The 62,271-nt window shown below is 28.1% G+C and overlaps 1 protein-coding gene and 1 long non-coding RNA gene across 3 annotated transcripts; one reads left to right on the forward strand and one right to left on the reverse strand.

The window, feature by feature from the left end:
* Positions 1-10,532: 10,532 nt before the first annotated feature.
* On the reverse strand, positions 10,533-23,486 carry LOC135931661 (uncharacterized). Of its 2 annotated transcripts, none has more exons than XR_010573116.1 (4): positions 23,318-23,486; positions 20,333-20,634; positions 19,994-20,081; positions 10,533-10,808 (listed from the first exon to the last, which is right to left on the reverse strand). It is a non-coding gene; the product is annotated as an uncharacterized LOC135931661 (long non-coding RNA). The 2 variants fall into 2 exon arrangements; XR_010573117.1 differs by having other exon boundaries at positions 23,376-23,481.
* A 3,973-nt stretch (positions 23,487-27,459) lies between these two features.
* On the forward strand, positions 27,460-42,105 carry LOC135925840 (uncharacterized). Its single transcript, XM_065461364.1, has 2 exons — positions 27,460-27,884; positions 41,727-42,105. The coding sequence occupies exons 1-2, from the start codon at positions 27,460-27,462 to the stop codon at positions 42,103-42,105; spliced, it is 804 nt and encodes a 267-aa protein (XP_065317436.1).
* Positions 42,106-62,271: the final 20,166 nt, after the last annotated feature.

Genomic DNA, 62,271 nt, shown 5'->3' on the forward strand with positions numbered 1-62,271 from the left:
GGCTTTGTAATTATTTACAGTTAATTGTAATTCTTAAAAATCGTGATTAATTTAATTTTTTTAAATACTTCGATGACCCACTCGTTACACTCGTTAAAATCATTCAACGTACATTTAAACATTTTTATAATCCAACTACCAATATTTGGAGGAATTATCATGATTCTCGCTTAAATTTAGTGTCAGCAAAAAAGAAAGTCCCTCAAAATACAGGAAGGATGCTAACTGCTTATGTCAGCAAAAAAGAAAGTCCCTCAAAATACAGGAAGGATGCTAACTGCTTAATCACGGTTGGAAACAATTGAACTAGATGGGAATTGTTTTTACAGGCAATTTAAAAATAAAAAAATTTGCCTGATTATATTGGTTCGTATTTTATTTTACAAATTCCGGGTTCATATTTTATTTTATAAATTATGGTTATTTTTTTTACTAATATTCATAGGATATGGTTTGTTTCTTTCATTACCTTAAATTAAAATTTCTTTTTTATACCAAAGATTCTTTATGCACTCCGTTCAACACTAATTTTTACCTTTTCAAAACATACGAAAATGGAATAAAATACTCAACCGAAAAAATAATAAGCCTCAGATTCAAACCGCTTGGACATAAGCTTCCCAACCAAATTCGGTGGCCTTGGCATTAGATCTCCTTACGATTTAGCAATAACCTCTTTCATATCAAGTAGCCTCTTGTCAAATCAATATCCAACGTCCATCATTCTAAAGAAGACTCACCCTTAATTGAGGCCATAAATATTTGGAAAACACGGAGCATTGTTGATAATTATCCCCCATAATCCATGGACAAAAGGATTGGGACGCTCCTGTGGTTGCTCGCTGCGTTGTAACACTATTATCTAGCTTGCAATCTACTGACCGCACCCTATTCTTTTCTCTGCTCAATAGTACTGCGCATGAGTTTCTCGAGGCAATTCCTTCTGTTAATCTTCAACTTTCCAACAACGAACTTACCCATGCCATCGATATTTGTCTAAACAGCTCCATCACCTACCCTCACATTTGTTCAGGTTGTCTAGAACGTTGGCACGAATGGAAGACATAGTTTATATTGTCGCTCATAGGCGTAGCCAGAATTGGGGGGGGGGGATTAATAAATTTCTTGGGGCTTCGTCCCCAGACCTCATTTTAGGCGGGCCTTCGGCCGTCTATATAGTCATAATTAATGCTGTAAACGTTACTACAAAAAAGAAACGCGTTACCGTTACTCGTTATATCTGAATAATGGAACGCGTTACCGTTATTCGTTACCATTTTACAAAAGGAACGCGCGTTACCGGCTTTTCAAAAAAGTAATGGGCTACTTGTTACTTAAAAAAATTAAATGTTATACAGTGTTGTGATGACTTAATGAAACATATTGATGATTAAATTCAAACCCATTTATATAAAATGATAATATTTGCTAAAATAATTAAAATATAAACAAAGCATTATTGAAATTTCTTTTATTATTTCTTTTGTTGTACATTTGTAAAGATTATAATTATATATGTATGTGTTTTAATTAGATCGTCAATATGTTTCATTAAATCATATTCCCCCTCTCCTCCCGCCCAGATCCTTTTATTAACGCCCCTCACTCGTATGACCCCAGTCCGATTTGTTTTTCCTCAAGCTCTGTTGAATTATTCCTTAATTCGTATAAGCCCTCAATTCTTTCTAGGATCCCTATAGCCGCTCGAGACTCTATCTCAAGGTTCCTTACGTCTCTTATGAATAATTTAAACTCAAATTTCTCCTCAATACCCTTGTGGTTAGATTTAATTAGTTTCTGCTTTCGAGTTTTAGTTAAGCCCAAGAATAGAATAAATAACTTATCTGCCCCAATCAAAGAGAAAGTGTCTAATTTTGGAAATACGATTATCGATGAATTTTCTCCATCTAACACTTTAAATCCCAACTCTTTCCGTTGTAAATTGATCTCTGAAAAATTAGATCCTGGAGATATTAGCGGTGCTGCCTGATTATTGACTTCCGATGATACTATTTCACCTATCAACGTTACTATCTTTCAACAACTTCTCGACATCCACTGGCTTCCCTTTTAACATTCACTCGCATGCCTCTTCCCTTATTCCTTTTACCTGTGATGAAGTACTTAAGTTCTTTAAAAAAGGGACGACAGGTGGGTTGGATGGTTTCAGACCCAGTTTTTTTGTGGATTTAATCCAATGCTCTGATAGTGGTTTTATTAATGTGTTTATCACGCAAAGTTTCTGCTTCCATTTTCTCATATTTCAATGGTTGCATTGGTTTATCATTATAGTTATTATCAACGTTCCCTACTAAATTTTTTTTAAATGCCTTTAAACGCATTAAGCCACACCCTACTAATCAATGCACTTTTTGTACTCACCACAATGTAGGCTTCCAAAATTTTTACCCTTTACTGAAATCATTAACTGAACTTTGCAATAATATCCTCTTATGCGAAATTCCTCTTTGTATTCGTCCTATTCTTTTTGGCGCACGTCTTGTTTATTTAACCACCGGATGGAGGCATTAGACCCATAGCCATAGGGTCATTCTTTCGTCGTTTAGTCGCCAAGGCTATTGTAAATAGGATCCGGCCTAAGGCCAGTTCCCTCTTATTTCCCTCACAGTTAGGATTTGGAGTGAGAGGTGGCTGTGAAGTGGCCTCACATGTTGAGCGTATTTTTATAAATAATGAGGTCGATAAGGTTTTCTGCAAGTTAGACTTCAGAAATGCCTTCAACATAATCCATAGGAGGGCATTCTTACCATCTTTTTTACATCATTTCCCAAAATACTGGGATTTCCTTAATTCCTGTTATGGATTGCCTTCTTTACTCAAATTCGGGGAATTTTTCATATCCTCTGGAGAGGGGATTCAGCAAGGTGATCCACTAGGCCTCTTGCTCTTTACTATAGGGATTCAGGATTTGATCAAAAATTTAAAGCAAATTAGACCTTAATTTATGGTATCTCGACGATGACTCTTTTGGCGGATCTTTATCCAAAGTTATGTCGGCCATAGAGTACGTTGAAATGGAAGCTTCTAAAATTGGTATTTCCCTAATTAGGAAAAAGTGAGAAATTTCCTCCCTCAACAATAAGGATTTTATTCCTCCCTTAGTTTTTACAATCATTCCGCACGAGGAACTGTCTTTTAGGTTCCCCTATCGGTTTTTCAACTTCCTTTTGTCAAAAAATTTTTGACGATTTGATCCAATCCCTTTCCAATTCACTCAAGAATCTTCCTTAGCTCCCCAAGCATCAGTTCTTTTTCCTCACCAAAAAATGTCTTTTTCTACCGAAATTCTTACTTCCCCTGTTTTCCACTAAAATACCCTCCTTAAGGCCTTCGAATTAAAATTTAAACATTTTGTCGATCCCTTTTAGTCTTATATTTTTCCGATTTCAATTGGTCCCTCGCCTCTATGCCCGCTTACCGGGGTAGACTTGGATTTTCACCCCCATTCCTAATGGCAATTGTGTGCTTTCTTTCATTTCAAATATCCTTTAACGATTCTATTTCCTCGCTTATCGAGTTGGACGAGCCCCTTCTATCTTCAGCTAAAGAGTGGCTTACTCTAGTTATCCAAGGCTCCGAGCCAGGCGCGTAACCAATGGGGGGGGAAAGGGGGAAATTCCCCCCCTCCATCGCAGATTTGACTGTTTTCTTAAATATCATTTTAAGCTAATAAAAATTTTACCCCCACCCCCTCCCCCCTCCCCAATCAAAATTTTACAAATATTTGAATAACAATTTTCCAACATAAATCTTATTTTTTATAAATATATTTTATTAAAATTTCCTTTCCTTGTGAGTACATTAACATTATTCAAAAATATTAATAAAATGGAAAAATTTTAAGTCAAAGAGATTGAAATCAAATTGTAATTTAGTTTATTATTATATATAATTATTTTATTAAATTCAAAATTATTAGTAAGTTAGAATTAATAAGTATTTTTAATATTAATTATTAATAAATATCTATAATTTTTTAAATATTTTATTTTTATTTCGATTTTGTAGAACAGAAGAAATAGAAATACAAAAGTTAAATAAGGCTGAGCATGAAAAAAAGTAATGTGTCGTCAGAAGCGATATCATATTGAATTCAATTGATGAATCAGAGTTTATCATTGCTGCTAGTTGCATCAATAAATTATTTTCTTATAGCTCACTACTTTGTAGAAATTTACAAAACCAAATTTAGATTTGGTTCAGGTTATTGATTTGGGGGAAAATATATATGAACAGGTTGATACAATAAGAATGAATGTAGATGAATATTTTCATAATATATATATAGACGTTGAATCGAAGGCTAAATTTTATGATATAACACTAATTAAACCTCGTCTAGCACTTGGGCAATTAATGAGATGTAAAATAAATATTGGCTCAACTGAAGAATATTATAAAATATCTACTTTCATCCCATTCTTAGATACTTTTTGCAAATAAAAGTACGGTTTTTAGATAAAAAACAAGTCTTTAGCAATCTTCAAGTTTTAATACCCAAAGATCCATCTTGGTTTTCTAATGCCACTATTGGTAAAATTAAATATTTAGCAAAATTTTATTCCTATGATATTGATACTGAAATAAATTTAATTAGTGAATTCGAATTGTGGTATAAATATTTACTACGTTTAGCTATTTTACCTGAGCATGCTATTGATGCGCTCAATCGGTGTAGAGAAACCTTGGCTCAAATTCCTAATATTTTGAAGTTGTTTTATATTCTACCATGTTTGCCTATTATAACAGGTACGAATGTAAGGACTTTCCAACTTAAGAAGGTTGAAAACATATTTATGAAGTACTACTTCCGAATCTCGGCTAAATGGGTTAGCTCTGTTAAATATCCACAGAGATTTGGTTCCAACGACAAACAAAATTCTTGATGAATTGGCAACATTCTCACGAAAATTAAAAATCACATTATAATTATAGTATTTAATAAAAAACTTTGTATAATACTGTATTTGATAAGAAGTTTAATAAAACTTGTTTTTTAAATTATTTTCTAGTCAATATTTTCTAGTTTTGTTAAACGCCTCGTTTTGAGCCGATTTTTAAAAACGGCTAACTCAGTTATTTATCCAGAAAAATATTATGCAAGCCTGAAAATTTTGCTCATAGAAGAAGCAAAGGTCTAGACATATAGTATCGAAATTTCGAGGCTTAGTTGATATTTTGGCGAAAATATTGATTTAGCCGTTTTTAAAATTCGGCTCAAAACGAGCCTTAACAACATTAATATTTTATACACACTACTATTAGTATTTTCAATAAAAAAATTATATTATATGAGAATTTAAGCTAAGGCTAGCTTTAAAGCAAATTTTATAAAAAAAATGACAAAAAAATTTATTTCAACTTTACATTTAAAAAACTTTATTAAATATAATATACCTAACTAAAAATAATAAAAAAATAGGCTTGTAATATCCATTAGCACGAATTAGTAAATAATAGTTACAAATATAAATATAATTATTATTAAATTATGAATAATTTAATGGAATAGCTAAAACATAAGACCCGGCCGAAGGCCGGGGGAAAGCTGGAGGGGGGTTTGGGGGCGAAGGCCCCAAAAAAATTTTTCCCACCCCATAAGAAAATCATTTTTCCCACCCCATAAGAAAATCCTGGATACGCCACTGCTATATAAAAAGAACATATAAGATAAGATCTTTTTATAATAAAATTTTCATGTATAATTATAATATGAATAAAATTATACAAAAATAATATATTATAAGATAACATCTTTATGTAACAATTTTTTATTTATTTTTAACAACAATTAATTTTCAAAATTTTGATCAGATAAACATGAGCGCTTAGTACTCAACACAGCTTTCGCCGTGCTAAACACACGTTCGATTGACGCAGAGATTGGGAGAGTGGTGTTATAATAAAAAAAAATTTCAATTCAAGGAATTTTTTAAAAATATTTAAGGAAATATCTTTATTTTGAAAAAAGCTTGAAAGATCATCTTCACAGAGATTTTCATTCATTTCCTCATCAAAATTTTTTTTATCGATATCTGAAAATATTCTAGTGTGTGTGTTGGATTAAGGAATCAAGCCTGTTCTTTCTTTATCAATATCTTTTCTCAAACTGGAAATAAGTTCCAGCATTCTTCCTTTATTGACCTCTAATTTTATCCAGGGCCAATCCAATTTAAATAGTGGGTGAATTATTGCCGATAGTATATATTCATCATCATAGATGTGTTTGAATCTAATGAAAATATGATAGTCAAAATATAAATTATAAGCAATATTTGAACTGCATACCTTTTATCTAGCGTTGGGACATGATTTACATTTACAAAGTGTAGACTTGGTACCATTAATTTTCTTAATTGGTTTAGAATATAATTCAAATTGGGGCCAGGGAAGGGTTAAATCCTCTTCATCTGAAGAAGTAAGTACTATGGACATAATATTCTTTTAAAATAAATTATAAATTAATAAATAATATCATTATATTTACTTTGAATTTTGATTGAATATTAATTTCGACTGATAATTTAACAACGAGAATTTTTAAAAAAATGTTGGAAATGGTTGATATAAATTAAAACTCGGCTTAAATTATTAATATTAAGAATTAAAAAATAAAAAATAAAAAAAATTTTTTTTATAATACAATAAAATGTTTTTCTTTTTATTGTTATTTTTTAAGAAAAAATATAAAGTAAAGAGTAAAGTAACGTTTTGCGTTACCGTTACTCAAAAAGAGAAACGCGTTACCTACTCGTTACCATTAGGTGAAGGTAACGAATGACGTTCCTTTTCAAAAAGTAAGGACGTTACTTTTTTGACGTTAGTACTGGTCATAATATATTTTTACAAGATAGGAGGTTTATTTCAATAAAAAAGTACGCCTAGAGAAAATATGGAGTATATTTTTAGTAGTTTATATAAAATATAATAAATTACTTGTATATACGTTAATATAAAAGCATGGTATTAATTTATTCCAAACAAGTATAAGAAATTTATTTATAAAAAGTAGACATATAGTTGATATTACTCTATTATAAAGAATTGGTTATAAAATACTAGGTGAAATTCCATTTTTACAGACATATTTGACAATATATTACAGTTAATATTTTAACAAATTCTACTAATCAATGTTTTTGATAATAAATATAGCAACCATTGCATTCATTTAGTTAACGCCATCTATTTATTATAAATAAAAATTGATATTAAAATTAATCTTCATATTATTCATTTCATAATGTCTTTAAAAGATAATTTCTGATGTCCTTATCAATATTTTATAGTTTTTTGTAAAATATATAATTCGCTATATTGGTATAAATTATTTGATTGTCATAAATGATAATTGAATTAAATATACTGTAAATCTAAGACATATAATATTCCACTGTTTGAATTGTGCTTTAATTTTTTTTATCTAATTTATGATTTAATTTTATCAATAGTTTTATGATTATATTTTACGTTTATTAAGATATATAAATTAAAATTACTCACTTTATAAAGAATTATATTTGATATATTATATTATTTAGTAATTTTATGGATCTATTATTAATAATTATAATACATTTCACTTTCGTCTTAAGACTTATCTTTGACTTATATTCCATTTCTTAAAAAACATTTTTGGTTCACCTTTTTATATATATAAATGCTTTTTTCCAAAAATGTATAAATTATGATGAATAGTTTTAGTTTAAAAAAATATCAACTTTTACATTCTTACTTTCGTAAAGATATATGCATACAATTTGGGGGGTCAGGGAGTAGGGGGAGGACTAAGGGGGATATTTTTTATTAGCTTAAAATTATAAATTTCTAAAGGGGGAGGGGGATTTCCCCTTGCCCCCCCCCCGGCTAAGCCTATTTTGTCGCTCCTGCAATGGTCGATTCATCAGACATACACAATGTAATTCAATCATCCAACGTGCCTTGAAAACAGCTCAAATACCATTCATACTAGAACCCCAGGGTGTTTATAGATCAGACGGTAAACGTCCTGACAAGATCACCCATATTCCGTGAAGGATAGGCCAATTATTGGTATGGGACTATTCATGCATTGACCCCCCTGGCCACAAACCCCAACGGGTCAACTTTAAATCTTAAAATACACAGATATTTCAAATGACCATTGTTTCATTCCTATCATTTCAACCACACTTGCCACCTTCGGTAAACTTGCCTTAGCATTCTTCAAAAATTTAGGATCACAAATAAGCAAACTCAGGTGAAGTTCAAGAGGGATTTTTCTTTGGCAAAGGTCATAACTATCCTTAAAGCCAATTATATCATCAATTAGTGTATTAGATAAAGAGCTATAATAGACCCCTTCTTTTTTTCCTCGCTTTATACCATCCCCGGTCTTTATTGTTATTTTTTAAATTTTTTGCACATATTTCTTTTGTCCCATTTTAACATAGATTATAATTATGCGCTCATATATACATTATTTGTTTTTGATTATATTAATTCAAAATTATTTATACTTTTTTTTTACTTTAAGAGAATTATGCTAAAGTACTCATAGATATTTAAATATATTTCAAGATCTTAAAAAATATATTAAAAAAATAATTAGATGTATAAGTATGGAGATTACAGTATGCTGCAAAAAAATATATTATATTATACTCAAGGTCAAAATACGCAGGAAGATGATGTGTAACGGTATATATTAGAAAAAGTGAATAAAAATGCTGAATGGGCAACGGATATTGAAATACGAAGTGTTGCCACATTTCTCAATACCCCGATAATGGTGTATGCTAAGTATGGTGCTTCATTTTGCTGAAAAATGTATCCGCCATTTAAATATGATGATGGATTATATATAAAAATATGACCAAATTATTCTGAATCCAATAATATTATTGATTTTGAAAATTAATTACAAATCTTGATATTTAATATTTTTACTAAAAGCATTTTAGTTGATTGTATGTCTAGTTTTTATGTATATTTGTTTATATTTATCCTATTTTGAGGATTATATTATATAAGCATATTTTAATCAATAAATATATAGACTACATATAGATATTGATCATGATTTTTTAGATACATTTCATTACAACAGCATATAACCAATTATTATGTTTACTTTAGATTAATTTCTATTGCTTATACAAATTTTTCCACATTTTAAAAATAAATTTGGTTTTTTTAAATCTGAATTAATCCTTTTTTTAATCATCAACTCAAGTTTGAAGTAATTTCAAAAAATTAAGGACAATTTTAGGTCAGTCCTTTATATAAGTAGCCAAACCGACTATGTCTAATTCAGACAGAAGAATGGACCACCTAACTAGAAACCCGGAAGAACCATAAGAAAATCTCAAGAAGTCAGTTAAGTATAAATATTTTCCAAATGGTTAATAAGAAAATTATATTAATTTTGGTAAATTAATTAAGAAGTGGAAGGTACCACTATGTAGTCAAGCATAGTAAAGAAAAGAGGAGTAAGAAGGTGATGATATATTACTTCCGTTGCCTGCAGAATAGTGTTAAAAAATTGTAAGGTCATGTAATAAAGCCATAACAATGATAATAATGTACCTGATGCCTGGTTAGATTATTTAAGAGAAGAAAATAATTCTGATATTTTGGTAAATATTTTTTCTTGAAAGTTAACGTTATATATGTTCCATCTAAAATCCCTATAATTGTAAAGTTGGTCCCTGAATAACATTATGATTTTTAATCTAATAATTAATTATGTAGAGTGAAAAGAGGTAACTTATGTCCTAAAACTCAACAAAAAAGTTTTGTAACTCAGAAGATATGAATTAACAGACTCCTTGAGTGGGTTATCAGTTAAGGAGAATATATATAGGACTAAAATATATTTAATATTAAATTTAATTAAGAATAAATTAGAAAAATTTGCTTTATGCTAAGAGGTTTTAGGCTAGGGTGTTAGTAAAAAATTAATAAATGTTTATTTATTTATTATTAAAATGATTGATATTTATAATATTGACCTTAGCCTTTAATGAAAATTTTGGATCACCTTTTAATTAATATAATTTTTAGTTAAACTATACTTAGGTTTTTATCAACCTATTTTAATTGAAATGCCTAGAGAGATAATTTTTAAACATAGTGAAGAAAAAACACTTATAGTTTATTCTTACAATGAATTAATTTAACCTATTAGGTGATTTTGAGTTATAATTTCTGTTTAATAATAAGATCTATTAGTTTATATTGGTCACTTCCAATTAGAAGTCCAATGTGAGAATAATTTAATAAGGTGATTAAGGAAAAAATAATACATAAGGAATTGAGTTAATTAAGAATCTAAAGTTTAGATGGGGGAAAAAAAGGGAAACAACTTATTTTCAAATAATAATTTAGATTTTAAAGATGATAATGCTACATAGTTTGTTCCATTGATTTTAAGTTATAATAGGTTTAAATTAATAAGATTTATTAGGTTATATTAATCATTTCCAGGTAAAAGTTTATTTTAGTCAAGAAATTAAGAATCATCCCTTGACCCATAATCTAAATTTACATACAACACATCTTCATTTAAATAGACTTTTGTTCCATATAAAGATACTAGTTACTAGTATCGATGATGAATAGTTAAATAATCGAGATTTCTAAAACAAAAAAATTGTATCATTAAATTAATTTACTTAAGACATATCCTTGTACATTATTATGTACCACATCGCTTTCATTATCGTAATCAACTAATCCGACATATAAATTATTTTAGTAAATATTGCATGCAGGTAATTTTGAAATCCTCCATTTTCCGGATGTTCCTAAATTGGTTTTTTTAAAAAAAAATATTATAAGTGTGAAATTATTTAACTTCGTTAATATATTTTCGAAACTTTTTATCAACTCGGAAAATGCGTATAAATAAAAAAAAATATAGCTTTTATTTCTTGCTAATAGGGAATTTGGCGTAAGTCTATCATCTCCCCCAGATTAGGCATTACACCTTACGTAATTATAATAAAAATGTATCTTGCAGAAATTATATCTATACTTAGATATATTTCCAAAAAAGAAGTATCTGTGTGCATTACATTTGTAAAAAATTATCTAGGTCAGATCCATGTTTAGAATATGGTTATGTATCTAGATCCATTTTTAAACGATATCTGTATCTAGATTTATTTGAAAAGTACAACTAATATAACTATATATAAACTGATGAAAAATATCCATACGAAAGAAGCATACGCTTTTCTTTCTTAATATATGCTTAAACATAGGCCTTACTCTAAATAAAGCTAAATCTGAAATATGCTTTTTAAATTCAAATATTCTCGAAGTCCAAGGGTTTAAAATCATTTAAAAAAGTAAAATTAATCTTCTAGGTTCACCTTTAAGCAGTTTTTTCTGTGTGTTCGTGGAAAATTTTTTCGAAGGCTTAATAGGACTTGAAACTATTTTAAAAGAAATTCCTTCACACCAGAGCTTTTTTCTTTTAAAAAAATATTTATTTTTACCAAAGATTTTACATTTTTTAGATATTCTTCCTTTTTTTTAAATAATGAAATTATTAATCGTGTTCATGAATTTTTTAGAAGTTTATTAGAAAATATTTTAAATATTAAGTTGGAAGATTTTAATTGGGGTTTCTCACAATTACCCTCAAAAATGGGTGGTTTAGATTTATATCCTTTAAATCTTATATCTCTTTCCTCATTTTTGGCATCGCGTTTGATGAATAACGCCATGATATCTTCTTTTATCTCTCCTAAAGATAACCTTTTAAACTCAGCCTTGACAGCCTGAGTATCCTTAGCTCCACCTGAAGCTGTTTTACCCGCAATCTTAACTCACCAATCTATTTTCGAACCTTTAATTAAAAATTTTTTTAAAATAATCTCATCAAACCCCCCTTTGGAGTATATTCAACTATTACAGAATGACTGTACTATTGGTTATAAATGGTTGGAAGCATTACCAAGTCGTAACCTAGGTAACCTCTTATCAGATGAACAACTAAGAGTTGCCATAGGCCATCGATTTGGATGTAACATTGTTCAACCACATACATATCAAATGTAAAATATTAGTTGACTCCAAAGGTAGACATGGTCTAAATTGTATATATAGTCAAGGCAGGCATGCAAGGCATGCAGCAATTAATTTAACTATTAGCCGTTCTCTTACCAGGGCCCGAATACCAAACATCCTGAAGCCTACAAATTTATCATTAGATGATGGCTTAAGACCAGATGGCTTAACTTCCGTGCCTTGGTCTTTAGGGAAATCCTTAATTTGGGACTTCACATGCGTATCTTCTTTCCCAAAAAATTTAAATTCTAATCCGATTGTTATAGCCGAGAAAAAAAAACAATGAAATATTTCAAATTCACAAATTATATTTTTACACCGATCGTTAACTCTTCCCTTGGACATATGCTAAGCGGAACTTTAAAATTCTTAAAAAATATAGGCGATAAGATAAGAGCCCTTACATCAGAACCAAAAGAATACTATTTTTTAAAACAAAACCTACAAATAACTATTTTAAAATATAACTATTCATGTTTTTTGGGAACTTGTAGTCCCACCTCCGTTTTTATAAAATAATGTTTTATTTTATTTTGATATATTGTTATCTATGTTTTATTTTGTTAATAAATAGGGTTTATTTGCAAAAAAATAATAAATATATTATGTGATTTATATACCGGTTTATATAACTCAGAGACATGTAGCGGGCCCGGCCATATTTTAATTTTTTAAAATATACCCGGGCCTGTTCTAAATTTTTTTAAAAAAAAACATAGGCCGGGCTATATATTTTATAACAGAATATTTTAAATCCCATTATTAGCTATAAAAATTAATAATAAATATAATATATTTCAAAAAAATTCGGGCCGAACCGGGCCTAAAAATATAAAACCCGAGCCAGGCCAAAAAAATTAAAATGGGTCGGAAAAATCAATCATGGCCGGGCCGTGCAAATAGTACCTCTGCAAGTTTCTGATAACTATAACTTTTTTAAAACTAATTCGCTTTTAAATATTTTGTTTTTTTATTATTTGCGTTTGAAAGTGGCATATTTTAAAATATGATTGGTTCTAATAAATTTTATATGATTATTAGTTCTAATAAGTTTTTCATATTCCAAAAAAAGTTAATTTAAAATATTATACCCTCCCCCTCCCCTCCCTCCACTTTCCCTCTCTCTTTAGAAAAAAACCCAACTATACGCTTGCTTTTATTTTCCTAAAGGGGATTTTGACTTTTTTTTATTTACAAGGCATAACTTAGACATTTTATTTTATTAAAAACTAAATGCAATTTTTACCCTTGTTGATAAAATTTATTCTTCTTTTATATTTTTTTTAAACAATTAAAATCTTAATATTTTATATATTAATTTTTTAAAAGTCGTGGAACTGGAATTAATTTAAATTTAAACAAGATTTAAATAATTAACTTATTTTTTAAGGAAAAAACATAATAATAATTTTTTTATATAAAAAGCAATATACGTGATACGTGATAAAGCGCATTCGCCCTCTCAACGTTGTGGGAACAACAGAGCTACGCTAGGTTTTTCTCATTTCCATCTAACTGGATTATTAAAGTTATCGGGGAAGAAAATATGAGAAGCCCTTTACACGTTTGTGGGCAAGCCGCACGTACTTGTACGCACAATAGTCCGAGGACTATCATTTAAACGTCTTTGGGCTGATTAAGAGGGAAAGGGCTAAAAAGACAGCCCATACCCATATCTATAATCCTATTTGTATCTAATCATTATTGGAAAGGGGGAGGCTGCCTTAAGTTAATATTTAGCGAGTCATTTTTAATAAAATGTTATTAAATAAGAGAAAAGAAACCTGTACTATAAAGATATTCAGTATATATAGGGGGAGAAAGGTTTGGTAACGGATGAGGAATTTTCATCTTAGGTACCTAGATTTAATCTTAAGAAGCTTTTTGATAGAATTTTTATTGTTATTCAATCTAACGAACTGTTTCCAGTTTATATTCAGATCAGCAACATCTTTCAAAACGCGGTGAAACCATAACGTCTTATATCCGCTGTATGATTTACCTCTATAGGTAAAGAGCCAAGTTAAAGCGTCATGAACCAGATTACTGTTAGGATGTCTTAAATGTGGGCTAAAAATTGAATTCGTTTTTTCTTGAGTATGATGTGGAACGGAGTGTGTTTCGATTGTCTCCATAATCTTTCGTTCGTTATGAGACTAGGGTAGAAGACGACGTTAATTATCCTTAAGCACTTGTTAATAAACGTCTGGCATTTTCTGTTGTCTGCTTTAGTGATTTCCCATGTTTCACAACCATATAATAGAACAGGAATCACCGTTGAATTAAAGATGCGTAGTCTAGTGAAGGTAGGAATCTCTCTCGTCTTCCAAAGTGAAATACTTATAGAAAGCTGCCCTGGCTTTTTGTAATCTTAACCTGAGTTCCTCTTTACATCCCCCTCTATTATCTAAGGTAATTCCAAGATATTTTATTTGAGTAACCACCTTGATCGTCTCAGATCAGATATTAATATTCTCTATAGGAGGCGTGTGTCTTGCTAAGAGAATCAGTTTTCTTAAAATTTATTTCTAACCCAACTTTCAAGCTTAACAGTTTCAACAATTGAATGAGATTCACGGTTTCCTCAAGGTCCTTTTTAATGATTACCACATCATCAGCGTAGGAAATAATTCTATTCTCTAGATGAAACGTATTACTCATTGATGTGTTAAGTTCCAGTAGATTAGCCGCGCCCAATGTGTCTTTTAGAATTTTGTTCATTACTATGTTAAAGAGGACTGGCGAAAGGACGCAGCCTTGTTTTACTCCTTTCCTAATCCTAAATGGTGGAGAAACTTAATTGTTTACTCTGCACGTGGTAAACAGATTATTATAGTGGTGTCGTAAAATCTTGATAATATTTGGGTCAATTCCAACCACTGATAATGTTTTCCAGAGTGCATCATGGTTGACATTATCAAACGCCTGTTTAAAATCGATAAAGGTGAAGTAGAAGGGTAGCTTATACCTATCAAATTTTTGGATGATAATTTTGAGAGCAAGAAAGGGCTCCATGATATTTTTGCCTGGGCGATAAGCGCAAATATATTTGGCAAAGAGGTTTTGTGATGTTTACAGAATACGAATCTTGAGGAGGGCCATAAAGACCTTAGATGCCGTAGAGGTGAGTGCTATTGCCCTATAGTCACCGAATTTAGTGAGATTTGAGATTTTGGGGAAGTTGCAAAGGGTGGAAAGATTCCAATCCTTTGGTATCAACCCTGTAGACCAGATTTTATTGAAGATAATTTGCAAAAAGCGTGGTACAGCAGTTGTTGTCGCTTTGAGATGTTCACTAGTAATATTATCTGGGCCAGGGGCTTTATGGTTTCCAAGTTTTTTAAGTGCAGTGGAAATCTTAATTAGTGAGAATTGTGGGGTGGATTGAGGAGTATCTTGCAATTTCGGTGGTGTATTTATTGGTCTCCTAGATTCAAAGATCCTCATGTAATAATCAGTCCAGAGTACCAACTGATCATCCTGGTCAATTATGATTCTGTTATTTTCCAGACGAATGATAGGAAGTTTTTCGAAGGTTTTTGATTTGCAAAAATATTTAAGTTTGCTATAAGCGTCAAAAAGTCTATTTCCTCTCATATCTGCATCGATTTCGCAAGCTTTCCTGACAGTGAAGATCCTTCTGTCGCTTCTTAGAGATCTCTGTATTGACTTCCAAAGTTCCCTATCAAAGTGGCCATTTAAACGCAGCTCCTCAATTTTTTCCATAGTTGCCGTGGATATCCAATCATTTCTCGCGAGAGGGTTATTTCTTCCTAAAACCTCGCTAGCTTCGTGAATGTCATTTTTGAAAATCATCCAGCATTCTTCCACAGTTTTGGACCGGGATATGCTTTCAAAATTCATTGCATTCTCGCATAATCTTCGGTCGAAGAGCTCTTTAATCTCTGGTACCTGTAGATTATTGATATTTTGCTTTCTGAGTAGATTTGCCGATTGGTTAGAGGTGTTATTTGGTCCAATTGAGGTACTCCATATGTTCCTTATCAGGATCTTGGCTTTGACCATTTTATGGTCAGAAAGATTTACACTCGTCATGGCCATTACATCTTCAAACCAGCCGTGGACGTTTGAAATAAAAAAATCTATTTGCTATTTGTAATTTCCCCTTTTAATTATTCTCTCTATGATAGAAGAAAGTATTTTCTTACTGTCGTCTCCATTAGGCTGAGCAAGGGCTGCATTTCCAATAATGTTGTTCCTTTTATAAATCTCCTCCGAACCAATCCTGGTATTTAGATCGCCCATCAAAATTATGTTGTATCTTCTGGGTAAAGCGTTAATTATATTTTCCAGATCGTCGAGAAAAAGTAATCTATCTCTCCTGTTTGGGGGTGCATACATTCACCAGTATTGTTGGCCTAAAATTTGTGTTGATATATAATAACCCACATCTCTCTGAAATAGGTGTAAACTTATTTATATGGCTGTATATTTTCTTGTTTATCAAAAATCCAACACCTGACCAACTGTTAGAGGTAGTACCAGAGCAGTATAAAATAAAGTGATTAAAGGTTGCAGTAACGCTGTCTCGGTTAGGGTCTCCTATAGAGCAATTATGTCTATTTTCTCGTCTGCCATTAATCTTAGTAAAATAGCTAGTTTATTCCATAGGCCATTAATATTTAGTGAAGAAATAAGTAGCTGTCCCTTAAGATTATGCATATTTCTGCTATAATTATTCTCCCTTAATTCAATAGAAAATTCTCTAAATCCGGGTGTTTGGGTAAACAGTAAGATAAAAAATAAATATAAATAAAACTACAAAACAAAAAAATTATAATTTCTAAGGAATTTAAATTTTTAGAGTAACAATTAATGAATAAAGTAATTGTCGGGATATCAGATCTTATAGAAAATGGGAAAATTTGTCTATGATATCTAAATCCTTTACTCCTGATATATCTAAGAAACACTTATTGGTTTTAACTCATTTATATAAGAGGGATGCCCTATTTATTTGCCGGTGAAATATTCCTAGAGGAAACAGAAATTAAGAAAAAGGTACAAAGGTAGCAATAAATAAAACAAGTAAGTAGAGCAGGAAAGATATAATACCAAATATTTATGAGAGGGAGAAACTAATTTTATACATGATTGACCATTACTAGCCAAGGTTAATTATAATTCGAAAAGTGGGGGCTAAAGGTTTTCTGCTCATCCTGCAAGATCAGGGGAAAGGTGTGGACACCAAATGGGTGATTTGAGGGGAGTGGACAAAGGGTATGATCATTCTCTTAGTATATTTTAAACCAAGAAAATTTATTGTATAATGTGAAACTAATGAAAATTAATAAGACACAAATTAAAATAAAAAATATGTTACCCCAGTTTACGGTATACTCTCGTGAATACAGGTTTGTTAAAATTAAAATATAAGATCGTGTTGGGAGTGATAAAGAAAAATTAGCCACAGTAAATTAGATTTAAGTATAATCAAGCACTAAAATAATAATATGAAAGGTAGAAAAGAAATCAGTGAAAGGCTTAGGAATATGTGGGTGGGATTCCCTACGTCTAAAACTTCCTTTTAATTTTAATAAAAGCTACTGTCACACATCAATGTTTTAATAAACTATTTAATAAATCAAATTTGAGGGAAATATCCCCTCTACTCAAATACAAACATTAAAAGTGTAATGGCATAAAGTATAGAGTATTAATAATAAGATGTGTGAAACTCTTAAAGATTTCATAAAACAAATAGGAGTGTAGAAAATTGAAAATAATAATAATAAAATAAAGAAAATGTAAAATTCAAAATTTCTGGCGCCGAATGTATGAAAATAATATTTGAGAGAAAAAAATTACCTATAATCATTGCCTAGTCGGCGCCTAACACAATTAATAAAATTATTTGATAAGTAAAAGGGAAGTAAAATATATATGTTGAAAAATCAGAAAAGTATAACTTATATATAAGTGCATATTTCATAAAAGGAAACAAGAGAAAACATTATGAGACAAGAAAAAGAGAAAAGAAAATTGAAAAATTTTATATTTTATAAACAGAAAATGTGCATATTTCTTAACAGAAAAACAAAAGAACAATATGTATATTTCATAAAAAAACAAATATTAATCAGGCGGCGCCTAAAGAATTAGCAATAAAAATTTGAAAGAAAATGCGCCGAACAGCGTAATACAATGACAAATAAATGTAACGCTAAGCTATAAAACTACTTCTAAAACCTCCAAGAAAGTGAATAGTAAAAGCAATATACACAGGGAAAACATACTTAATAAAATTACTAATTAATGTAAAGTTAAGCTATCTAACTACTTCTAAAACCTCTAAGAAAGTAATAAAAGGGAAAGCAAGTTAATTACTTCTAAAACCTTCAAGAAAGTAATAAAAGAGAAAGCAAGTTATACACAGAGAAAACATATTATACACTGCACTGGGAATTATTATATATAAATATAATGTATGAGAAAGGGTTCATATTGGAGTTGGTATATTTAAAACTTAACCAGAAGAACTGAAGTTTAAAATTACACTAAATATATGAATAATGTAATATATTATCTAAGAGAAGACTGAATATAAAACTGAAAAATTAAACCTAAACATAATTGTTACAAATTTTCTATTGATTAAACAAATATCTATAGTAAGAAATACATATGCTGTTTAAAATCAAATTAATAATATATATAATGTAATATAAATAAATTAATATATATATATATATAATATAATGCACATATGATGTTAAAAACCAAAATTCATATATATCATATAAATTGATATCTTATTATCAACGTAATGTAATAATTTATATTAACAAAAATCTAAAAACTAGTAAAAGTATTAAAATTGATAAAAATATACTTGTTTTTATAAGCCAAAAAATACTGCTTGTTTTTATATGCTAGAAATAATACTAAAAACTAATAAAATATTCAAAAATGATTGACATGAAGCTGAAAACATTTAATGCTAATAGAATAAGTTATATATATATATATACTGTTATTTAAATAATATATATAATGTAGTGTATATATTTAATGTTAAGAAGTCAAAACATCATTGATTTAGATAATTATCCAAATTTAACTAATATATATAATGTAGTATATATAAAAGTTGGGAAGTCAAAAATCATTGATTAAGAAAGGTTAATATAAGATTTAGGTAAGATAACATATAATTAATGCTATAATATGCTAGATAAGATGAACTTATTGTGTGAAGTTGAAAGAAAATTTACAAAAGATAACATACAATTAATGTTATAATATGCTAAATAATATGAACTTATTATGTGAAGCTGAAAGAAAAACAGATAAAAGAGCTAATAATTGATATGATAAATGTATGTTTATAAAAATAAATTTGTTATATTGAGATTAAACCTGCTTTAAAACTATTCAAAGTATTAAGATTGACAAAATATACTTGTAATATGTCGATTAAAACTAATTTAAGATACACATGTATAAAATATAGTTGTAATATGTAGATTAAAACCTATTTTAACTAATAGGGTATTAAGGCAATATTAAGTCAATACCAGACTGACATACATGGAGCTAAAACCTACTTGAGATTGATAAAAAATTAAGGTAAGAGAATAATATAGTAATGAGGGAAAAAACAATAAAGTATATTAAGGCAAAACATTTTAAGAAATTTTAAAATTGATAGAATATAACTTTGATAAAATATAACAAGGTAAAGACAAATTACTGACATATTACCTAACCAGAGAATATGAGTATATATAATCTTAGATTAAGGCTAACTTTGTGCTACATTATGATTAATAGATAAAAAGATAAAAGGAAGAAAAATATACCTGTTTTGAGAAGACTAATTAAGACTTGGACACCAATTAGAAAATAGGTTTTAAAAGCAAAAAAATTCTGACCTATTCCAAATCTACTTTACTTTACTATTCTTGAGATATTAGTTGTCCTTCTAAGAAACGCTTCACGATCTCGACTTCTTGAGATATTAGTTGTCCTTCTAAGAAACGCTTCACGATTTTTAACGGAAAAGGGAATATTATATATTATAATCCTTTATCAATATTTTATAATCCTCCAGTTTGTACGAAACATAAAACTTAATAATATAATCCAAAAATTATGAATAGAACAAAAACATAAATATTAGAATAATCCACACAAAGTAAAACATAAGTTAACATAATAAAAATCCATCACAACACCCTCTTTCTTGACTTGATTTATTACTATCGGGCCATTTAACCAGGGTTTAACATACCTTAAACTTCTTCTTGCGCCGATAATAATGCATTATTGTTATTCGTCAATATTGCTGTCGGACAACACCTCATTACATGATTGCCTCCAAAAGACCAGCAAGATATCTTTCTTCTTTTATCCCAATCCTGTTTCCTTCTTCTGTCTGAGTACGGAAGTCTTGGAGTATCTTAAATCGTTTTTACATATCGCTGTTGAGCCTCTTCTTGCGGTATTCATTAATCTTTTAGATTCAGCTGATCCAACCACTTCTCTGATTTCCATCTTTATTATTTTGTTACCTCTTCTAAAATAGGAGGCCATCTACAAAAGAATTAACCTATATATATATTCTTTCTCCTTATTTCTCTCTTATCTCCCTGAACACCAACTTCCTAAATTTTTCATAATCTTCCCAACATACGTTGTGAAAAACAACAAAATTATGATTCTCATAATTCTAGCATAGCTTGTTAAAAAACAAATCAATTATTTCTATCATCAATTTTAAAACACGTTGCTATTCTTGTCCTACCAATCATCTGGGTATTCTTTCCATTTTTTTTACTGTCAAAACAACAGACAATCCTTCTTTTTCAATAATTGAATATTTTTTTTCAGCTCCAGCCCATGCCTTAGACATAAACTCAATTGGCCTTTCTAAACCATCTTCTTCTACCTGAAATAAGACTGCACCCATGCCTTTATTGGACGCATCCGTTGAAATAAACAATTCCTTATTTCTATCATAATGTGCAAGAATTGGTACATTACACAATTTTTCTCTAATTTCGTAAAAACTAGTTCTTTCATTGATACCCCAACAAAATTTATTACCCCTTTTAAGTAAATCATATAAATTAGCTGCTAATTTAGAAAAATCTCTTATAAATCTAGAATAATAATTCATAAGACCCAACCATTGGCGTACGCAGCGGGGGGAGGGCAGGGGGACAAATCCCCCCACCCAAAAAAGCCAAAAAATGCAGATGCCGGATATATTTTTCAAAAATATTATTGTTTATATTAATTTATATTTGTTAATATTTATTCGTATCTCATATTAAATATATATTTAATTACATTTATTATCACATTTATCTACTAAGTTATTTTATCAATTAATTTCGATTTCAAGTTTTCCGGCGTAATATTTACTTATTATTTTCAAATTTTTAGTGGCGTAATATTTATCTACCATTTTCAAATTTCTAGTCAAATAATTATTATTTCTGAAACTTCTTGTCCAACAGGGAAAAAGAAATTGCAACCTTGTCCAACGAGATAGAGTCTCTGCCATCAAGCAGTAACAGCTTTTAAGGAGTTAGAAGAGCCAATTATTTGCTATTACTAAAATATCACAATGGCCTGAAAGAAATATTTCCTCAGAAGCAAGAAAATTATTGGATTCAATGCTTATTCCAAATTTTATTTCTCATTAGAATGTATTATTTAATTATACAACTATTTTAAGTATTACTTTTCAAAAACATGACATTGACTTGATTAAGAAGATGAGAATAGCGGAGAGCATTTTATCAGAACTCAAGGAAATTAGGGCTAATGTTAATGAAGAATTTCATATTTTATTGTTGAGTCAAAAGCAGAGCTATACGTGTTTAATATTTTGCTCCATCGACTTGTAGCAAGGCAAGCTCATCGTTAAAACATTAATATAGGATAAGTAGAAGAGTATATCTTAAATACAGATACATTTATAACCCAAATAAATGAATTTTTAATTCATCATGCAGCATTTACTAATCTGCAAATATTACTTCCACAAAAGCCTTCCCAACCTTTTTCCGATGCTGATAGAAAAAAAAATATTTATTAGATTTTTATTATGAAGATGTTAAAGTATCTTATGACTTACTAGCTGAATAACTATGTTTATAAGATTAACAATGGTTGATATAGTCCCAAAAAATGCCATGAATGCTCGGCATTATTTCAAACACATTTTAAATTAAATTCCCTATATATTAAAAGGGTTTATAAACTCTTCCCATTAGTAAACTAATGAGAAAACATTCTCTTTTTTAAGAAGAATAACAGAGGACTGCAGAAGTACCATTTTCAGGGCACGGCCCTGATGGCTTTTTAAAAAAAATTAGGCCCGACTCGGCTTTTTTTTAAAAATTTTCAGGCCCGGCCCGGCTTTTTTTAAATAAAATTTTCAGGCCCGGCTTGGGTGTTTTTTTAAAAAAATTTGGGCCCGGCCTGGGTATATTTAAAAATATTAAAATACTGTCCAGCCCGGGGGCCGGGCCTGCAGGTCTCTGAAAAACGTACCAAGAAGTACAACATCTGAAAGTAGATTGAAAGGTTTGGATCTTTTGAATATTCATAGGCATTTGACGACAAGCAAGGATGAGATAATTGAAAAATTAGCTCAATCACAACGAAGATTGGATTGTAAATATATAACATATAAAATGCAATTATTCCTAAGAAACTTTTTGTGTAATGGCTCAAAAAATTCAAATTTATATTTTGGGTCATTTAAGTGATTCTTTACATATAATTTTTTTATAATTCACATAAATTTAAAATTGTGTATTATAAATAGTTATTTGTCCTAATAAATTTATGCCTGATATTTTTAAAAAACAATAATATTTCTTAAAATAATTTATTATCCCCCCCCCCCAGACCAAATTCCTGCGTACGCGCCTGATGGGATGAATATGAAGATGGATATGTACACTGGGCTTATAAAGGGTGGGCGTGTTGCAGTTGTTCAAAATTACAATTAAATAATTAAAATAATAATATGTTAATTTTGTTAATTTGTTTTTATTTTTATATAAATGTTCATTATTGAGATTTTTGATTTTAAAAGAATAAAATTTATCGTATCTGGAAGTGTAAAATTTTTGTTCGGTGAAAAACTAGCTAAGGAATTAATATTAATTTAATCAATTTTAAAAAATTGATTGCATATAAGAAAATTAATAAGCTTAATACTAATATATATAATATATTAATTATTGTTTTTTTTTACTAATATCCTTTTATATATGGTGAAATCTTAAGGTCCCTGGTATAATTTTTCTTTTTACTTTCCTCACTCCGGCACTACTTATCAAAGTCGTGGTACTGAATGGAACGAATTAAATTTAAAGAAGATTTAAATAATTAACTACAAAATAATTAAATCAATTTAAACTTTATTTTTTAAGAAAAAAAATATAAATGATAATTTTTTATATAAAAAGCAATTTATATAGTATAATCCTTTATCAACATTTGCATAGTCCACCAATTTGTCGGAACATAAAATTTAATAATATAATCCAAAAAATTATGAATAAAACAAAAACATTAAATTAAAAATCCAGAGTAAAAGATAAAATTAACATAATAAAAATCCATTGTTAATTTTAAAAATGATATAACTTGACCTTCTAAAATTTTTAATTATAATTGAATACTTATATTTATTTATATTATTTATTCAATTTTATGATATTTTAGTAATTAATTAAGATATGATATAAAATCACATGAAAAAATATAATAAATTTCTAATTTAGAATTATAGATGCGTCTCATCCTTTCCTAACAATTATAAACTGCAACCTGCTTACAGTAGCAGAGACCAAAAAAGTCAAAAATTATAAAAACCTGGAAATTTTATATCTTCACAATTAGTAATCGTTACCTTCCCTAACAGACAGTTTACGCCGATCACTTTTGCTTTGTTAAAATTTAGCTCACAAAATAAAAATATAAAAATAGACAGATATATAATTAAATATTTTTAAATTTAACTATTGTTCGTTTTGGGAACACAATTATGTTTTTCTTAATATTTTTTTTTTACTATTATTATCTTTTGATTCGTAAATGATTGTATAATAATATTTTATAAATATTTGATTTAACCCCTCGAATTAATAAAAAAAGGTCTCTTGCTCTTTTGGTTAATTTAAAACATATTCATATATAATTAAAAAACAAACATAAACATAATAAAAATAGTGTTGTTAAAAGTTACTTTGAAATATAACTAGTTACAAGCATTGGTAAAAATATAACTAGTTATTAGTTACAGTTATATTTCAAAAGTAACTAGTTATATAATAAGTTACTTTATAGATCATTTATAAACTCATTATTTATTTATTGAATGCATTTATTTAATATAAAATAATTAGGATATAATAATTATAATAAATTATTTGAAAAAATATACAATTTATTTATATAAAAAAATAATTAAACCGAAAAAAAATATCGGAAAATAGAATATATTTATTAGAGACCTGCAGGCCCGGCTCTAAGTCCGGTCTGGGTACACAGGTCGGGATGTATAAAAATAATTTCAGGCCAGGCCGTATATTTTAAAACCAAATATTTTAAATAGCGATTATTAGCTATAGAAATTGTTGCATGTTCGCTTAATTTGTTGTAATTGTATATTTAAATATGTTCATATTACCTTTTTATTCAATGAAATTAACATGTACATAAATACATCTCAAGGCGATTAAACATATATATATTGATATATATTTTCATTTTCTAATACAATTTATTTTATTTTGATAACCATATTATTAAATAAAAAGACCACTTGTTTAACCATATTATCAAATAAAAAGACCACATCACACACAATTTATTCTATAGTAATTATTCTTGTTCAATATTCCTCCTTAATTATGCAATACAATCACACACAATTTATGCTATAGCATTTATTCTTGTTCAATATTCCTCCTTAATTATGCAATACAATCACACACAATTTATTCTATAGTATTTATTCTTGTTCATTATGGTGGAGGGTAGGAATCATATCAAAATCAAAGTTCTATTGAAAACATTGGATCTGAAATTTTTAGCCGAAAATATTGTTGATGAGGCAACTAAGAAATACAAACTGTTCGAAACAATTGACAAAGATATGACTGTTAATATTATGGACAACATAGATAACTTATCGTATCAACAGATGAAAGATTTAATACAAAAAAAAGTTAAAAAAAACAAGATTACGCGCATATTTGAATTATTCAATACAAAACCGGACAGACTTGAGTGAGAGTATCTCGATAGACTGAAAGGGTATGGTTCGGGGCTCAATCCTGAATTTTTGTCGGTGCAATTTATGCTGAATTGTCGTAATGAAAAGTTAAAAACAAGGTTGATAGAAGAAAATACTACAGAGCTTAATATTATAGAGAACATTGTTGTTAAATTTCAATCGTTGGAGATTAATAATAATAAAACATATGTAGAGAAAGATTCTTGGAGAAGAGAAAATAGAGCCGATTGGCAAGGCTATTTTCTTGGAAAGAGAACAAGCAGGATTTTAAGGCCAACACCAACAACAACAATAACAACAACAACAATTTCAAAAAACAAGAAATGATACAAATGCCATATAATTTGAGGCCAAGGAATAAGATAAATTTTATTAATGATTTTATGATTAATATGCAACTTAATAATCTAAAGTTTTCTTTTTTGATAGATACGGGTTCTCCGGTGACATCCTTGCCCATTAAAGATTTTGAAAAATTGGAGAATTATGAAGAATTTGAGTTGGAAAATTGTTCTAAAAAATTATTCTCTTATGAGGGTACTCCTATCACAGTCGTTGGTCAGGTCTCGAATATTAAGGTTAAATATTTGAATACAATTAAATATTTAAATTTGTATGTATTGGATGGGGAGGGACCACCGCTATGTGGTCAAGACTGGATTAAAGAATTTGACATAATCAAATTCAACGTTGATGTAAACACTATTAATAAGAATGAGATAGGAGATAAGGTAAATTTTTTAACTTTTAACAATCCTTTCAAAGATACTGATAAATTTTATAAAAAAAAATTATGTCATTCAATCGTTATTTACTAAAAAAGGGTGTTTTGAAGAGAGTTGTGACATCAGCAAACTAATTAAGAAATTTGATTGTGTTTTTAATGATAGAATTGGAAATCAAAAATTTGGAAATAGACATTTTATTAAAAAATGACTTTAAGCCAAAATTTGTGAAGGCCAGGAGAGTGCCCTTCGAGTTAGAAGAAGAAGAAGAATTAGAAAACACTATAAAGCAATGGCGCCAGCAGGGAGTAATTAAGCCTGTCAGATTTTCACAATAGACCACTCCATTAGTGTTAGTTAAAAAAAAGATAATACGTTGAGAGTTTGTGCTGAGAGTTAGTGTAAACCAACAATTAGAAAGGTTCGAATATCCGCTTCCAAGGATTAATGACATAATTGCTAAAGTAGGTAATGGAAAGTTTTTATCAAAAATAGATTTCTCATCGGCGTATCTGCAGATTCCTGTATCTAAAGAAACTTCCAAATTTTTGACCGTCTCCACCCACAAAGGTCTTTTTCAATTTAATAGACTACCTATTGGGCTTACAGTATCAACGGCTTATTTCTAGAAGACTATGGACAAAATATTTGCTGATATTAAGGGGGTCATTTATTATTTAGATGGTTTTGTAATTTTTGGTAAAGATAAGTTAGACCATTTTTATAAATTGAAAAGAGTGTTTGAAAGAATGGTGGAATTTGGGCTGATTGGAAATATAAAAAAAAGTGAGTTTTACAAAGAGAGTATAAAGGTTATTTAATAAGTGACAAAGGCATATTGCCAATCAAAGAAAAAATTGATCTACTATAAGTACAATGACCGAACCTAAGAATAAGGATGAATTACATTCTTGGTTGGGTCTTATGAATTATTATTCTAGATTTATAAATGATTTTTCTAAATTAGCAGCTAATTTATATGATTTACTTAAAAGGGGTAATAAATTTTGTTGGGGAATCAATGAAAGAACTAGTTTACGAAATTAGAGAAAAATTGTGTAATGCACCAATTCTTGCACATTATGATAGAAATGAGGAATTGTTTATTTCAACGGATGCGTCCAATAAAGGCATGGGTGCAGTCTTATTTCAGGTAGAAGAAGATGGTTTAGAAAGGCCAATTGAGTTTATGTTTAAGGCATGGGCTGGAGCTGAAAAAGATATTCAATTATTGAAAAGGAAGGATTGTCTGTTGTTTTGGCAGTAAAAAAATGGAAAGAATATGTAGTAGGTAGGAGATTTAAAATTTTTTCGGACCATAAACCACTGGTGAATTTGTTTGGAGTAGATCCTGTTAAGCTTTACAATATGTCTCCAAGATTACAGAAATGGGCTTTGTGTTTAGCCGGTTTTAATTTTGACATTAATTATAGGAGGGGTAACGATCAAATCATTCCTGATGGATTATCAAGGTTAATTAAGGAAGATATCATTTGTTTTAATGTTAATAATGATATGAAGGATGTAAGAATAATCAACAATTTAGAAGTGATTAAAGGAGAAACCATTTTAGATTCAAAATTAATCCAAGTTAAAAAAATTGTGTTGGAAAAAGGTGAAAATGATATGCTGATTAAAGGTTACAAGGCATTCGGAAAGTTGTTGAATATTAAGAATGATTGTATTTTTAAGGGCGAACAAGTTATTATTCCTCAAAGGTTAAGAAAAAAGTTTCTTAGTGTGTTACATGAGGGACATATTGGGCTGTATAGGATGTTAGATACTATGGAAAGGTATATTTGGTGGCCAGGAGTCAATAAAGATATTAAAGAAATGATTTTTAGATGTAATATGTGCATGATCAATGCGCCTAAACACCCAAAAGTTAAACAAAATTATTGGGTACAACCTAACAAACCCAGGTCCGAGTCTATATTGATTTTTTTGGACCTATTAAAATTTTTTATGGATTAGTAATTATTGATGGGTACTCTCGCTGGTTAGAGATGATTAAGGTGAAAAACATTAATTCGACTACCACCATTATGGTATTAAATAATATTTTTTCCAGATTTGGGTATCCAGTAGAATTGGTATCAGATAATGGACCAGCTTTTAGGTCTGTTGATTTTAATAATTTTTTAAAAGAAAAGGGAATTCTACATATATATACTCCTGCATACCACCCTGCGTCAAATGTATGGCTGAAAAAGCTGTACGATCAGCAAAAAATATGATATATAAATTAGGAGGCTGGGATAACATTTTGGAAGATGTGTTGTTAAATTATCGCAACACGAAACATGCGGTTACTAAGTCATCACCTGCTTTTAGATTATTCGGAAGGGAGTTAAGATGGAAATGGAGTTTTTTAAAAGACGATGAATGTGATAATAGACCCAATGTAAAAAGAATCAGAGAAATAACATTAGGCAACTCTGTCTTTATCAAAGTGGGCTCCAATCAAGAATGGCGTGTGGGGATTGTCGTTGGGAGAATTAGTAACGTCATTTGGGAAATGCAGGTAGATGATAAGTTTCTCTTTGTTCATTTTGATCACGTTAGAAATTATCAATAGGAATATATTGCATTATATTTTTTTTACTTATATATTGTTGGTTACAAATATTAAAACATCATACATATTCCATTTTTCCTAGTTATTATAATTGTGACTATTAAGTTACATTGTTAATAATGACAATAATTCTCCCTTCCCAATTGTAATTGTTTATTATATTCCAAAATAAGGTAATAATGACAATTATTCCCCCTACCAAATGTAATTGTTTATTATATTCCAAAAAAAGGAAATAATGACAATAATTCCCCCTTCCCAATTGTAATGTTTATTATATTCCAAAAAAAGGAAATAATGACAATAATTCACCTTCCCAATTGTAATTGTTTATTATATTCCAATATAAGGAAATAATGACAATAATTCCCCCTTCCCAATTGTAGTTCCTACTATCCCCATATATATTATTTTTTATATAATTCCTTGTTAATCTTAATGTAAGTATTGGGTATTATTTTAATAATGAAACTATTATTGTAACATTAAATATTAACCCTATTACTCATTTAACATTATAAGAGTTACCTCCCGGATGCCAAACGAGTTCTTTCCTTCCCCATTTTTTGTACCATGTTGTGTTTTAAAGACTTAAGTTTTTTATATAGTTTTGTTTATATAATTCCGTTAATCTTTATGTAAGTATTGGGTATTATTTTAATAATGAACCCCTTATTGTAACATTAAATATTAACCCTATTACTCATTTAACATTATAAGAGTTCCGCATGCCAAACGAGTTCTTCCCTTCCTTCTTTTTTGTACCATGTTGTGTTTTCAAGACTTAAATTTTTTTTATATATATTTTTTTGGAGGTGGTGCATGTTGCATGTTCGCTTAATTTGTTGTAATTGTATATTTAAATATGTTCATATTATCTTTTTATTCAATGAAATTAACATGTACATAAATATATCTCAAGGTGATTAAACATATATATATATTGATATATATTTTCATTTTCTAATACAATTTATTTTCTTTTGTATAACCATATTATTAAATAAAAAGACCACTTGTTTAACCATATTATCAAATAAAAAGACCACATCACACACAATTTATTCTATAGTAATTATTCTTGTTCAATATTCCTCCTTAATTATGCAATACAATCACACACAATTTATTCTATAGTATTTATTCTTGTTCAATATTCCTCCTTAATTATGCAATACAATCACACACAATTTATTCTATAGTATTTATTCTTGTTCATTAGAAATATAAAATAAATATAATATTTTTTTTAAAAATCCGGGCCGGGCCTGAAAATTTTTTTTATTAGTAAGTAATGAATATTAATTTAGTAGTTTATTCAAAAATTATTTAATTCTAAAATAATCCAAGTCTTTGTCGTTCCATATACTAAGTTCTATGATATAATTTAGTAAAATTTAAAAAAAATAGATTTATATAAAATTTCATAAATATTACACCAACTCGATGGCAAAAAATATGGAATATTTTGTGCTAAATAGGTAAAGTTTTTTATTTTATTTTATTTTATTTATTCATTAATTAATATTGAATTTATGATTATATTTTTATTTTAGTATTACATAAATTACTAACATCTTAAATGTTCTATTATATGATATTCTAACTGATTGATTAATATTATATTGTATTTAATTTAATATTTAATTTAATAGGTAAAGAAATATAATATTAAAAATAGGTTTATTAATTGAATTTGGTTACAAAATTATGAAACCCAGCAATTTAAGAATTTAAGAAAAGAAAATCTATTTGGACGGGAAATTATATTATTGTTGCATATCCTTTGTGAACACAATCAAACATTTAAACAAAATTTAAAATTAATTTATTACACCCTTGAATCAGATTGCTTACCTGAAAATTTTATTGTAGTAGATAAAACTAAGTTGTTAAATTTCCATACATACTTGGAATCTTGGATACTATCGAATCCACATCATATGGCAGCATTAAACCTCTGGAGAAAAGATTCTCCAAGCCGCTCATATCCAAATTTAAGACAAAGAAACTGGAATTTACCATTGATACAGCATTGCGTTGTATACTTACACTTCAAAGCTGTTCAAAGAAAATCTCCATCGCTCTTTCTCCCCTTAAACCCAACCCCAAGTATATAGAATGACAACAAACTCTTTTGCTGGATCAAATAATTCTAGCCTCAGCCATATGTCATCTTGGCTACGAATGGTTAGAAACTATACCTAGTTCTAATTTAGGCTTGTTTATTTACCAACAAAGAATTTAGAATAGCTATAGTTCTTCGTTTTGTGAAATCGTAACGCCGACATCATGTGTCCCTTGTGAAACTCATATCGATAGCCTTAGACCCCCCCCATACTGTCGTTTTACAAAAGGCAAATATCCAGGCACTATGCCATCAATTTGATCATCTATAGAATCTTGAAATCTGCAAATATTCCTTCTACACTGGAACCCTCTGGCTTTAGCCCTGATAGAATAACGCTAGTTACTTTGAACCAAGGTACACCCCTCGCTTGGGTTTATATATGTGTAGATCGTTTTGCCAGATATTTTTATTTCAACTCTATCACGAAAGCTGAAAATACAAAAAAAATAAATATAGCCACCTCTCAGACACCTGTGGATCATTTGGACTCCAAGACTTAAAATTATTCAAAACAATAGGGTAAAAGTCATGTTTAATCACATGGGTCATTAAGCCCCGCCGACCAAACCAAAATACATTATTTTATTTAATTTCTCTTCTTTTAATTATATTTTTTTACATAGATATAGATATACTACTATAATTTTAATAAATAGTTATATTATTTTTAAAAAAACATATTAAAAATAAAATTAATTACTGGAATATATTATTTCGATTTATATATATTTTTTTTAAAGTAACTAGTTATTTTTGTCAGTTACATTTCAAAAAATATAAGTTAGAGTTATAGTTACAATTTTTAAAATATAACTAGTTGCAGTTATTTTTTAGCAAAAATGGTAACTAGTTACTTTAACAACACTAATAGAAAAGATATTGATCTTGGGGATACACCGAATAATTGCTAAAAAAAACAAACTCACGATCAAGGTTTCAAAAAATGAAGAATAGTTAATGAAATGTTCCCTTGCACTTTAACCTTAGTTATGCATCAATATACCCAGTTGGGAAATATTATAAATTAAAATTAAAACAACCATCGTCTTATTAGTAAAAAATAGAGTTAATCTTAATTAACGGTTTTACCTGATCAGGGAATTTCACAATGATATTCGTTTTAAAAAAAATATTGACTAAACTTTTTCCGACTAAGATACAAATATTGACCAGTGTATTTAGCTTTTTATTTTAAGATACACTTTTCCTTGCAAAATAATAAATTAAATCATGTTTTATCAATATCAATTTAAATTGCGGGTGAATTATTGTTGATAGAATATATTCAAATAGATGTGTTTGAATCTACTGAAAATAAAAGATAATCAAAATATAAATTGTAAGCAATATTTGAACTATTTTTATCTTCGCCTTCCAGGATTGAATTAATAAGTGGCTTACAAAACCTGAAATTATTTAAAGCTATTTTTTTAAGTTTTAATGTTATAATAGTTATCGTGGGAGTAAGATATCCCAAATGCATTTTTTCTTCGCTCTCTAAAACTGAAAGAGCCATAGCAATCGGTTCCATAACCTATAAAATTACATATATATATATATATATATATATATATATATATATATATCATATTTCTTAATTAACACTAAACCATACAATATTCACCGTGAACGACTTGTCGTTATTTAAAAATCTCTGTAATTCAGATTTATCACAAGATTCGTCAAATTTTTGGCAATTCTCTTTAATAAGACTATTTATTAATTTCACGGAATTATAAAAAGAGTTCCATTTTGATATAACCGGTTTAATCAGATATTTTCCTATGTTTTCCTTAAAAATTGAAGATTGCGCTTGTTTATTCCACAATAGCTTATACTTAAAAATGTAATTTTTGAAATGATTTGAAAATGGACATCCTTACCTGCCTTTTTAATGTCAACACTTGCAATGAGATTTAAAATGTGTGCTGAAGAGGAATGATGCTTAGGTAAGCATACAATACTATATTCAAATAGATCAAATAAGGAGCTATTTCTTCATCCGATACTCTAATAAATTTTTAATAAATATAATTTTTTTTACTTAAAAGCTTTTAAATAATTTCTAGCATTGTCGGTAATGCATTTGGTCACTTTATTTTGTGTCTTATATGTGGTAAAAATTTCAAAGATTATTTTTGCTAGATAATCAAATGAGTGTTTTTGGTTTCTCTTTTACAAGCTAAGGAGGCTGAAACATTCTCAAAAGTGTCTGGGTGTAGCTAGTGTACCGTCATCCCTATATAAGAACTTTTTTAAAAGGCAATATTATCAATCTATAATATATTTTATATACCGATGATAAGCTGATCAAGAATCCACAGTTGTACAGACAATTTTTGGGATACATAATAAATCCACTATTCCTTTGTCATGTGTCATATGCTTTGTAAATTTTTAACACGAAGGTAGGAGTAGACATCACATTTTTAGTTGGCTACCATTTTATGATAATATTAATAAATGCAGTGCTTTCTGCAATTGAAAATGGTTGTAATTCTTCATTCAAAATTAAAAACTAATTCATCAACAGCTGATTGTGTTATTTTTATCTTTGATGTAGATGGATTCTGCAGCTCACTGAGTGAATTGATTGGCTTCAATTTTTTTTATTTTATTACGATTCAAATGTTCATTAATTTCTTTCATTTTTGAGGAATGTACATTTTTAATTAAATTATTAATTCCTGAATTTTTTGTTAAAAATAACTTAGCTTTTTCAATAATTGAAGATAAATCTTTTACAAATTAATTGCACTTTTTAATTCCTTGCTAAGCTTATTGTCAATTAATAATTGAAATTATGATTGCCAAAGATGATTTTTTAATTTCTTAACCTTTTCAGAATTATCATTTAAAAAGGAATAAGGAAAAATATTTATGTTCAGTTCCCTAAAACAATATTGCTTATAGTTTTATTCCATATATATAAATATTTAAAAATACATATCTATTTAAACGATTTGAAGTTAAACTAATAGCAATACTAAAACAAGAAATGGAAGATATTGTTTAAACCCAATATAATATTTTGAACCAATACCAATATTTTGTTAATCTTGGGTTTTTAATGTTGGTTCCCAGCCCTATACTATAGTATAATTTAATTGCTTATATTTTAACTTCATGATTAAGCTTTTCAAAATATTATGATGGAATACTTTTTTTAATGGTTATTTTATATTACCCATGATTTAATATTCTTTTATTAAAGTAATGTTTAAAATAATTATATATTAATTCATCTTTTTACCTTCATATGCTTTTTTAAGTTTAAACTGCTGGGAATTGAGGTTAAGATATTTGGGTTGGAATATAATTTACATTTATAAAGTGTAGGCTTTGTACTTGTAATTTTCTTTAATGGTGTAAAATATGTTTCAAATTGCAGCCAGGGAAGGGTTAAATCATCTTCATTTGAAGAAGTAAGTACTATGGTCATAATATTCTTAAAATAAATTATAAAATAGAATAATAATATAATTATTAACAATTACTTTGAATTTTGATTGAATATTAATTAGATTAACATTCAACTGAAAATTTAACAACGAGTATTTAAAATAAAAGTGCAGGAATGGTGGTTAATATGAAATAAGAACTCCGCTTAAATTATTTATATTAAAAAATAATTAAAAGTAATTTTAATATGTTTTTCTTTTTTAATATTTTTTAAGAACAAATTTAAACTAACGAGTAACGTTTTGCGTTACCGTTACTCAAAAAAAGAAGGGCGTTACCGTTACTCGTTACCTCTTGAAGAAGGCAACGAATAGTGTTCCTTTTCTTCAAAAAAGGTATCGACGTTACTTTTTGAGGTTTCTTTACAGCACTAGTAATATTGTTAAGATTTTAGGATTTTATGTGAATGAATTGTTAGATATAAATAAGGAGATAGCGATATGGATCACAACATCAGAGATAGAGCCTATCTTAGGCTTGAATGAAATTAAGATAGGTTTTGATTTTGGTGGTCTTTATTTGAAAACGTCCATGAGAACAACAATGTAAATAGAGATATAATGCAAAGCGAGAATAATGATAAGACTTAGTTACCTAGTTAAGGAGTTAAACAAGATTTAGTTCTCGATAAACTGAGAAATCGAACACCATAATTTTTGATTAGATAGAAGTAACATAGAAGAGAATAAGGTATTAAAAGATATAAGGACAAAAGGTGGATTCAGTCAAAGTCAAACACCAAGGAATTAAGACGGTAAACCTGTGGATAATAAGATTAAAGTATCCTTTACCAAGAATAGAACAATTATTGGCTAATCTAAAGGGAGCAATAATTTTTTCGAAAAGAGATTTTTCTTTTGCTTACTTACAAATTAAGGTAAGTGAGAAAGCAATTAAAATATTAACGATTACGATGCATAGAGGTTTGTTTGCATTCTGCCGATTGCATTTTGAGTTGAAACTATCGGCTCCAATATTTCAAAGAGCGATGGCGGCTATGTTCTAAGGATTAAGTGGTATTATGTATTATTCAGATGATGTTTTGATATTAGGTAGAACAGAATAAGAGCATAATATGAGATCAATTAATTTGTTAGATATTATTTTAGAATGGTTTGAGAGCTAATTTTAAAAAAGTGTTTTTGGAGTGTGGACATGTAATAAAAGGAGATGTAATTTATCCTATTTCAAAGAATATAGACAAGATTATGAAAATGAGAGCACCGAGTAATAAGACAGCATTACAGGCTTTTTTAGGAGCTACAAATTATTATCATCGGTTTATACCAAATTTTGCTCGGCGACATCGTTGAATAAGTTTTTAAAGAAAAATATAAAAAAGAACAAGTGGCAAGTTTTGAAATGCAAAATAAAAATGGTAGATAAACCTATTTTGAATTGTTTTAACGAGGATTAAGATATTATATTAGCAGTGGATGCATCTAATGAAGGTATAGAAGGAGCTTTATTACAAACGATAGATAAGGTTAAGAAACCGATTTTACTCTTATCTAGACAATTTAATAGCTCTGAGAGAAATTATTCAACAATTGAAAAGGAAGTTTTCGCAGTTAAGTTTGTATTAACCAAGTGCTAAGAATATCTGATTGGAAGAAGCTTTTTATTATATACGGATCACAAGCCGTTAGTTATTTGTTTAAAAGGGACAATAAAGAATTTTACCACGGCTGCAAAAATGGTTGTTATTGGTATAGAGAGTTTCGATTTTGAAATAGGGTTCAGAGCAGGTAAACTAAATTGTTTACCAGATATATTATCAAGGTTGTCTGTAAAGGAAACATAAAGGGAAGAAATAGAACACAAAATTAGCAGTTTAGAAGAATTTTTCGTAGAGGATGAAGTAAATAATGTTATTATAAGACTTGAAGGTAGATTCAAGAGAAAACCCGATAACTTTTGAACTAGTTGTTAAGGTATTCAAGCAAAATGAAAAATTAATGAGAATTAAAGCATGTTTGAAAGGGGAGAATGGAAAAGCGAAGACAAATCGTTCAAAAAGGTTAAGAGTGAATTAAACATAGGAGAAAATTATCTAATGAGCGGATATTGTTTAGTTACGATGGTGTAAAAGGATATCTTAGCAGTCGTGCATGCCGGACATCAAGGCAGAGAAAGAATGAAGAATAGGGCATGAGAATATATTTGGTGGCCAAAGATGAATAGCAATATAGAAGAATTGGCTAAAGGTTGTGATACATGCAACATGCGGGCACATGTTCCAACAAGAAACAAAGAAGATAAATAGCCAGTTACGGATATTTTATGCGAAGATTTTTTAGAATATTAGATAATGGATAAATTGTCAGCAGGTTAAAGGTTTATCAACAAAAGTAGCTTTGGATAAGATAAAAGATTTTGTAGGTAAATATGGATTAATGAAGACTTTAGTATCAGATAGAGGCAAACTTTTAAAGGTAAAGCATTTGATAAATTTTTTGATAGATAGAAGATTAAAGATGTATTTTCACCACTCTATTACCCAAGGAGCAATGGACAAGCTGGGAGCATGTTAGCGATAGTTAAAAGTTGGTTGAAAAAAGAAAATTCAGGAGAAGGAAAATGGTGGTTATTGTTAGTATATAACAATACGAAGACGTTAAAAGGAATATCTCCAACTGATATTTTTAGGTAGAAAAACAAGATAGGATTTAGATTTTCTAAAGGAAAAGGTGATACTGAGATAACAAATAGATATTGAGAAATTTCCAGTGGGAAGTCTTGCTTGTGTATGTTGTTCGATGGGCCTATTAAATGGGGAAGGGTATAGTAAGAAAAAATATAGGAAGAGAAATTGGAAATAGAAATTGAAGGACAGGTAGGTACATGGTCGATACATGTAAGACAAATACGACCGAGAATAGAAAGTAATTTTAAAATAATAAAATTTTGGGATGAAAGCAAAATTTGTGGTAATGGAAAGATCAAATTTTGGGGTGAAAGTACAATTTAACGTGATGGAAAATAAAATTTTAGGATGAAAGCAAATTTTGATCATAAAATCGAGGTTATTAGGGAAACAAAGCGGAAAACTATAAGACAGAGAATTAAAAGAAAGGAAGGGTTAAAGTTATATGCATAGTAATTTTATTTTTAGATGGCCACATATAAACGAGTGGGAAATTATAAAGTGCCGATAGAGATAAGGACAATAGATGGTTCCATGCTCTTAAGAAACTGGCTAAGATTGGCCAGGGAAGAAGCTACAAGACTATATGGGGAAATGATGAACGAAATGAGAATGTAAACATCAGAGAGATTAGAGCGAAGTATGAGAATGTATCCATATGATCTTCCTCGACCCAGGCAGTGTTGGGCGTGTGGAGGAGATCATCTAATGAGATATTGTACCAATCAAGTAATGAAAATCAACATGAGCCGGTAATATTACAAAAGGATACACCCAGATTACTGTATAAAGTTCCCTAGATAGAGGTATCTAAGGGAAGAGGTGTTGCAAGTAATGATGAAATTTGAATAACCATTTAAGTTAAAAATATAAAGTTAATAGCCAAATAAAGATGAATTAAATGTTTTTGTGTTTAAAAAAAAATGTTGTATTACAATATTAAAGTGTATAAAAGTTACGAAGTTTGTAATCAATGATCAATAGTTTTTTTTGTAATTTTATATTCTATAATTGATAAAGTTAAAAGTTTAAATTTTGTGTTATATTTAATTTGTCTTTAACAGCTGGTATTTTGATAATTAGGTTAATTGAATAAAAGTTAATTATTAGTTAATCAGGCATACAATTTCGTTTTAAAAACATTGTTATTCTCAGAAGAGTGGAGAGTTTTTATATATTTTGCTTTTGCAAATAATATGTTCAGGACTATAATATTATACGCGAAATAATTTTGGAGATCTTGCAGTTGCACTATTATTTTTTTTACATTTTCGAGTTATTCAATTTATTTTGGATACTTTTTTATGTTTCAAATTCAATTTAATTTTTTTTAACTTCTATTTCATAATTTTATATTTATAATTTTTTGTACGTTTACTTTTATTTTTTAAATTTATGATAATAATCGGATAGAATAAATGAAGATATAAATGATAATATGATTTATTGTTAAAAAGTAATTATACTTATTGATAATTATTTTCTTTATAGGTTATTTTTTTTATACTTTACTATTTTCTTAAATTCAACAATATGAAGGAAAATTAATATATATTTTAAAAGACATAATTATTTAGGTGCAAAAAAGAATTAATATCTATTGTTATTAAAAATAGAAATTAAAATTTTGGAAAATCTAGAAAGAAGACCCATTTATAAAGATAGATGGTTAAGAAAGAAATAGATATTTCTAAAGCCATAGAAATATAGTTGTGGTTAGCATGAAGAAAAATATCAATTAAAGAACAAAAAAATTAAAAGAAGAAGAGATGAAACAAGTTGAAAATTTAGAAGGATTAAAAAGGTATTAAAGCGGATTTTGAAAAAAAAGTAAATATTTGTATAAGATAGACAAAAAGATATTGAGAATCTAAAGAAATTGCGATTATGGAAAATTCATAGATAATACTAAGAAGATCATAAAAAATTTTCAGCAATAAATCAATAGAAAACATTTGTATATATTTTTTTTATAAAAAGTTTTAAAGTTATTTTGGAAAATAAAATAAATATTTTTTTATAAGATAGAAACAAAGAGATTATGAAAATAAAAATATAAAGAAAATAATAGTGATTAAAAAAATGTTACAGATAATTTACTAAGAATTTTTTTAAAATTTTTCAACAAAAATCAAAAGAAGATGAGATGAAACGTGAAAATTTAGAAAGATAAAAAGATTATAGGCGATTTTTGTAAATAAAATAAGTATTTGTTTATAAGATAGAAACAAAGTGATTATGAAAATATAAAGAAATTAATAGCGATTATTGAGAAAAAGTTACATATAATTTATTGAAAATTTTTTGCAATCTTAATCAAAGATTAAGATATAAAGCATTTGGAAGGAAAAATATCATCGTTTAAAAGTAATGAGAATTGAAAAAGACCAATATACAATAAATAAAATCTTAGGAATATTTACCTATTATTTTATGTTATGCACAGATGATTTGCTTTCCGTCAGAGGAGAAGCCACAATCGAGCTAATTTAGATCTCGAACTATGTTTTTGTAAATATTGATAAGATTAAGTTCCAAGATTGTGTAGCAACTAATGGTTAGCTGAAATGAGGAACAAAGATTTATAAAGGCAGCATTCATAGCAGATAAGATATAATGAAGTTGTCATAATTGTTAAATGGTATTTTATGAGATTAACATTTAACAGAAGTTTATGGTAAACTTAGAAACTAGCTAAATCTAACTGAGACTATAAGATGTTTTAGAATTATCTTAGATAACTAGAGATAACTGTGGCAAATCAAAAGAAAAAGGAACATAATTTTTGGAATGATAATGATATAATACAATTAAATAATTTTAAGATTTGGTTAAAATTGAAAATATTCGGAGATTAAGGTTAGAAGACTAAGATTAATATACAATTATTGTTAAAACATATGTTGATGTTGAAATTAAAAGATTTACATTTAACTATTATTTTATGGGATGCGAAAAAACATCCTCAACGATGTGGTATATACAAATATATGCCTAAGTGATAATATATAATATTAGATTGTTGATTAACCATAACCTTCAGAAAGAGAAACAACTTTCGTCATTTCAAAAATCTTGCCACAATCGAGCTCAATTAAAGATCTGGATTTTATTATAGATCATTAATAAGATTTGAGATCAATTATACAACATTAATCTATTATTAGTAGGAAGAAAAACAAGCGAAGATATTGAAATACCAAAGAAAAAATGGTAAAATTATCTTAATTTGTTTTTTAATAAGGTTTTTTATAAAGATTGGTTTTGAGTTCTAATTAAGGTAAGATAATTTACAAGAGTTATAAGATTGGTTTAAGAAGGTATTGTTGTGATATGATGTAAAAATGTATTGATTTTTGTGTTGAAATTAGGTTATTGATGAAAAGTGTAAAGAAAAATATATATTGATTTGGTATTATTGATTTTTTTGTAAAAGTTTATGTAAAAATAGAAAGGAAAAATTAATTATTGTATTCATTCTTTGCATTTATAAAAAATATATTTTTTTTGTACTGAAATTGAAAGAAATAAAACATTTTTACAAGAAAATTAGTGTACGTTGTTTTTCTTAACTAAAAGTTCGTAAGTCTTACCATTAAGCATATAGAGATCACCACAGTGGTGCCGTGAATATTTTAAGATACCTACTTTGTAAATAGGTTAAGCGTAAAAAACCATTGACTACCATTTTATACATAAAAGGCCAAAAAGTATTTTTTAAAAAAAGGAAAAATTCGAAATAAAGGTAAAATTATTTTTTTTAGGATAAATTCTATGAATTGTTTATTGATAATATTAATAATTATAGTTATAATTTATTGTTTTTCTTTTAAAATAGTTAAATTTTTTTAATAAAATTATTAATAAGCTTGATATAATATAAAAATTGAAATTGAGAAAATAAATAGTGTTAAAATAGTTAAAAAATTTAAAAAAAAAATGTGGAATAGAAAAATAATTACAACTAAAAATTATTTTGAGTTTAAAGATTTTGCAAAAGGAGATATATATTCGGGTATAATTGTAATAATAATTTTATGGGTTGCGGGTTATAAATGGTATAGAAAAAGTGGAAATAAAGAATCAAATAGGATAAGGTGTTTAAAACAAAAAGAAGAAGAAAAAAGGGAAAAAATTTAGAAATTTCAAAAAAAAATGGAAAATTTTTTTAAGGAAATATATGTAATGGAAAATGATGATGAAAAAAAAGAATATTGAAAATGGATATTTTTAACAATTCTGAAAAGAGAAAATTTGAAAGTAATTTTAATAGACCAGATTTCGTTAGAGAATCTGAAAAAGAAGAAAGAAAAGTGAAAATGGAAAATCGAAATTTGGAATATGGAAATAATGAAATTGGAATAATAAATTTGATGAAAAATAGAGTATTAAAGGAAATAGAAATTGAAAATATTAAAAAAAAAAATTGAAAAAGAAATTTTAGAAAAGGAAAATAAAGAAAAGGAAAGGAAAGGAAAGGAAAGGAAAGGAAAGGAAAGGAAAGGAAAGGAAAGGAAAGGAAAGGAAAGGAAAGGAAAGGAAAGGAAAGGAAAGGAAAGGAAAGGAAAGGAAAGGAAAGGAAAGGAAAGGAAAGGAAAGGAAAGGAAAGGAAAGGAAAGGAAAGGAAAGGAAAGGAAAGGAAAGGAAAGGAAAGGAAAGGAAAGGAAAGGAAAGGAAAGGAAAGGAAAGGAAAGGAAAGGAAAGGAAAGGAAAGGAAAGGAAAGGAAAGAAATGCTTTAAAAAATTGAAGAATTAGAAAGTAAAATTAGACAAGGGCATGAATTTAATCAAAGATATAATGTTAATAATAATAAAAGTCAAAAAGAATGTTATAATTGTGGAAAATATGGGCATTTAAGTAGAGAATGTAATGCCAGAGTAAATCCAGAAATATTACCGAAAATATGTAAAAGATGTGGAAATAAGGGACATTACGCGGAAGAATGTTACGTTCCGGCATATAAATTAGTAAATGGGAAACAAAAAAATGTAATTTCTTGTGAAAATTGTGGGAATTTGGGACATACTAAAGATAAATGTTATAAAAATGAACAAGGTATTTCCAAAGCGTTTCCAGCAGTGGAATACGTAGGAAGTGAACAGAAAAATACATTTAAAAGAAATAATAGAGAAGATATAACTTGTTATAAATGTCGTAATATTGGGCATTATGCAAGGAATTGTACAGTAGAATGACTGTATGATAATAAAGACATTAGGAGGAGTTACACCAAAAAATACAGAGGATCAGATAAATAAAGTTATGTTTACAAGTTCAATAAATGATAATAAAATAAAAATGGAGAATGGAGTGATTGAAAATGAAAATTATGGGGTTTATAAAAATATGTTAGTAAATGTAACACAAGGGAATCAAATATGTAATTTACCTATCTTTAATTTGAAAGATAGTAGAAATTATGATCAATGTCCAAGGGTTAAAATCAATATAGGAAATAAAGAAATTTGGATGTTATTAGATACCGGGGCAACAATTTCGGTTATGGGATACGAGGAATTTCACGAATTATGGCCGGATAAATTTATAATTAAGGATAAAATGAGAATAAAACAATTAAATGGATCTGAAGTTATGGTAGTGGGAAGGGTTAATTTACCGGTTTTGGTAAATGAAGAAATAATATATTTGGATTTGTGGATACTAAAAGAAAAAATTGGTGCTATTATGGGATGGTCTTGGATATCAAAGTTTGGATTAAAAAATAATTTTTGGAATATGTTTCAAGGGAAAAATAAAAATAATGAAAATATTAGAATACCAGATTCGGTAAAAGAAATGGGTATCAAAAAAATGGAAAATGAATTTTAAAAAAATTAATTTTGGAGAAAATGAAAGTTGAAAATATAAAGATTGATAATCAGGAAATTGGTGATAATACAAAAAAAGAAATTTTAGAGAATAAAATAACAAGGTGGGATAAAATTAAAAATTTGGTAAATAATTTTGAGGAGATTCAGGAAATAATTATAAATGAGAAATTGGGTCAGGAGGAACCTAATTGTCTGAATAATAAAAATGAAATAATAGGTATAATAGATGATTCAGGAATTGAGGAAAATATTGATTTGGATATTGATTTCTGTTGATGTGGAAATGGATAATATTACGGAAACAAATGATGAGAATTTTAATTTTGAGATAAACGAAAAGATGATTTTAGAGAAATCGGGACTAGAGAATAGTTATGTAAGAAGTGATGAAATTTATAAAGATTCAAATTTAGAGAGGGAAAAATTGCCTGTATCACAAAATTTTCCAGTGAAATTGGTGAGAAAAAAAATTGAGGATAATGTAATAATAGAAGAAATTGATGTAAGTCATGATTTAGGAATTTTGAAGGAGTCAGTGGATTTGGTAAATAAATATAGATATTTTTGATGAAAAATTAGGTCGTTTAATAGATTATGAAGTAGATATACGTTTGAAGGAAGGATAGATTCCACAATATTGTGCAGTACGTAGAGTGCCTTTTGAATGGAGAGCAGAAATGGAAAAAGAATTAGATAAATGGTTAAGAGATAGGATAATTTGTCCGATTGGATAAAGCGAATGGGCAACTCCATTAGTTCCAATAAGGAAGGCGAATGGCAAGTTAAGGATTTGTGCGGATTTCAGAGTAACTTTAAATCCGTGAGTTGTGGAAGTAAAGTATCCGTTACCGAGAATTGAAGAAATTTTAGCGAATTTGAAAGGGGCGAAGTATTTTTCAAAAATTGATTTTTCATGTGCGTAGTTGCAGTTACCTATGAAAGAGTCTACGAGAAAATTGTTAACCATAACGACGTTTAAAGGATTGTTTACGTTTTGTAGATTGTCATTTGGATTAAGTGTTTCGGCATCGATTTTTCAAAGAACAATGGCTGAGGTGTTTCAAGGAAGGTGTTTTTTTATTATAAGGATGACGTATTGATTACCGGAATAACGGTAGAACAACATAATCGAAGGTTGGAAGAGGTTTTTGGACGAATAAGGGTTAAAGGATTGAGGTCAAGTAGCGAAAAAAGCGTTATGGGCATTACCGAAGTTGTATATTTGGGACATAAAATAAATGGAATAGAGGTAAAACCGTTGGATAAAAATTTGATGAGTATTGCGAATTTGAGAAAGCCGGTGAATAAGGCAGAAATTCAATCGTTTATGGGAATGGTGAATTATTACCATAGATTTATTGAAGATTTTTCAAGGATAGCAGCTCCCTTATATGAGTTATTACGGAAAAATGTATCTTTTGAATGGAAAAAGGAACAAGAATTGGCGTTTGAATGGTTGAAATTACAAATTAGTAAAGAACCTGTGTTAGTGTGTTTTAATAGTGAATTGGAAGTGATTGTGGCTGTGGATGCTTCCAGTAAAGGAGTGGGAGGAGCTTTATTGCATTTGATAGAGGGTATGGAAAGACCGGTAATATTTTTCTCGAGAGTATTTAGAGAGGTAGAAACAAGATATTCGGTAATAGAGCAAGAAGCGTTGGCGGTTATTTTTGGTTTGACGAAATGTAGGGAATATTTGATTGGAAGGAGATTTGTAATGTATACTGATCATAAACCATTGATACATTTGTTTAAGAAAAATAACAAGGAGCTGATGATGTCGCCGAGGCTTCAGAGGTGACTATTGTTAGTAGGTAGCTTTGATTTAGAATTGAAATATCGACAGGGTAAAGAAAATCATTTACCATATGTATTATCGAGATTAGGTATGGGAGAAGAAATTAATTGTATAATGGAGGATAAGATGGATGAAAAAGCATTAATTCGGATATTAACGGGGGGTTTTAAAGGTAGTCCTACGACTTGGAAAGAAATACATATACTCTGAAAGATAGGGAATTAAGTTTGATAAAATTATTTATAACAGGTAAAAGAGTGTGGAATGATAAGGGAAATAAATATAAAAACATAGAAACTGAATTGGTAATAATTGATGATTGTATAATGAGGGGAAATAGAGTTATAGTACCACGACGATTAAGGGAAAGAGTTTTAAATATGTTACATGTGGGGCATCAAGGAATAGAAAAAATGAAGCAATGGGGAAGAGAATATGTATGGTGGCCCAGAATGAATGAAGAAATTAATGATTTGGGTAAAAGTTGTGAGGTTTGCAATGCTTGGTCCGATATGCCCCGGAAGGAAAAAGATAGTAATTGGCCAAAAGTTAAAGGACCATGGATAAGATTGCATTTAGATTTTTTTGAATGGGAAGAAAAAAGTTTATTCTGAGTGTAGATGCATTTTCTAAATGGATTGAATTTGAAGAAGTACATGGTTTAACAGCGGGAATAGTAATAAGACATTGCAAGAAATTGTTTTCGAGATTTGGTATTCCCAGTATTATGGTGTCCGATGGAGGACCGGATTTTATAAGTGTTGTTTAAAATTTTTTGTGTAAAGATGAATGTGAGACATATAATGTCACCACCGTACCATCCTAGTTCGAATGGTCAGGCTGAACGAATGGTAGCTATAGTGAAAAATTGGTTAAAAAAAATAAAGAAAGTAAAGGAGAATTGTGGATAGCTCAATTATATTACAACAGTGCAATTGGAAAGAATGGCAAATCACCAGCAGAGAAAAAAATTAATTTCTTTTTGGATGGTTAGAGACCAGTAGATATGTAGAAATTGGAGATAATGTTGTTTTGAAATTTGTTGTTAATCAATTGGTATGGGTTCGGATGTATGGAATGAATAAAAAATGGGAAAAGGGAATAGTTATAGGGAATGTGGGAAATAAAATACAGAAAGTTAGATTGGAAGACCATAGTGAGGTCACGAGACATAGAAATCAGTTAAGAGCAAGGGTATGAAGAGTAGTAATATATATATATATATAAATAAAATGTGTAGAATGTATATAGGATCAATTAGGAAAAATTTAATAAAAGTAGAAGGAAATTTTGGAGAATTGGGGACTTTTTAAGGGCAGCCAATCTTAATTTGTTGACCGTTAATGTAAATATGTATAAATTGAGAGTTGGTAGAAAGTATAAAAGTCGGAAATAAGGTTAAATATATGAGGTTAAGTGGCATAGGACAATCGCTAAAGAATTAGCTATGTGTTGTATTTAACCCATTATGTTTTAAAATTTTGGAGTGAATAAAGAATGTGTGTTGCATTAACTCATTCTGTTATTATTAGTGAATTATTTAATTAATTCAAATTCAGAAGAAATTTTGTGGAAAAAAGGAAATAAATGTAATGTTAAAGGAGATAATTAATTAGAGAAGTTGGTAAAATAAAAGTTATAAAAAGTTAAAATAGAATTTCTGAGAGTTAAAAAAAAGGAAAATTGTAATAAAAGGGGGAACGCATTTAGGTGGCGTATGGTGTAAAAGAGAAATTTGAAAAAAAAAGGAATTGAGGTTAAAAAAAAAGAAAAAAAAACAACTGGTAGAGTAATATGTAAAATATTTTTAAAGTTAAAGATAGAGATGTAAAGGAAAAATTGTGTTATTTTCAAGTTTGGTATGTGTTATGTTTGTGTTTTATTAAAAAGGAAGAAATAATAATAATATTATTTTATTATTTTTATTGGTAGTAAAAAAAAAAGAAGAAATTGTTGTGTTATCGGTTTTATCTAGTTTTGTAAATTGTTTTGAAAGGTAAGAAGTTTTTGTTGAAAATTTTTGTAAAACAAAGAAGAAAAGAAAAATTATTTTTAATTCATGGAGACATTTTATATTAAGGCCCATAGAACTATGATTCAGGTGAATTCTTTGGATATGGTGAAACCATTGGCTGACAAATGGCATAATTTGTGGATTGATCAACAAACAGGAGAAGGAGCAACACAAACATACTCATATCGTATGATCCTATGTCCTCGCAAGGAAAGGTGGCGTTACATGCAAATTACGCGTCTGGGTCGGCTACTATTCCAATGCGGCAACTGGGGATGAGAGGAACCAACATAAACTGCTTCAATTGTGGTGGACTGGGACATAAAGCTAGGGAGTGTGCAAGCGGGGTCAGCACATCGTACACGTTGAACAATGGGCTCAATCGTTGGGTTGGGGGGCAACAGCGGAGGATAATAGACGATTCTCGATTAATAGCTAGGGAAGCAGAAGATTTTGCGGAACGGCGTCTGATGTATAAATTCCTTCCAGCAGCCGAAACTGCATGTGGGGTGATGAAGAATTTAAGTAAAAGGGAAATTCAGGATGGAACTAGGAATTCTAAAATGACGGGTCAAAAAAATAATAATTTTAACGATAGCAGAACGGAGGTGGAAATGAGCGACTTTATAGAGGAGTTCCTCATAAACGCTCCGGTCCCATGATTTTTTTTTGTGATGTGTGAATATTTTTTTTATATAAATAAATTTTAGCGGAATAATAGTTTTTTTTTTGTAGTGCATATTAAAAGTTTTTATTAGCATGTACCCTGGATTTTATGCTTAGAAGGGGGTACATGTTGTGATATGATGTAAAAATGTATTAATTTTTGTGTTGAAATTAGGTTATTGATGAAAAGTGTAAAGAAAAATATATATTGATTTGGTATTATTGATTTATTTGTAAAAGTTTATGTAAAAAAAGAAAAGAAAAATTAATTATTGTATTCATTCTTTGCATTTATAAAAAATATATTTTTTTTGTACTGAAATTGAAAGAAATAAAACATTTTTACAAGAAAATTTGTGTACGTTGTTTTTCTTAACTAAAAGTCCGTAAGTCTTACCACTAAGCATATAGAGATCACCACAGGTATAAGATTTGAAAAAGAAGAATCTGATGTTTAAAAAAGTGATAAAGAATTGTGGATAGAAATTTGAGTTTTTAATGAAAAATAGAAGCTTAGATAGTAAAAAGCAATATGAATTTAGATTTCTTGGGAAAACGGGCGCGTCTTAAGGTTCATAAAGTATGATAGTGACGAAGCATCAAATCTACTACTGGGAAGCAATTAAAAAACATTAGCCAAATACAAAAAATTAAAATTTATAAATAAGTGGATGGGTAAAGTTTCAATTGATATTTATCACATTGAATCTATCATAATTTTAATTCGATTTTAGCCTTTAATTGAATTATCGACTGCAAATGACCGGCTGATTCTTCATGCACATAAACTTCATTCAAATATTTATTCATATCCGAATATCCTTTATTATTCCAAACATATTTTTCCTTTGGGAATAATAGTCATGGCCAACAATATAGAGAATTAGCAAATTCATATCCAGTGAACCACTTATATTTTTCATATTTTATAGATAGAAAAATTACGAATGCAAGTTTTGATTTCTTTTTTTCAAGTTTTATAAAATTAATTTTTGTCTTCCTTTTTCAATAATCAATTTCTTCACATTAAAATTTATTGAACTAAATTTTTAAATCTATCTAATAATACAATTGTAATCATTAGACATTTTGTAATATATAAAAAAAAATTTTCCTCCATTTTTTTATTTGTTTATGCTTATTTTTTTAAACGTAAAATTACTCAATTCTTCACATGATTTTCATTTATTACAAAAATAAGCAATTTTTAATTTGGTTCCCCAATGTTTACATTTTTGACATCATAAAAAATCACACAATGTAGCATATAAATAATAGTAAATTTTTTTAACGTTATAAAAATGGCATTCATTTTTTTTTTAAACTAAGCCATTCATTTTTTTTAAAAAACATGGTAAAAAGAATTATATAAATTTTATTTAAGAATTTTTTAAAAAATTTTCGAGGGAAACAATGCTTCCCTTGCTTCTATGGATGCCTCGTCACTGAAGTATGATGAAATAAATGCGCTAAGGCACAAAAAAAGATGATATTTTTGGTATAAATTTAGAATTAAAAATTTTTTTGGTACAATCTATCAAGGGAATTTTTGGCATAAATTCCGCATTGGAAGACAAAAAGATGATCAATATTGAAAGGGCGATTATAGGCAAATGGCTCAAAGAAATGTTAGCTGCATTGAGGGTAAAGGGGTGTTAGAATTTGACATAATTATATAATTTAATTTGATACATTTGGACTATTATAAATTTGAATGCTTAATTTAAAAGAAAAAAGTGCTGTAAAGTAACATAAAAAAATCGTTACCTTTTTTGAGGAAAAGGAACGCCATTTGTTACCTTCTTCTAAAGTTAAAGGTCACGCATTAATTTTTTTTTCGAGTAACGATAACGCAAAACGTTACTTAAAATTTTTTCTTAAAAAATATGGAAAAAACATATTTTATTGTATTATACCGAGTTTAAGTCAGATCAACCACCAAATTCTTAGATTTTTATTTTAAATTTGAAAGTATTGTTATTCTCAGAATATTAGGAAAGTTTTAATATATTTTGCTTGAAATAATTTTGGAGATCTTTTACTATTATTTTTACATTTTAGAGTTATTCACTTTTTTGTTTGATACTTTTTTATTTTTCCAATTTTTTAACTTTTATTTTATAATTATATATTTTTAATATTTTGTACGTTACCTTTATTATTTTAAATTTGTGATTTACTGGATGCAATATGGACAATTCCCTTACAATGATAGCAAATTTACTCTTAACATTTTTTAATTTGGAGCATTAGATATTATTTTCAATATATTTACAAGTGGTTTGGCTTGTCCAGATTTGTCATGATTGAATATGAAGGAGAAAATATTTTCAAACTCCCATAGATTTGAAAGAAATATTCTTTAATCTCAAAATGAGTTTTAGATATTCATTCTCTTTAGGTAATAATCTACGAAAGTAAATTTTTGGTATATATTCGCTCTCTCCATTTTAAATTAAATCTGCAGGTTTCTTTTAATAAAATCTTTTAAATTGGCTGTAAAAATAAATATAGCTTAAGATTTGAATTTGTTGCCGTCGGGTAATTTTATCAGGCTTAATTAAAAAAGGCCTTTTGTATTAAAGGAAGAATTATCTATCTAAGTTGTAACTGAGGAACCAGATATTACTGATATCTGACTCTTATTATGATCTTGATCATCCATAAGATCTTGCTTGGTTATATGAAAAATTCGCTACACACATTTTAAATTATATAATAAATAAATCAGTAAAAAAATTATACCTCCAATTCAAGGTCTATGTTATCAAGTAGAGAGCTGTTGTTATCTTGATCATTTTCAAGAATATCAATATTATTTTCGGACTCTCTAAATAAAAAAAATTTAAGTATGACATTTAAAAATAATTTTAAAGTTGACAAAAAAATTGTTAATATTTTTTTTATTTAATTTTTTTATCTTGGATAAAAAATTATCATTTTACATTTAAAAAAAAAATACCCTACCTCTTTTCACACACAAATTGTGTGTGAAAAGAGGTAAGGTAGTAAACAAAAAAGGAAAAAATAAATAAAAAATGTCTTTATTATCGAGGGAGGAAAAAAATAATAAATAAAGAATATATAAAATGGGGGTTTTGCATCCAATTAATATATCCTATCATGTAGATGCTTGCTAGAAGGTTAAGCAAAAGGATATTTAAACCCCCTGATTTAGCAGGTAATTGCACGAGTGACCAGTTGAATGGTGATAAATCAATATTTAAATTTCTTCAACGAATTTTTTGATTGTGTCCTGAAGTTGTTTGAGAAGAATGAAGAACGGAATATTAAATATTTTCTGAAATGTAGACAATTATGAATTAAGAATAAGCACTGATATGCTGATAAAAGAAATAAGGTGTGTTCCAAGATGAAGAGCTTTTTAAAAAAAATTCTAGATATTCTCCAAACTTGATGTTATTACTAAATGAAGAGCTTAACAGGGTTAAACTGTCTAAAGCGATTATTATTAGGTCGGTTGTTTAAATACCATATTTGTAAGGCTTAAATTATTGAGAATTTTTTTTGGGTTTCGTCGCCTTTTTCAATTATAAATAAAGGATTTCTTTTCCAGGTAATATCCAATCTGTTAAGGTAGTGCGATATCTTTTTTTGTAGCTATAGCTAATAGCGCACTACTTTTTTTTTAAAAACAGACACTGAGTTAGCACGCTATTTAGCTACTTTTAAAAAATATAACATTAAACACAAAAATTAATATAATATCAATATGAATCGTAATTTTATTATTTATTTTTAAATTTGTTTGCAATTTTATAATATTATATTTAAATTGCTTATTTTATATTATTTTTGTTGCAATATAGTTCGCAATTTGATAATATTACATTCAAATTGTTTACATTATTTTTATTTTGTTAATTGGATGATTTAATTATCAAGCGAGAGTTAATGTAATTTACATATAATTTACCTTGATATTTGTTATAATTCCGTATTTTAATTGTATATTTATTATTCAAATTATGGCGTAATTATAAAAAATGGAATAAACACATAAATATAACAATATTAATAAGAGAAACAAAATTAATTATTTATATTTCAATAATCTATATTATAATTTTCCGATGTCCTCACTACGTCATCGTGACGTCATGTCATCTCTACGTCATGCCATCTCTACGTCATGTCATCTCTACGTCATGTCATCTCTACGTCATGTCATCTCTACGTCATGTCATCTCTACGTCATGTCATCTCTACGTCATGTCAACGCTACGTCATGTCATCGGTACGTATTTATTTATATTTTTTTATTTGTTGATTTTATTTATTTATTTTTAATCTCAAAATACCAAACAGATATATCAGTCAATCCACCTTTAGATTGCATTCAACTCCTTCAATTATCTGACAGACTTGATGGTCATGAATGATTAGAATCACTCGCTAGTCGCAACCTTGGTAATCTCTTATCAGATGAACAATTGAGAGTTACCATTGGTTTATGTCTAGGTTGCGATATAGTACAGCCTAGTGTTGTTAAAACGCTGTTAGTCGCGACTCCGACCCAAAGCTCGGGTCGTTTTATTCGACTCCGATTCAATGTTTGGGTCGTTTTTTTCGACTTCGACCCGAGTTCAAGCCGAAAAAAACAACTTCGACCCAAAATATGGGTCGTTTTTTTCGACTCCGACCCAAGTCCAAGCCGAAAAAAACGACCTCGACCCAAAATATGGGTCGTTTTTTACGACTCCGACTCAAAATTTGGGTCGTATTTTTCGACTCAAACTTGAAATTTGGGTCGTATTTTTCGACTTAAACTTGAAGTTTGGGTCATATTTTTCGACTCAAACTTGAAGTTTGGGTCGTATTTTTCGACTAAAACTTGAAGTTTGGGTCGTATTTTTCGACTCTAACTCAAAGTTTGGGTCGTTTTTCTGACTCAGACTCAAACATCGGGTCGTTTTATTCAATCCGACCCAAAATATGGATCTTTCTTTTTAAAGACGACTTAAAGTTAGGGTTGCTTTTTTTCACCCCTAACCCAATATCTAGATCATTTTTTTCGACCAAAAGTCAAATAACATTTAGTATATATTAATATTATAGGCGGGAAAGTTACTTAAAGCTTCTTTAAATTATAATGCTCTGATTAACTATTCATCATAGTTATATTTTAAAATTTTTAAGTGATGTACCATAGAAAAGTGCCATTTGTCATGATAATTATTTTTGAACTTTTTTAAATGAAATAGAAAAATATATATTGTAGACATGTTAAATCAAAATTTCAGTGATGATGTACCATAGATAAGTGATAATTGTCATAATCGCTATTTTTGAACTTTTTTGAGTTTTTTTAAAGCAAATTGCTAAAAATATATATTCTAAACATGTTAAATTAAAAATTCAGTGAGGATGTCTCATAGATAGGTGACAATTGTCATAATCGCTATTTTTGAACTTTTTCAATTTTTTTAAAGGAAATAGCAAAAAATATATATTCTAACCATGTTAAATTAAAAATTCAGTGAGGATGTATCATAGATATGTGACAATTGTCATAATCGCTATTTTTGAACTTTTTCAAATTTTTTAAAGGAAACATCTTAAAATATATATTCTAAACATGTTAAATTTAAAATTCAGTGAGGATGTATCATAGATATGTGACAATTGTCATAATCGCTATTTTTGAACTTTTTCAAATTTTTTTAAAGGAAACATCTTAAAATATATATTCTAAACATATTAAATTTAAAATTCAGTGAGGATGTATCATATATAGATGACAATTGTCATAATCACTATTGAACTTTTTCAAATTTTTTTAAAGGAAATATCTAAAAATATATATTCTAAACATGTTAAATTAAAAATTCAGTGAGGATGTATCATAGATAGGTGACTTTAACATGTTTAGAATATATATTTTTAGCTATCTCCTTTAAAAAAATTTGAAAAAGTTCAAAAATAGCGATTATGACAATTGTCACATATCTATGATACATCCTCACTGAATTTTTAATTTAACATTTTTAAAATATATATTTTTTCCTATTTCCTTTAAAATAATTGAAAAAGTTCAAAAATAGTGATTATGACAATTGTCATCTATATATGATACATCCTCATTGAATTTTAAATTTAATATGTTTAGAATATATATTTTAAGATGTTTCCTTTAAAAAAATTTGAAAAAGTTCAAAAATAGCGATTATGACAATTGTCACATATCTATGATACATCCTCACTGAATTTTTAATTTAACATTTTTAGAATATATATTTTTTCCTATTTCCTTTAAAATAATTGAAAAAAGTTCAAAAATAGCGTACAATATATATTTTTAGCTATTTCCTTTAAAAAAATTTGAAAAAGTTCAAAAATAGCGATTATGACAATTGTCACCTATCAATGATACATCCTCACTGAATTTTTAATTTAACATGTTTAGAATATATATTTTTAGATATTTCCTTTAAAAAAATTTCAAAAATAGCGATTATGACAATTGTCACCTATATATGATACATCCTCACTGAATTTTAAATTTAACATGTTTAGAATATATATTTTTAGATATTTCCTTTAAAAAAATTTGAAAAAGTTCAAAAATAGCGATTGTGACAATTGTCACCTATATATGATACATCCTCACTGAATTTTTAATTTAACATGTTTAGAATATATATTTTTAGCTATTTGCTTTAAAAAAATTGAAAAAAGTTCAAAAATATTGATTATGACAATTGTCACCTATCTATGATACATCCTCACTGAATTTTTAATTTAACATGTTTAGAATATATATTTTTAGATATTTCCTTTAAAAAAATTTAAAAAAGTTCAAAAATAGCGATTATGACAATTGTCACCTATCTATGATACATCCTCACTGAATTTTTAATTTAACATGTTTAGAATATATATTTTTAGCTATTTCCTTTAAAAAAATTTGAAAAAGTTCAAAAATAGCGTATATGACAATTGTCACCTATCTATGATACATCCTCACTGAATTTTTAATTAAACATGTTTAGAATATATATTTTTAGATATTTCCTTTAAAAAAATTTGAAAAAGTTAAAAAATAGCGATTATGACAATTGTCATCTATCTATGATACATCCTCACTGAAATTTTAATTTAACATGTTTAGAATATATATTTTTAGCAATTTGCTTTAAAAAAGTTCAAAAATAGCAATTATGACAATTACCACTTATCTATGGTACATCATCACTGAAATTTTGATTAAACATGTCTACAATATATATTTTTATCTATTTCATTTAAAAAAGTTCAAAAATAATTATCATGACAAATGGCACTTTTCTATGGTACATCACTTAAAAATTTTAAAATATAACTATGATGAATAGTTAATCAGAGCATTATAATTTAAAGAAGCTTTAAGTAACTTTCCCGCCTATAATATTAATATATACTAAATGTTATTTGACTTTTGGTCGAAAAAAATGATCTAGATAATTGGGTTAGGGGTGAAAAAAAGCAACCCTAACTTTAAGTCGTCTTTAAAAAAAAAGATCCATATTTTGGGTCGGATTGAATAAAACGACCCGATGTTTGAGTCTGAGTCAGAAAAACGACCCAAACTTTGAGTTGGAGTCGAAAAATACGACCCAAACTTCAAGTTTGAGTCAAAAAATACGACCCAAACTTCAAGTTTTAGTCGAAAAATACGACCCAAACTTCAAGTTTGAGTCGAAAAATATGATCCAAACTTCAAGTTTAAGTCGAAAAATACGACCCAAATTTCAAGTTTGAGTCGAAAAATACGACCCAAATTTTAAGTCGGAGTCGTAAAAAACGACCCATATTTTGGGTCGAAGTCGTTTTTTTCGGCTTGAACTCTGGTCGAAGTCGTAAAAAACGACCAAAACTTTGAGTTGGAGTCGAAAAAAACGACCCAAAATTTGGGTGAGCTCTGTTCGAGCCGACTCGGCTAAGCCGATTAACAACACTAGTACAGCCTCATGCCTGCATCAAATGCAAATCACCCGTAAATTGTATTTTTAGTCAGGGGCGACATCAACGCCACTCAGCTGTAAACCGTATAATAAATAGAAGCTTAACAGCTGCACACATTCCAAACAATCTTGAACCATCAAATTTATCTCAAGTAGATGGTTTAAGACCTGATGGTATGACAACCATACCTTGGGCTCTCGGCAAATCACTCATATGGGACTCCACGTTGTGTCTCATCATTCCCTTCAAACATAAATTTCAATTTAATAACACAGGCAGAAATTAAAAAGACAAACACAAAAATTTTAAAAACTTCATATTCACTCTAGTAGTGACTTCTACTAACGGGCATTTTTCAACATTTATGTTTTTAAAAAATCTGGGTAATAAAATACGACTTTTCACAAATGAACCCAGAGAATTTCTTTTAATTCGACAAAAAATTCAAATAAAAATTTTTAGACACAATTATGGTTCCTTTTTGAGGATTCAATTATAGAATTTTATTTTTAATTATATAATTATAAATTTATAAATTATAATTTTTTTAATTAGGTTTTATGTAAATTTAAAAATATAAATAAATAGACATTACAAAAAAAAAATAATACAAACAGATGATTCTATAACTTAAGTTTTCTATGCAACTGAAGGATGCCATATTAAAACCTTAAATATTCTTATTTATCATCACAAAATTTTACAACCTATGTAAGTATTAAATATCAAAGTATTACATTAAATATATCTATTTACAATTTATTACAACTTATTATTTATTATTTTTTTCTTCTAAACAAACAGATGATCCTATAACTTAAGTTTTCTATGCAACTGTATGACATATTAAAACCTTAAATATTCTTATAATTTATCATTACAAAATTTTACATTGGATGTCAAAGTATACATTAAATATATCTATTTACAAAATATTAATATTTTATATAGAAATTCAATTTAACTTGTACATCAGAGATTTTTTCTCCATAACTTAATTTTTGGAGTTATCTCCAATAATTCGAGGTAATATTTCTTATTTCTTATAATAAAATATTTTTCTCAAAATTAATATTGGCTTAGTTTTCAAAATTATTAGGGATTGAGGTGGGCTTGAGAAAATTTTTTTAAATTATTAAGATCTTGGTTGCTTAGAAATTTTTCCCAATAGTACAAAAAATGTATAAAAACCATTAAGCATTATTACTCAAGAAGCTGCTATTAGTAAAAATAATTATAAATGTACATATTATTTTCATTATAACATTATATTACAATATTCATGAGTATTGGATATCAAAGTAATACATTAGATATATCTTTTTTACAAAATATTACAAATTATTCATATCATCAATATTTTATACATTTACTCAATAAAATACCAACAGTCTTAATTTATTTTTAAATAGTATTTTTTTATAAAAGCATTTTATAAATTTATAAAATCAAAATATAATTATATCCTTGATCATAGTACAAAAAAAGTATAAAAATCATTAAGCATTATAAAAAATAAATTGTTAGAATTTACTTAGTTAGTATGATATTATTTTATAATTTAAACAAATTTATAATGTTTAAGCATCCTATGTATTTTTAAAGCTATCCATTTTGTCGGGCCACACAATATCCCCTTTTATCTCTGATGAATATTTTGTCTAACTAACTGAATAATATACAAAGTATATTTAATATTTAACTAAATTAATATAACAATTTTTAAGGATCCTACTTTTTTAAAAGCTTACCATTTTGCCGGATCCACAATTGCTCTATTGTCCCTGCTGATTATTTTGTATAACGCACAAAAAAATATACATAGTACATTATTTTTATTATAAATAATTATATATATGATTTTATATCTATTCCAAAAAATCGATTACTTTTTTATAATTTAATTAAATTTATATTATTTTAAGCATCCTACATATTTTTAAGGCTATCCATTTTGTAGGGCCGCATAATATGCCCTTTTATCTCTGATGAATATTTTGTCTAACTAACTGAAAAATATACAAAGTACATTTTTAATATTTAATTAAATTAATATAACAATTTTTAAGGATCCTACTTTTTTAAAAGCTTACCATTTTGTTGGATCCACCATTGCTCTATTATCCCTGCTGAATATTTTGTATAATGCTCAAAAAAATATACATAGTACATTATTTTTATTATAAATAATTTTATATAGGATTTTATATCTATTTCAAAAAATCAATATCAATATTCTTCATTAATTACAATTATAATTTCGTTATATTGACAATTTATATCAAGGTATGTTATAATAATAGTAAAAAAAATATAATATTAGTAAATCACAATTATATAAAGTCATTAATTCTTGCTATTTTTTTTTGATTGAGATTCAAGTTCCCTTTTAACGCTAACATTATAGGCAACAAAACGGCCAAAGTCTATACTATGCATAGGATGTTCAATTACGGGGTTTCGGATATTGAAAGAATAAAGCCGAGATAATTATATTTTACTATGTTTATGGCTAATCATTGGTGTTCGTAGAATCGCTCGTTGGGATCCTCGGTCCTAGCAGAGATCCGTTTTCCCAGCTCTTTAAAGAAGTCTGGGGCATGAGAGCCGAACGACGATAGAGTAGTGGCGATTAATGGTAGGAATGTATAATTGGCGGGAAGAGATGGCGAATATTTATCTAGTTTATTCCAGAGTTGTATAAAAGATCTTCTTTGAAGATTTTTGAGGAGCAAGATCTTTGAAGATCGTAAACTTTGAAGATCTTTTATTTATAAAAAAATTTGAGCAACGATCTTCAAAGATCTAGATCTTTGAAGATCGTAAAATTTGAAGATCTTTTATTTTTTAAAAATTTTGTGTAACGATCTTCAAAGATCTTCATGATATTTATTTTTTACCCCTTTATCCAGATGTTTTTCAATTTTATTAATATAATATTTCTTTTATGTTTTATACCTCTCCTCCTGCCTTGATGAAAGAAAAAAATAAATTTTTTTTAAAAAAAAATATTGACACAGCATGTTTCTAAAATTTTTGATGGCTTTATTATTAGATTGCAAAATATTAAAAAAAGAGTGCCTACAAGAATATTTTTTTTGATTGATATAAGAGTTTTTAATATTATCATTGAAAAGTGAAATAATTTTTATTTATTTGAATTGTAAAAAAAATATTTAAAAATTTATTGAAAAGCTTCCTTTTCTTCCGAAATTTTTATAAAAAAATAAAATTATAACTGTTTCCAATGAGAGTGTAGGTAGTGTTGCATATTATATAATAGTAAAGATGTGCTAAACCCATATTTTTGGGTTTGGGCTTTGTCGGTTCTAAAAAAAATTTTTAAAAATTCCGGCCAGGTCGGGTAGTGCTTTGGAAATTTTTTAAAATAAATATAAATATGTGAATAATTATAAAAAATTAATTTTTGCTGGCTGTGCTGGTAAAATTTTTTTAATCGAGTTCGAGCCGGAAAACATTTTTTAAAAATTTTGGGTTGGGCTTGAAAAATTAGGCCCTATGCAGATCACTATAATACATTATTATAATATATTTTCCTCTCGCTAATTAATAAGTAATTACTATGTTTAAGATAACACATTTGCATTTTATATATCCAGTAATTAATTTTTATTTTTTTTTTAAAATTTTTAAATCAAAATATAAATCTTTTTATTTTGTGAGTTTTGGAAATAATTTCCGGTATTGAAAAAAAGGAATCAAAAAAACAGACCGGTCTATGGGTCTTGGAAACTTTCTTAGAAAGTGTGTCAGCATACCCTGGCTTAATAAATTAGTATCGCTATGCCAATTCCCCTTACTACTAGTTCAGAATGAGGTGCTAACTTTCTTTTAATTTCATCGCTATTTTTTAATATTGATTTTTTAAATAATTTTAGAAATGTATCTATTGGACATATATATTTGATAACATTAGTTCCTAAATTTTATTGAGATAATTAGAATACTTTTGGATATTCGTATTATTTAAGGGGGGGGGGGGATGTGCCTATTCTAAAGTCAAAATATAGTATAATTTATAATATCAATTTATACTTTTTTTTTATCTTTTATTAATTAATAAAGTTTAATAATTATTATTAAGGATAATTTATCTTAATGAGGGTCTGAACCCCGGGTCTGGACTCCGGGTCTGAACCCCGGGTCTGGTTTAATACAACCAACCAAATAACAACACTTTAATAATAAGAAAAGTCATGCTTTTAATATTTACAACGATATAAAATAGCAAGTTGCGATTTTAAAAATAAAAGTAAAACAAAATTAACACTTTCCCAAGATGTCTAGGAAATGTCATAAAAACCACCAATAAAATCAGAATGATATGATATATTTGTCATATTATATATTCTTAAAATAAGCTAAATTTGAAAAAAAATTAAGCCCAAGCCCAGCCCAAGTCATATTGCATAAAATTTCCAAAGAACCCAAACCCGGCCTAGGCCCGCTAGAAAATATATATTTAGGTCTATACCCTATCCATGTTTCTGATATAATTATGGGTTGTTAAATTCTAGACCCAACTAACTTGGGCTGGGCTTGGGCTTAATTTTTTTATTCAAATTTAGCTTATTTTAAGGATATATAATATGACAAATATATCATATCATTCTGATTTTATTGGTGGTTTTTATGACATTTCCTAGACATCTTGGGAAAGTGTTAATTTTGTTTTACTTTTATTTTTAAAATCGCAACTTGCTATTTTATATCGTGGTAAATAGTAAAAGCATGACTTTTACTTAATATTAAAGTGTTGTTAATTGGTTGGTTGTATAAAACCAGACCTGGGGTTTGGGTCTAAAAAATCGACCAAACCAGTTCTGAGCAGAGACCCGGGGTTCAGACCCTCATTAATATAAATTATCCTTAATAATAATTATTAAACTTTATTAATTAATAAAAGATAAAAAGTATAAATTGATATTATAAATTATACTATATTTTGACTTTAGAATAGGCACATCCCCCCCCCCCTTAAATAATACGAATATCCAAAAGTATTCTAATTATCTCAATAAAATTTAGGAACTAATGTTATCAAATATATATGTCCAATAGATACATTTCTAAAATTATTTAAAAAATCAATATTAAAAAATAGCGATGAAATTAAAAGAAAGTTAGCACCTCATTCTGAACTAGTAGTAAGGGGAATTGGCATAGCGATACTAATTTATTAAGCCAGGGTATGCTGACACACTTTCTAAGAAAGTTTCCAAGACCCATAGACCGGTCTGTTTTTTTGATTCCTTTTTTTCAATACCGGAAATTATTTCTAAAACTCACAAAATAAAAGATTTATATTTTGATTTAAAAATTTTAAAAAAAATAAAATAAAAATTTATTACTGGATATATAAAATGCAAATGTGTTATCTTAAACATAGTAATTACTTATTAATTAGCGAGAGGAAAATATATTATAATAATGTATTATAGTGATCTGCATAGGGCCTAATTTTTCAAGCCCAACCCAAAATTTTTAAAAAATGTTTTCCGGCTCGAACTCGATTAAAAAAATTTTACCAGCACAGCCAGCAAAAATTAATTTTTTATAATTATTCACATATTTATATTTATTTTAAAAAATTTCCAAAGCACTACCCGACCTGGCCGGAATTTTTAAAAATTTTTTTTAGAACCGACAAAGCCCAAACCCAAAAATATGGGTTTAGCACATCTTTACTATTATATAATATGCAACACTACCTACACTCTCATTGGAAACAGTTATAATTTTATTTTTTTATAAAAATTTCGGAAGAAAAGGAAGCTTTTCAATAAATTTTTAAATATTTTTTTTACAATTCAAATAAATAAAAATTATTTCACTTTTCAATGATAATATTAAAAACTCTTATATCAATCAAAAAAAATATTCTTGTAGGCACTCTTTTTTTAATATTTTGCAATCTAATAATAAAGCCATCAAAAATTTTAGAAACATGCTGTGTCAATATTTTTTTCTTTCATCAAGGCAGGAGGAGAGGTATAAAAAATAAAAGATATATTATATTAATAAAATTGAAAAACATCTGGATAAAGGGGTAAAAAAATAAATATCATGAAGATCTTTGAAGATCGTTGATCGCTACACAAAATTTTTAAAAAATAAAAGATCTTCAAATTTTACGATCTTCAAAGATCTAGATCTTTGAAGATCGTTGCTCAAATTTTTATATTGGAAAAGGTAAGAGGATCGATGCATGAGAAATCCCAAGTTAGGAATTCCCCCCTCTTCCAAGGGATCATAGTCGAACAATCGGGCCGCTTACCATCGGAATTGTAAAGGCCAGTAGGTTCCATGGTTGATGGGATGCCGGCGGATTTTAAGGCCCTGGCAATGATATCATTGCATTTTGAATGCCTAATGAATCTGCCTCTACAGCGCTTGCAGTGTAGAGAGTGACGGCCTTCGGAGTTGACCGACGTTTGACAGAGGATACAGTGATAAGGTATTACCATATCACAATTCAGTCAAAGACCGATGGCGTGACGTAGCTCATCATTGCTTAGGAGCTGGTCAAGGTTTCGGGATGGGAAAGCCTCAAGAAATTCGTATCCACTACCTTCGGAAATGGAGAAGAGTAGAGATTGTCCTCTGGTTGGCTCCTCGATTTAAGGAATGCAACGGAGTTGCCAACTAGAGGTTTATCTCAATCCTTCTGTAATGCCGACGATGGAGAATCGACTAATGAGAGGGACTTCCATAGATCAATTGCTTGTAGGAGTAAAGGGTCAGGATGTTTTGTTAGTGTTTGAAATTTTTATTTATTTAAATTATATCTTAAGGATTCTACCTTTTTTAACAATACTCCTTTTTATTCTTTCAATAAAAAATACTAAACGGAGTTTTCTATTTTTAGGATTTTATATTTATTCCAAAAAAAGTTACATATTACGGTATTTATATATTATTTAAATTTATACCTATTCACAAGGATCCTATTTTTTTTAAAGTTTGCCAATTGTTCTCTCCGAATGGTATTTTATTTTAATCCTACTTATAAAATTAACTTAAGAATTTTTTTTTACTTTAGAAAACTATCCCCATCTTATTTCCT

This window comes from Gordionus sp. m RMFG-2023, chromosome 1 (assembly GCF_954871325.1).
Source record: "Gordionus sp. m RMFG-2023 chromosome 1, tfGorSpeb1-WG-v2, whole genome shotgun sequence".
NCBI classification, from domain to species: Eukaryota; Metazoa; Nematomorpha; class Gordioida; order Chordodea; family Parachordodidae; genus Gordionus; species Gordionus sp. m RMFG-2023.

Bases quoted from the DNA above. Each gene is read 5' to 3' on its own strand.
- LOC135925840 (XM_065461364.1), top strand. From the start codon at position 27,460: ATGTCTCCAAGATTACAGAAATGGGCTTTGTGTTTAGCCGGTTTTAAT. The intron at 27,885-41,726 runs GTATATTTGGTG...TAATAATAAAAG, and splicing joins ATGTTAGATACTATGGAAAG to TCAAAAAGAATGTTATAATT.